At 45.7% G+C, this 69,664-nt stretch overlaps 7 protein-coding genes, 1 long non-coding RNA gene and 1 pseudogene across 8 annotated transcripts; 2 read left to right on the forward strand and 7 right to left on the reverse strand.

The window, feature by feature from the left end:
* Positions 1–507: 507 nt before the first annotated feature.
* On the reverse strand, positions 508–2,966 carry LOC101763839 (wall-associated receptor kinase 3). The gene is made up of 2 exons (XM_004973774.3): positions 2,018–2,966; positions 508–1,930 (listed from the first exon to the last, which is right to left on the reverse strand). Exons 1-2 carry the CDS (start codon positions 2,964–2,966, stop codon positions 609–611), a joined length of 2,271 nt encoding a protein of 756 aa, XP_004973831.2. The 3' UTR covers positions 508–608.
* A 1,824-nt stretch (positions 2,967–4,790) lies between these two features.
* Positions 4,791–7,245, reverse strand: LOC101770218 (wall-associated receptor kinase-like 2). The gene is made up of 3 exons (XM_022827786.1): positions 6,078–7,245; positions 5,678–6,004; positions 4,791–5,497 (listed from the first exon to the last, which is right to left on the reverse strand). Exons 1-3 carry the CDS (start codon positions 7,030–7,032, stop codon positions 4,791–4,793), a joined length of 1,989 nt encoding a protein of 662 aa, XP_022683521.1. The 5' UTR covers positions 7,033–7,245.
* Positions 7,246–15,529: 8,284 nt separating this feature from the next.
* LOC101764236 (calcium-transporting ATPase 2, plasma membrane-type) lies at positions 15,530–19,917 on the forward strand. Its single transcript, XM_004973775.2, has 6 exons — positions 15,530–15,776; positions 15,860–17,814; positions 17,896–18,054; positions 18,308–18,479; positions 18,728–19,026; positions 19,478–19,917. The coding sequence occupies exons 1-6, from the start codon at positions 15,545–15,547 to the stop codon at positions 19,724–19,726; spliced, it is 3,066 nt and encodes a 1,021-aa protein (XP_004973832.1). The 5' UTR covers positions 15,530–15,544; the 3' UTR covers positions 19,727–19,917.
* Positions 19,918–28,903: 8,986 nt separating this feature from the next.
* LOC101764647 (protein ENHANCED DOWNY MILDEW 2-like) lies at positions 28,904–34,824 on the reverse strand. Its single transcript, XM_004973776.2, has 11 exons — positions 34,739–34,824; positions 34,302–34,655; positions 33,489–33,630; positions 33,318–33,419; positions 32,825–32,917; positions 31,740–31,781; positions 30,960–31,070; positions 30,654–30,725; positions 30,447–30,565; positions 30,309–30,372; positions 28,904–30,219 (listed from the first exon to the last, which is right to left on the reverse strand). The coding sequence occupies exons 2-11, from the start codon at positions 34,532–34,534 to the stop codon at positions 29,236–29,238; spliced, it is 1,962 nt and encodes a 653-aa protein (XP_004973833.1). The 5' UTR covers positions 34,535–34,655; positions 34,739–34,824; the 3' UTR covers positions 28,904–29,235.
* A 113-nt stretch (positions 34,825–34,937) lies between these two features.
* Positions 34,938–35,621, reverse strand: LOC105914612. Its single transcript, XR_002678302.1, has 3 exons — positions 35,529–35,621; positions 35,331–35,426; positions 34,938–35,177 (listed from the first exon to the last, which is right to left on the reverse strand). It is a non-coding gene; the product is annotated as an uncharacterized LOC105914612 (long non-coding RNA).
* A 17,048-nt stretch (positions 35,622–52,669) lies between these two features.
* Positions 52,670–54,940, reverse strand: LOC101765067 (fasciclin-like arabinogalactan protein 7). The gene is made up of 2 exons (XM_004973777.2): positions 54,749–54,940; positions 52,670–53,750 (listed from the first exon to the last, which is right to left on the reverse strand). Exon 2 carries the CDS (start codon positions 53,712–53,714, stop codon positions 52,920–52,922), a length of 795 nt encoding a protein of 264 aa, XP_004973834.1. The 5' UTR covers positions 53,715–53,750; positions 54,749–54,940; the 3' UTR covers positions 52,670–52,919.
* A 6,085-nt stretch (positions 54,941–61,025) lies between these two features.
* Positions 61,026–64,625, reverse strand: LOC101771015 (annotated as a pseudogene).
* Positions 64,626–65,738: 1,113 nt separating this feature from the next.
* Positions 65,739–66,461, forward strand: LOC101765460. Its single transcript, XM_004973778.2, has one exon. It carries the CDS (start codon positions 65,814–65,816, stop codon positions 66,234–66,236), a length of 423 nt encoding a protein of 140 aa, XP_004973835.1. The 5' UTR covers positions 65,739–65,813; the 3' UTR covers positions 66,237–66,461.
* A 2,428-nt stretch (positions 66,462–68,889) lies between these two features.
* On the reverse strand, positions 68,890–69,508 carry LOC101771405 (fasciclin-like arabinogalactan protein 7). The gene is given in 2 exon segments (XM_022827787.1): positions 68,890–69,324; positions 69,326–69,508. Coding segments are annotated over 2 exon segments (618 nt in total).
* Positions 69,509–69,664: the final 156 nt, after the last annotated feature.

A 69,664-nucleotide genomic window follows, 5' to 3' on the forward strand; every position in this document is an offset into this window, starting at 1 on the left:
TGCTTGCTGTAGTCGTGATGAATGATGACAAGATTAAGGATTTGCTTTCTGATGTTGTTGTTCCTTGTGCTAGCGCCTCCGGCGTGTTTCTTCGGGAATGCTGTGTAGTAGTAGTAGTAGTACCGTTGTTCAGAGTTTGTTCTGTGGAGAATCTATGCTCTAAAGGGCCTCGAGTCACATCTTCAGTCTTCACAAACAGTGTCGCAGGAGCTAAAAGAAACCTATGGAGAAAGGTGGTGATTAACCATGCAGCTGATAAACTAGTATGATCTCCATCCCAAAACCAACGTAACCACACCATGGTCATCTCTAACGCATCCAGAGTCCCGCATCAAGAATATCTCCATCTCAACTCTCACTAAGAGATGACGAAAGCTCCCTCCCTCCCTCGTCGCAATGGCCAAAATCAGGTCCTTGGTTCAAAACATGGGAGGTAGAATAACCTAATGCTAATAAATGAAGCTAATTTGAGGAGTGCATCATAATTTTAGGATGGCACAAGTGGGATGAAAGCCAGAAGTCAATTGGCTGAGGAGTGAGTACTGGTACTACTACTGCATCATATAGGAGTAGATAACTTTGCTGTTGGATGGGACGTGGCGTGAGGATCAGCGCTCCAAGCTCGCAGAAAATATGATCTCTTCCTCGATGTTGTACTGTCTACTGTAGTAGTTGTCGCCGGCATTGGCATTTCCTCCTTGAAATGTTAGGCCGTTCAGTCTATTCACCTGATCCTCTTCAATCACTGAAATGTTAATCTCTGAACCCAGCAGACCTTGAAGCCTCATCTCCACGTTCCGCATGGTTGGCCTGTCTTCTCCTTTCATCCTCAAGCACATTGTTGCTATTTCCGCCACTTGTTTGTCCTCCTCTGAAATGTTAATCTCTGAACCCAGCAGACCTTGAAGCCTCATCTCCACGTTCCGCATGGTTGGCCTGTCTTCTCCTTTCATCCTCAAGCACATTGCTGCTATTTCCGCCACTTGTTTGCCCTCCTCTTCTCCTTCTTCGATGACCTGCTCATCTAGTATCTCATTGAGCTCACCTTGATTCAGGGACGTGACAAAGTGTGCCACGAGGCCCACACCTTCAGGCGAAATGTACATAATTTTCTTTCTTGTTAGAAGTTCAACAAGCATGACGCCGTAGCTGTAGACATCACTTTTGTCGGTCAATCGCCTTGTGTAGTAGTACTCGGGATCCAAATAGCCGAATGTTCCTTGTATGCCGGTTGTCACTCCTGATTGATCGATTGCGATGCCTCTCGAGGCACCGAAGTCCGAAACCTTGGCTGTCAATCGATCATCAAGTAGTATGTTGGATGTCTTGATGTCCCTGTGCACCACTGATGTCGAAGCAGCTGCATGAAGATAGGCCAGAGAACTGGCAACTTCAGAGGCGATACGCAGCCGATCTTTCCATGTTAGTGGTTTTTGAGGGTTGTCAACATGAAGGTGGGCGTAAAGTGTCCCATTTGGAACGAACTCGTAGACCAACAATGGAACTTCTGTCTCAAGGCAACACCCAAAAAGCTTCACTACATTTCTGTGGTTTATTTGGGAAAGGATGGCAACTTCGTTTATGAATTCATCGATCTCTCTTTGAACTACAAGCCTTGACACTTTAATGGCAACAACACGCTGGTTTGACAGTATGCCTTTGTACACCGTGCCGTGCCCTCCACCGCCCAGGATGCGAGCCTCATCAAACTTATTTGTTGCCTTCTTGAGCTCTTCCAAGCTGAAGATCATCCTTTCGGCAATGTCCTTGTCTACTAGTTGTCGAAGCAGCAACCCACGGTTTCGCTTGAAGAATTTCTCCCTCATTTTTCTGGCTTTACGAATCTTGAGTCTTTTTGTTGCAAAGATGGCAGCAAGAACCAGAAGCAAAACGAACATACCAATGCCAACCCCCATAGCAAGAAATACTCCTGGGGAAACATTTCACACTCAAATCTCAATCTTGAAATTGTGATGGTGAAACAAAGGATTGGAGAAGGTGATCGGATCAAACTTACCAGCTGCAATACGCATTCGAGGGCCTTGGCACCCACCTGGCACGTAAGGGTTGCCATTGTAGCCGTCGTTGCACCGGCACACGTAGCCGTAGGCGCTGCTCGTGGAGTTGACGCACTCGCTGTGTTTGCTGACGCAGCCATAGTCGGAGCCCTTCGCCGCCGCCGCGCATGACGAGTTGTTCAGCGTCCAGTCCAGGACGGCCGGGATCACGAAGTCGGTGGCGTTACCGGAGTTGAGAAGCGACAGCTTGACCGGAACCACGTTCTCCCTCTCGCGCCACCATTCCCGCTCCACCACGAGCACGCTGGCGCCGGGCGCCACCCACGCAGGCCGCGCCGTGGCGTTCTGCTCCAGCCAGGAGAACCGGACGTCGAAGGCCGTGACGGCGAGGCCCGTCGGGACGGGCGCCTCGCAGCAGCCGACCCCGTCGCAGGGCCCGTGCCGGAGCTTCCGCTTCTTGGCGCCCGGGCAGGACGGCGCGCACGAGCCGAACGCGGCGGCGTCACCTCGCGGCGCGGCGGCGGCCTGGAAGCCGCAGCCGACGAGGACGAGGCTGTTCCGCGCGGCGGAGAGCACGTACCGGCGGCGGAGGCCGCTTGCGGCGGGGAGCACGTCCACCGTAGCGGCTCCCGTGGTGCCGGCGGCGAAGGACCAGACCGCACCGCGGACGCGCACCGTGCTGTTCCGGAGGGACACCTCCAGCACCTCCGGCCCGCCACCGCCGCCGGCACCCAGGAAGAGCTTCGGCGGCTGGCGCGCGCGGTCGCAGGTGACCTTGAAGCCCGCCCGGTAGCAGCCGGAGCTGGTGCCGAACGGGTACGGCACGTCCACGCCGCCGCACTTGCTCTCGCAGCCCGGCAAGGCGATGCTCGCCGTCGCCGCAGCCGACGGCGTGGTGGCGGCCGTCGCGAGCAGCAGCAGCGTCACGGTGAGGCTACGCATCGGCATCTGTTCACGTGCAGTACACTGCTCTGTTCGTCTGAAATTGCAACACGAGGAGGGTTAGACGGCAGCGCGCGGTAGGCAAACCGTCCTAGCCTCCTGGGCTCCTGGCGCGTCAGGAGAACTTTTTGCCAATTCAAGGTGAGACCGTAACTCCGGGCGAAAGATTAATTACAAAGACTTACAGTGCTGATGGCCTAAAAGTCAGATCGAAAATGCTTGATTAAGTTGATTAACCATCTCTGCATATGTAGAGGTGTACGATCTTTTCGTACGGGCAACTTTCAACTCAAATAACAAACAGACTATGTGCGCAACGTAAAGTTTTTCTTTTTTTTTGAAACCTTCCATCCAATCGCTGCCTTTGCCTGATAGTCGAGTAGCAACTCCGCTTCCAGAACCTTCGCAAGACGATCAGGAAACAGCAGCTACGGCGCCTCCTCCACCTTCGCTCAAGAGGCGTATCCAAAGTCCACCAGTAGTTGGCAGTCTGTTTGCTGGTTAGCAGTTGGGAGTTGAGACCGTAACTCCATGAGAAACATAAATTGCAGACTTACAGTGCTGATGAGTTGCAGGTCAGCAAGAAATGCTTAATTTCGCTGTCTCGTGAACAATCTTTTAGTACGAGCAACTTCCACTTAAATAACCAAACGGACTAGGTATGCATACGGTGACGTAAGATTTTTGGAATTTGGCTCCAAACCCTGACATTGGGTGGTGTTTGAATATGAGTATGTCCCTCAACTATTACTGATGCAGGGTTGTAGCTGCAGACACATCCCAAGCTAGCCCCCTACTGTGCAGACGCTCACAACAAATGGTTTGGAAACTCTTATTTCAGAATTCAGATGGTTTTCCCCCCCTAAGATTAGACGTTTGCAACGATCGTTAGCTCATATAAAGATAAATTTCATCCGCGATCAAAACTTTTTCAAATTACCCATGGATGGGTTAAATTTTGCCCCTTCAATGGATGAAAATTACTCCCTCCGTTCCAAATTGTAGGTCGTTTTGCCATTTCTAGATTCATAACTTTTACTATGTATCTAGACATAATTGTATATCTAGGTGCATAACAAAATCTATGAATTTAGAAATGCTAAAACGACCTACAATTTGAAACGGAGCGAGTAGATATTTTTACACCACCATTTGGTGAATATTGGTATTTTCATCAATTCTTTGTGCGAATATAATTTTGCACCTCGAAATGGAGAAATTGAGTTTTTTTCAATTTACTAAAATTTCGTAATGCAACAGAGAAAATTGATTTCTTTCCATTGAAATGTCCACACCACAGATATATATTTTTGTAATTTTGCAGTATCGAGATTTATTCCTGTAGTCTGTGCATCAATCAGTATTAGGAATAATAAAAAGATTCTTGTTTTGACTGCAGAATACCGGAAGAAAGGAAAATACTGCTATGCTGTCAACTTCATTCTGTGAAATTCCCATGGATATTTCTAAGAAATAGCACAGATGGGCAAATTTCACGACGGATAATATATTCATTGAGGAAAAAAATTAGGAGCTGCAAACTAAAGGCATAATGGTCTTCTGCTCCTACTTTAGTGTGTAATACATATAAAACCATGATTTCATAGTGTCCTACGACCGATAGCAGACATAAGGGTGCCCCATTGGAAAAAGAGTAAACCATGTTTTATTAATGTTTGGAGACAAAAATTGCCTTTCAGGATGGCGAGTTGAAGCATGTATAGGTCATGTAGAGGTAGTGAGTAGTACAGCACAAGCAAAGAACTGAAGGAGTATAAAGCAAAAATACAAGAGATAAATTTGACAATGGAGCAGCATGTGCTGCCAATATCATCGCTCTAGGCTCGCTGACAGCAGGATCTCCTCCTCCATGCTGTATTGCCTACTGCTGTAGTTGTAACCGGCTTCACCATTGCCTCCTACGTATGCTGGGCCGCCCAGTTCAGCCAGGTGTTCTTCCACCCCAGAAATATCAATATCTGAACCTTGAAGTCGTTGAAGTCTCATCTCCACATTCCGCATTGTCGGCCTGTTCTGTCCCTTCAACCTTAAGCACTTTGCTGCTATTGCGGCCACTTGTTTGGCCTCATCTTCTCCTTCTTCGGCGACCTGCTCATCTAGTATCTCACTGAGCTTATCTTGATTTAAAAGCATGATGAAGTGTGCCACTAGACTGAGACCTTCAGGTGATATGTACACACTTGGCTTCTTTCTTGTTAGTAGTTCCACAAGGATGACGCCGTAGCTGTAGACATCACTTTTCTCCGTCAGACGTCCTGTGTAGAAATATTCAGGATCCAAATATCCATGTGTTCCTTTTATACCAGTTGTCACTACTGCTTGGTCGATAGAGATGCCTCTGGAGGCACCAAAGTCCGAAATATTTGCTACCAGTTGATCATCAAGTAATATGTTAGTTGTCTTGATGTCCCTATGAACCACAGAAGTGGTAGCAGCTGAATGGAGATAGGCCAGAGAACTAGCAACTTCAAAGGCAATCCGCAATCGATTTTTCCATACCAGTGGTTTTTTAGGGTCATCAACATGAAGGTGTGCATAAAGTGTTCCATTAGAAATGAACTCATAGACCAGCAATGGAACTTCTGTCTCGAGACAACATCCAAACAACCTCACTATATTTCTGTGGTTGATTTGGGACAGGATGGCGACTTCATTTATGAACTCATCAATCTCCTTTTGGACTACTGCTCTTGACTTCTTAATGGCAACAACACGCTGATTCGACAATATGCCTTTGTAGACAGTGCCATGCCCTCCATCACCTAGAACTCGAGCTTCATCAAATTTATTCGTTGCCTCCTCGAGCTCTTCCAAACTGAAAATCATCCTTTTGGCAATATCTTTATCTACTAGTTGTCTCAGCAACAACCCGTGGTTTTGCTTAAAGAAATACTCTCTCATTTTCTTTGCTTTACGAATATTGAGTCTTCTAGTGCCAAAGGTGGCAGCAAGACCCAGAAGGAGGAAGAACAAACCAATGCCAATTCCAATTGAAACAAGTACGCCTGCAGAAACATATGGTCCTCAAATCAAAATCTTGAATTTGTAATTGTGTAATGGACCGGCAAGGTAATTGCATCCAATGATCCAACTTACCAGCTGTAAGATGATTTCGACGAGAGCCCTGGCACCCATCCGGCACATACGGGTTGCCGTCGTAGCCATCGTTGCACCGGCAGACGTAGCCATAGGCGCTGCTTGTGGAGTTGAGGCACTCGCTGTTTTTGCTGACACAGCCAAACTCAGGGAGCGTCTCTGCCGCCGTGCATGACGACTGGCCTACTGTCCAGTCCAGAACGACAGGGATCACCAGCCCAGTCACGTGCCCTGAGGAGAGAAGCCATATCTTGAACGCGATGTCTGGCGTTTCGCGCCACCACTCCTGCTCCACTGCGAGCACGCTCACATTGGGTGTCATCCATGGCGCCCGAACTGTGGCGGCGTTCGTGTCCAGCCATGAGAAGTGGATACTCAAGGACGATAGGCCTGTTGGTATGGCCGCCTCGCAGCAGCCATTGCCTTCACACAGGTTGGGCTGCTGGTGCTTCTGCTGATTGTTGACGGTACAGGATGGCGCGCACGATGCAATCACAGCGTCCCCTTGCAGTTGCAGCGACGACACCGTCGTCCGAGCAGAGGCCCGGAATCCGCAGCCGACGATGACTAGGCTGTTCCGATCAGTGGAGAGCACATACGGCTCGAGGTTTGCAGGGATGATCTTGACCACCACGTCGCTCGTGTTGTCGGCAGCGAAGGACCAGATCGTGGCCCGGACGCGCACCGTTCTGTTCTGGACAGAGATCCCCAGCACCTCCAAGCCTGCGCCATCACCCCCAAGGAAGAGCTTGGGAGGGCTGTACGCGCGGTCGCAGATGACCTTGAAGCCTCGCCGGTGGCAGCCATAGCTGGTGCCAAACGGGTAGGGAACATCCACTTCGCCGCACTTTCTCTCGCAGCCATCCAGGGTGATATTCGCCGCCAATGGCGTGGCAGCAGCTGCGGCGAGCTGTATCAGCAGCATCGGCATGACAAGGCTACGCATGGCATGCATGTATGAAACTGTTTGGAAATGGTAAGCAAGCAACTGTGCAATGCCAAGAGGAGTGTGAAAATGATAGTGTGACAATCAGTTACGAGTGTGTGTAGATAGTAGTCTAATACTCCCTACATTTTAAAACATAGGACATATTAACGGTTGGAAAAGTCAAACTTATAAATTTAACCATCAATGAATCAAATTATGCGCATATTTAATATACAAAATGCATCTATAAAGATTTGTTTTACATATCCCTATAAAATTTGATTTCATGGCAATTATCATAACTCATAAGAGAAACGAGGTCAAAGTATACTTTGAAATGGCAAGAGCAGTAGGTAGTTTTGTTTATTGGAAATGGCAAGTGTGCAGTGCCATCGATCAGCGACTAGCATTTTTAAGAGGGCGTGGAGCTTCCGGCATACTGTTAATAAATGAAGTGGGCACTGGATCCAAACCTGGGTTGGCATCAGGCTCAATGACCTACTCTACCAAATGAGCTAGACTCATTCCGTATTGCTCAGGCAGGTAGAAGTGGGCGGGAGGTTAGTAGGCAAGACCATGTTTAACGTACATTACAGATGATGACAAGTGATTTAATCAGCTTGATGCTTGATTTACTGTCAGCATACCCATAATGCGTTTGGATCAAGGGCTAGTGCAGTCTATGCTACCAATTCTATTAAGTTGTCAGAATGTTTGCTGATTCTTGTGTGATTTTGCTGTTATAGATCCACTTGAACATAACTAGTATTATGCTGAAAATTATTAAAAGAATAAGCAATCCTAAAAAGTCACCGTTGGTATAGGTCTTCCCTGGTGATGTATATCGGAATGGGTCTTCTTGAAGCTTTCAAGTGCTATCTTCATCTGTCTTGCTGAGTTGCTGTAGTGTAGCTCGCTTTTGTCCTTCAGTTAGTACGCATTGGTATTGGTCTTCCTCATCCAGATTTTTTTAGTCTTTCATCTATCACAACTGGGACCAAATATGGAAGACAGAGTCATATCACTGTTAAACCAGAAGATGAATGACTTATTTGTCAAAAAGACTCCAAGAGAAGAATTCCAAAACTGAAAATATCAGTTTTGAAGTCAGCTGACTTGTATAGTACACAAGATCTGTATAACCTATAATTCCTTGAATACTACTAGCTACCACTTTTGTCTGATCAGCTGGAGAGCACCTGGAAGATCCAAAGCCTGATACTGCTGGTAAGTAGCACTCTGAACTTTTGGCTGAAAACGGAAAAGCATCCAACTGGAAAAGAACCAAGAAATGGCGCTGATGCTGCTAATGACTATAAAGTGGCTGTTCATACAGCATCGAGATGGCAAATCTTCTCACCAGAAAGCTTCCAACGATAATCATGATCTTGAACATCAGCATGACAGTCTCTTATCTTCCTTTTTCAACGAATAAGACCTTCAGTACAAAATAGAAGCATTCCTGTACCAGAGCCAATGCTAACTGTACATACTACATACTTGTTAGATAAAAGTTTGCCATGTGATGCAAACTTTCCTCAAGGAAGGGATGTATCTCCAACGGGCAAATCTGAATATATCTACATCCTAGTTGAAGCATAGCAAACCAATCCGCCATCTTCAAATCCTTAGCGGCGCAGACAACGAAGAACACTGCATGCTGTGCTTATTGGGAGTAACTCAACAGCACAGAACCCCCTGTACCTACGATCGTACATCATCTCCTTGTCAGCATCAAAGAAAGCCACCTGTATGCATTCCTGATTCAGCCCCGTCCCCGTAGTACCAGGCAGACCGCGTAAACAGGGTGCCATCTCGGTGGCTAGGACTCCAATGGCCTCTCCCGAAATGGCAGCCCACATGGTGCATCGAGGTTGCAGAATAGGTGAGACCTTCCATGGCCCATGGGGACACCACTTCGTAGACATTTCGTCGAGCAGCTTGCGACCCGCCCGTTCTGGAACAGGCGGACATGTAGCTTGATCAACACAACGTTGGTGCGAAAGCTAGACTCGCTTCACTGCACCTCCTTGCTGGATCACCGGAATGGCAGCGCGCGCGGCGGCGGCGGCGGCGGCGGCTACCACGCCATTGCCGGTGGAGAGGGGGTCCCGCGGCCGCTTCACGGCGTTATCGATTCGTTCCCATACGACCCAACCCTACACAACGGTCGGTTGAGAACTCGATCCAGACCGCTCAATTTGATCGGACGGCTACCCGTACCTACTCTTCCGCAAAGGACCCCTTGTCCAGCAGACCAGCACACACCTCGCAGTTGGCTCTCGGTGCGGCGCGCCGCCGCCTCGTCGCCGGCGGGCGGCGGCGGAGCTCCGGCGTGGCACCGCCATCCGTCCTAGTACAAAGGTATGCCTGTGGACACCCGTTTAGATTTGCGAGTAGTTCACGCCTTCACGGACCCAAAATTTGGAGTAGTTATTGCTGATTAGCCGTACTTGGGTGAAATTTGTGAGCTGTTCTTGTACCTAGGTTAGCGCCTTAGCGGTCTGTGCATATTCTGTTTAGTTGAATGGTCTGATTCCCTCATGTACCTGGGATTCTGGGGATATCTCTGAACGATGAACTTGTGAATGATTTTGTTGCCAGCGTTCCCCTAGAATGGCATTTCTTAACCTACCAGGTGATACACTAGATTCTGGTTTCTAGCATTTCCTTATAGTATCATGTGTTCTTGTGCTCATTTAGGTCTGTTGTGGCGTGTTAGTAACAAACTCCTGTGCTATTTTACTCATCTGTATGACTGAATCTCAACTGGAATGTTTTTGGCGAGATATAATGTTTAAAGAAAGATTAAAAAAGAAAAGGTGTCCCCAGTTACTACTTTCTACTCCTAAATCAGGAAGAGGAATTTTGCCATGCTTGAATTGTTCCAAATCTGCGTTTCATTGAAAATTTTGGCAGAGATTTTAGAAACTACACTACACGGCATACCATTTGTGTCCTGAATTCAACATATGGACACATCCTGAATCTTAGAACTCGTCTCTTGTGAAATTGTCTGGGATAAGTCCATATTTGCCAACCCCCTCTCTTATTAGTACCTCAACTATCCATACCGTTCAATTTTGACCTCCAGAACTGTTTAGAGTGATTTTTGGTGATGTGGAAATGGATTTTGCCGTGACATGGCATGCCCTTCCTCTTCAACGGAGGAGTTCAGGGCCCAAAAATGGACTTAATCCTTTATTTTCTGTGTGTTACTCGGGTGGTCTAGCTTTTTCTTTCCTTTCCCTGTCTCTCTGCTTAGGCTTGTTTATAGTTAACCTTTTGAACTTAAAGCCAACCGATGGAAAAACTTAGGGTGGATAACCCACTAATATGAACCAATGGAGGTGGTTTTCTTTTTCTATTCACATTGCATATTCTGCCTGTCCGTCCTTGTCATCAATGCCCCTTATCATACTGATAATCTGATATTCAAGTATATATTTGGTGCTTCAAATCTAATCTAACTCTGTGCAATCAAACAGAGTCAGCAGTTTGAGTGATCATGCTCTTGCTTTCTCGGAGAGCTACTGATTGATGTGCACACATAGATTGATAAATAGTCTTAGCTTTCACTGCAATTGTGTTTTTTAGAGCTCAAAGTTGAAATGATTTTTTTCACTGCATCAGTTTCTTTCTTGTCTCTGGTTATTTGTTTCTAGCTGCTTCCCTGCCTTTTAAGGTTCATTGAATGATAACAGCATCCCTGAAGGCAACAAAAAACATTACATCAGTCTCACTCAATCTGTCACCTAATGACATCACAAAAGTGTTATCTAGCCAAGAAATTCCGAAGTATCAATTGTGGCTTGTTTTGCATAGACCAGGTCAGCAAAGACTTATGGCCATCATTTGCACAGACCAGGTCTTCGAAGTGTATCTGGGGGCTTGTACATATATAGCATGAACTGGTCCCCACATTCACCAAGCCATATCAACTATTGTGCCTTTTTTCCTTGTACCCTGTGCAACGATGTACACACTTGCCATAGCAACTCTTTACTTGTTGCAGTTTCTGTTTTGAGGCTTCTCATGATTACGTTTGCATTGCAACAATTTGTTTCTTGTCTGACTATTTGTCTCTCAGCTATGTCTCCCTGTGTATTAAGGTTGGACAACTGATAGATAATAACTTCGCTCTATACAATATCAACATTACCAACACCTTACTCAAAATGTCACCTAATGACATCTGTAGCAGTATAGCTTGCAGAAACTGTCCAACTCTTTAGCTTATTTGCATAGATCAGGTCTGCAAAGGTGCTGTGAGGGCTTATCACTTATATGTAGCATGAACTGATGCTTCACAGCCACCAAGCCTTATGTTCTACTGCTTCTTTTGCCTTGTACCTTACGCAACAATGCACACACTTGCCATAGCATCTCCGCACCTGTTGCAGTTTCTAGCAACAATACCAACACTGGTATCTTCACAAGACATGGCAATGCCTGGTTGCATCCCCACATAAGCATACCTTACCCATTCAGTATCGGCGACGAGCGATGCTACCGTCATGAGGGATTCAAGCTCGTGTGCAACATGGGACAAGACCCACCCATCCTGTACATGAACAGCCCTGAATATCGCGTCGTCAATATAAAGTTGAGTAATAGGGTTCCGTACCTTGACACTCATTTCAACCAATTATTATGGGAGCAGAACTGGTTGCTCAACTTAGATCACAGGTTCTATCATGTATCAGCAGCTCAAAATGTGTTGGTTGAATACCTAAAGTGTCGACAATTCTTGTCACTCTAATGCTGTAACTTGCAGCACAGGCTGGGTACCATTGTGGTTTGAATACCTACTCAAATTTATAGTGTCAACTGTAGACGTGTCATTGCTTCACTAACTTAAGCAAAATAGTAATTCAGTGTGCCTTGTTCTTATCTTTTTTTTTTTGAAACTATACAGCGGGGGAGACCCCCACTGTGGTAAGATATATATTAAAAAGGCAAAGGAAAAAATACTGTACATGGACAAGTGTCCAAAGGGCTCCATATTGCCCAAAAAATAAAAAGCCGTCAGGAAGACCTCAAAGAAAGCTAAGAGCTAGGGTTAAATGTGTACATTGTTGACCTAGTTAAGAAAGGTCTGCTTTTTGTTTTCCTTGATTCTATGGGCTTGAAGTCTAGCCTCATCTACAAAATTAGACATCCAGTCTTGTACTGCTGGTCTTTTCCCTTCAAAGATGAGATTATTCCTTTGTTTCCAAATGTGCCAAGTGGCAATTATGAAAACCTCCATGAAGAACCAGTGATGGAACTCCTGTTGAGCCGTCTCTTCAGAATAAAGATGGGGGTAGATAGACTGTCCCAATATCTTACCTGCCAGCCTGAGCCTTAAACATTTGTTTCTTGTGCTTTCTTGCCTCTTGATATCTACTTAAAAGAAGCAACGGTGTTTCCTGTGCTTCTGCCTCCGTGGTCCGTCGGCCCTACGGGTATCCAAATTTGTACAGTACAGAAATTCCAACTTGCTGCTAATCTGTGATGTGTAAACAGGGATCATTGGATTCTGTAACTAAATGTCTCCCATTGTGATATACTGACCCTGATCCCATTAGTTCGCCAATCACCATTGTCACTGGATACTGAGTTTTTGTTTCGATTAATTTCTTGTTTTGGAAGCACCAAGCAGTTCCATTATTTCAGATATGCATGCTCCCTGGTCATCTGGTGGAGTTATAATGATTGAGATTATCAACATTCAACAAGTTCTTTACTTTAAGTATTGACTAGTATCGGTTGACTTCATTTCGACAAGGAATAGAAAGGTCTATGAATTCACGTTTCTGGTCCCATGAGCTTTTTTCCCTATCCAATATAATGACCACTGCATCTATGAATTCTATGTTGGCACTGAACTTCTGGCAAGTTATCATGGCTTTTCACGCTCCAAGAGTATCATGCCAAGTCAGGAGATGTATAAACAAGAAGAATGTTTGTCAGTTATCACTCTAGAATCTAGTTACTTGTGCAAAACGAGTGGTGTTAACAACAAGAATGTTTGGTCAATAAGACACGTTTCTTTTAATTTTCCTCCTGAAGTTCCTTGATGACAATGAGTATATCCCTATTTGTACAGGATTATATAGCATCAAAAGTTCCGTGATTACAATTTTGCGTTATCACATCTGTTGATAGGATTTCAGAGTTATTCAATCTTCAGAAAACTTCAATCATAATCTGGACTATAAGTATACTTCATAGTTGGCTGCAATGACGACAACAACAGTAGCAGCAAGTAACTATCCATAATTTACAAAGCACACTAGCCTAGGTTCTAACTATGCAACATGTTTGTCCCTTTTTGACCCTTGCTATAATCACCACGGCATGTCCAAGATTTCTTTTACTAACCTAGTTTATACAGCACGACCATCTTAGTCTCCAAGGCTGATCCACCTTCCATATGCATTCTCTCTTGGCCATGCACATATATGCACATGTTGGCACACCAAACAGAGGTGTTCATTCTCTTTAACCGCCCCAGTTCGCCAATCCTCCGGATGAGGGAAGGGAGAAAAAAGATGTGCTTTTTACAGTGCTGTTATTCTTGCCATCTCAAGGTGATCTTGGACAGGGTGGTGCCGAGCTGCCTGCAGAGCCAAGGGCACGGCGACAGCCTCGCGGCCGCGGGAACTGAGGCGAGGCAGCTCACCCTGGAGGAGATCCTGTACCCGCCACCGAGCTGGGAGGTTGAGGGGACGCCGGCGCGGTGGAACTCGCCGAAGGTGTGCCCGGTGAACCTGGATGACTTCTCCGACGAGGACCGCTCCGAGGGCGGGTACTCGCCGGCCGTGGACGAGAGCGTGTCCGTCGTCAGCAGGGCGTCGATGAGGAGCCAGCACAGCGTGTCCAGGCGGGTGAGCTTCAGGTCGCCTGACGAGTCCGACGTGTTCATCATCCCTGCGAGAAGCGAGTGGGATGATGAGGTGGATGAGGATGATGATTGATGATGAGACGAGTGACGGTGAGTGTGAACAGAGGGAACGGTGAGGACAGGATTTCCTTGCTATTTCGTCGCGCGACAGACAGTTTCTGATGAGCTTACAGTTTGAAGAACAACTGGAGAGTTAGAAGGAATATCATGTATTCATGTTGTAGGTTTTACTACATTTTGCCTGTCGATTTTCATTGACCTTTTTCTAAAGAGAATTGAGCTTTATTCCGACAGTAGTAATTTTCGGAAGAAGAAATACTCATTCATCCATTATTAAAGTTTTAATCATTGACTGTGATTGGTATGCTAACAAAAAGCAAACGGGTTCGAACATAAAAAAAATGTGTTGATCCCTGGCCTCATGTCGTGAAGAGAGCATGTGCCAGATCGTCTGTGTTGATCCTTGGCAACTCCAACAGCATGGCTATTTTTTTTCCTTCATTTAACTATCTAACCAACTTTGTCATTTGGTCAGCGTGGAATCCATATTTGTCATTTGGTCAGCGTGGGGCAATATTTTGCAAGTCGGATAGGTTGGTCTTTCGGTTAGCGTGATTTTCAAGTGGATTTATCAAATTTTAAGGCTTGTTTAGTTCCTCCAAACTCCCAACTTTGACACTATGCAAAAAGAAGATTCCTCTTCATCATCAAACTTGCGGTACATGCATGAAGTACTAAATGTAGACGAAATCAAAAACTAATTGCACAATTTTGTTGTACTTTGCGAGACGAATCTTTTGAGCCTAATTAGTCAATATTTGGACAATAATGTACAAATACAAACGAAACGCTACAGTTTGCTACAGTGGTAGCACAGTGATCTTGAACACCCAAAATCAGGCAACTAAACGAGGCCTTAACTTAGAAAAGGGATATGATTGCGTTGTTGGAGTTGCTCAAACAGGAGCAGATCCTTTGGCCTTCAGCCATCATCCACAGTTGTACACATTGCAAGCTGCAACGAGACGACGCGGCAGACATTGTTGCTGCTGACATGCTGTCCCGTGTGTGTGTGGAGAGAATTATTGTCGGTGCGCAGAGTTTCGGGCGATTCGTTCAAATGGCTGCGCGGCCCGGGCCCACAGGTCCTCACCAAGCCAGCAGCCCATCCACCGTGGAGCGATCCACGCACGATACGGGCCGTGCAATCACAATATTCTACGTGGGTTCCGGCCCAGATGGTAAGCCCAGCAATCAGCCGAGCGGCCCGCTTCCCCAAAGTCCGGCAGCGTGCCGCTCGCCGTGACACGCGCGCGAGCCAACGGCCGGCGAAGGCGCGAAGCAGCGGCACCGATCCGTGGCCTCGGCGCCCCGCTCATTTCGCGGCGGGATTGCAAGAGCGGACGAGGAGGTGCCACTCGCTCTCCCCTCCCGTCTCGTGCGGATCCCCGAACAAACCATCACACCAGCTAGCCACGCCACCACCACCACCACCCTCCCTCCTCCGCTCCACTCACACCGATAGCTTCCATGAAACCACCACCGGTTCACGGGCGCGTGTTCTGATCCGTCGCCCCTCCAGGAAAGAGCTTGGGGCGGAGGAAGAGGAGCTTGGTTTGCCTAGCTGCGGTAGAAAGGAAGCCAGTCGAGATGGAGAGCTACCTGAAGGAGAACTTTGGGGGCGTGAAGGCGAAGCACTCGTCGGACGAGGCGCTGGGCCGATGGCGCAGCGTCGTCGGCGTCGTCAAGAACCCCACGCGGCGGTTCCGCTTCACCGCCAACCTCGACAAGCGCTCCGAGGCCGCCGCCATGAAGCGCTCCAACCAGGAGAAGCTCCGCGTCGCCGTCCTCGTCTCCAAGGCCGCGCTCCAGTTCATCCACGGTATACACACATTTCGTCCATCAACCTCCCCTTGCCAGATAACCTTGTAGATCACCGAGCAAGAATCCTCCCAATTTTTGCAGGCCTCCCGCCGCAGGCCGACTACGCGGTCCCCGCCGCCGTCGCGGCGGCGGGCTTCGGCGTGTGCGCGGAGGAGCTGAGCTCCGTCGTGGAGAGCCACGACGTGAAGCGCCTCAAGTCCCACGGCGGGGTGGAGGGCGTCGTGTCCAAGCTCTCCACATCGGCGTCCGACGGCCTCCCTGCGTCGGCGCGCAAGCTGGCTACGCGCCAGGAGCTCTTCGGCGTCAACCGGTTCGCGGAGGCCGAGCCCCGCAGCTTCTGGGTCTTCGTGTGGGAGGCGCTCCAGGACATGACGCTCATGATCCTCGCCGCCTGCGCGCTCGTCTCCCTCCTCGTCGGCGTCGCCACCGAGGGCTGGCCCCACGGCGCGCACGACGGGCTCGGCATCGTCGCCAGCATCCTCCTCGTCGTCTTCGTCACCGCCACCAGCGACTACCGCCAGTCGCTGCAGTTCAAGGACCTCGACAAGGAGAAGAAGAAGATCACCGTGCAGGTCACCCGGGGCGGGTACCGGCAGAAGCTCTCGATCTACGACCTCCTCGTCGGCGACATCGTCCACCTCTCCATTGGAGATCAGGTGCCTGCCGACGGGCTGTTTGTGTCCGGGTTCTCGCTGCTCATCAACGAGTCGAGCCTCACTGGCGAGAGCGAGCCCGTCGCCGTCAACGCCGAGAACCCGTTCCTGCTGTCGGGGACCAAGGTGCAGGACGGCTCGTGCAAGATGCTCGTCACCACCGTCGGCATGAGGACGCAGTGGGGCAAGCTGATGGCCACCCTCAGCGAGGGCGGCGACGACGAGACGCCGCTGCAGGTCAAGCTCAACGGCGTCGCCACCATCATCGGCAAGATCGGCCTCATCTTCGCCGTCGTCACGTTCGCCGTGCTCACCCAGGCCCTATTCTGGCGCAAGGTCTCCGACGGCTCCTACTTCAGCTGGACCGGGGATGACGCGCTGGAGCTGCTCGAGTTCTTCGCCATCGCCGTCACCATCGTCGTCGTCGCCGTCCCCGAGGGCCTGCCGCTCGCCGTCACGCTCAGCCTCGCGTTCGCCATGAAGAAGATGATGAACGACAAGGCGCTCGTCCGCCACCTCGCCGCCTGCGAGACCATGGGATCCGCCACCTCCATCTGCAGCGACAAGACCGGCACGCTCACCACCAACCACATGACCGTCGTCAAGGCCTGCATATGCGGCAAGGTCAAGGACGTGGGCAGCTCATCGGCGGAGACCAAGACCTTGACCTCCGACCTGCCGAGCTCCGTCGTGGCGATGCTCCTGCAGTCCATCTTCAACAACACCGGCGGCGACGTCGTCGTCAACCAGGACGGCAAGCGCGAGATACTGGGCACGCCCACCGAGACCGCCATCCTGGAGTTCGGGCTGTCGCTGGGCGGTGACTTCTCCACCGTCCGCAAGGCGAGCACCCTCATCAAGGTCGAGCCGTTCAACTCGGCGAAGAAGAGGATGGGGGTGGTCATCCAGCTCCCCGGCGGCGCTCTGCGAGCTCACTGCAAGGGCGCGTCAGAGATCATCCTGGCATCGTGCACCAAGTACATGGACGAGCACGGCAACGTCGTCGAGCTTGACGGCGCAACCGTGGATCACCTAAAGGCTACCATTGACAGCTTCGCCAACGAGGCGCTTCGCACGCTGTGCCTTGCCTACATCGACGTCGACGAGGGGTTCTCGGCAAACGATCAGATTCCAATGGATGGGTACACCTGCATTGGCATTGTGGGGATCAAGGACCCTGTCCGTCCTGGCGTCAAGGAATCGGTCGCCATCTGCAGGTCAGCAGGCATCACCGTCAGGATGGTTACGGGTGACAACATCAACACGGCCAAGGCGATTGCGCGGGAATGCGGCATTTTGACTGAAGGTGGCGTTGCCATTGAAGGACCAGACTTCAGAGTCAAGAGTGAAGAAGAATTACAGGAACTGATACCGAAAATACAGGTGAGTTGGTCGACGTGCTAGTTACCTTTGCCTACCATTTCTGAGGTCATCTGTCAATGTGCTCTGATTTTCATGAGTCAGGTGATGGCAAGGTCTTCGCCACTTGACAAGCACACATTGGTCAAGCATCTTCGGACTACATTTGATGAAGTTGTCGCGGTGACTGGTGATGGCACAAATGATGCACCTGCACTTCATGAAGCTGATATTGGGCTTGCAATGGGCATTGCTGGAACTGAGGTACTACTATATTTATCTCATTTTCATAAATTAAATGCTAGAATTTATTTTTTAAAAGTATGACAAATATTGAGTTTATGCAAAGTAGCAATGTAATTGGTAGCTATAATTTTCAGCATGTTTTTTCTTGCACTATTCTTTTGACATCAGTGTAACATCTATAAGAAGAGTAATACTATGAGTTGAACTATCATCCACTCTCCAAAAAAAATCCATACACAGCTCCAATATGATTCCTTATCTTTGTGTGAAGGTCGCAAAAGAGAGTGCCGATGTTATCATTCTTGATGACAACTTCTCCACTATAGTCACTGTTGCTAAATGGGGTCGATCAGTGTACATCAATATTCAGAAGTTTGTGCAGTTTCAGCTGACAGTAAATGTGGTTGCTCTCGTTGTAAACTTCTCCTCGGCTTGCTTGATAGGTACTTTTCGGAAAGCTGATTTTTTTTCTTTTACAATTTTTTTTGCCACAATGCAAGTTCATCTATGATATAAATACCAGAATGGTCCCTATTTATTTGCAACAATATTTCGTATAATCATAATTTGTGTCATTATACTAATATAGCAAATCTTTGAACTTCCTAAGTTTTTTAAACGAATTGAACTTCTAATCTGTTTGTTCCGTAAGTTGTTTCTCACTGTTCTTGTACCCTGCGTGTTCATGAAGGGAGTGCTCCTCTTACTGCTGTGCAATTGCTCTGGGTCAACATGATCATGGACACACTAGGCGCATTAGCATTGGCCACAGAACCTCCAAACAATGAGCTGATGAAGAGAACTCCGGTTGGGAGGAAAGGAAACTTCATCAGCAACATCATGTGGAGGAACATCATGGGACAGGCCATCTACCAGTTCCTTGTGATCTGGTATCTGCAGGCTGAAGGGAAATGGCTCTTCGGAATCAAGGGTGACAACTCCGATCTAGTCTTGAACACAATCATCTTCAACTGCTTCGTATTCTGCCAGGTAATGTGGCGTAAGTTCTTCTTGCATTTGTTTTTTTCTGTATTTGGCCATATATATATAAGGCCCGTTGGATTTACTTCGTGTTTCTTGCTGGAATTATGGCATTAGTTTCCTTATGAATAACTAACAAGGTTTCAGCAAAATACTAAGCTACAATAATTGAGATTACTTGGTGCAAAGAACTTAATATCAGAAAAATATAGGATTATTCCACAGAATCCCTACTAAGAAAGGCTGAAAGCAGTACTTTGATACTTTCCACTGTCAAAAAAATGTATGATTAGTTGATCTGGCAAAGTATGATTAGTTGATTACTAGAAGTTTCAAATGTTCGCAAATACTGAATAAGCAATTTTTTTATCGAATATGCAAGAGAATACGCAAGAGAATAAGCAAATTTTCATTCAATTTTATCGTGCAGAGCTCAAGTAAATTTTTCTGAACTGTGCAGGTTTTCAATGAGGTGAGCTCAAGGGAGATGGAGAGGATAAACGTCTTCGAGGGCATCCTAGACAACAACGTGTTCGCCGCCGTCCTCGGCAGCACCGTGGTCTTCCAGTTCATCATCATCCAGTTCCTCGGCAGCTTCGCGAACACGACCCCTCTCACGTTCACGCAGTGGATCGCCTCCATCTTCATCGGCTTCATAGGCATGCCGATCGCCGCCGCGGTGAAGATGGTCCCGGTCGATTCCGTGTAGGAAACACAGCTAGTTCCTGTCAGAATTCAGAAACTGAAGCCCGGCAATTTTGGCCGTTGCCATTTGCATAACATAGCTTGCTTTCCCTGTGTAATGCATTTAGGTGAGTCACTGAAAATTTACATTGCTTTTGATATAGAGGTTGAGCCAGGGTAACGGGCCTGATTATTCAAAGTGTTGATGTTGAATAGGATCATGTAGCTTTTGGTATTTCAATTTTTTCTCCCTGTGTTTCCTGTGGAACTCTGGAATTGTATATGGCTCGAGATGTTTACACCAACGAGTTCATTCATTTGTGGATTCTACAATCGGAGCATGAACTTGCTGCTGTTTTCCCGTCACAAGCCCCATTAGCAACTGGAGCAAGCTCTGCGCGCCGCCCGTCCGCGGCCTGTGCGCCGCCGTGCCACCAGGCCGCTGCTCCGTGCGGTGCCCGCGGGCGCGGGCTGCTCGCCGGGAACGCGTTCGCTACCCCCCGTATCCATGCATTTCAGTTCATCCGCAGCCAAACCGAGACCCAAAAAACCTGAGAAAATTCATGGAGGCCGAGGGCTCAACTGAGAATCACCGTGCCAGGTTTCAGATCCAGACTCGATCCACACCAGGGGAACAAAACCATGGAGCTCATTCGTTTCTCCTGTTTTCAGTCTTCCTTTTGCCATTCCTTTTTCTGAACCTCGCATGTCGCTCCTGTTCCTAGTTCAGTCTGTTCACCTCGCCGGATCGCTCGCCGTCCATGGTCTCGAACTCGAAGTCTCGAACGCCAGAGACAACGACGCAACCGTTCAGGATCCACTCACACCGACGGGCCGGGGCGCGCGTGTCGCTGGCCGATCATGCCGGGGGCGCAAGTACAGCGGCAGACAGGCGGCGCCGGTCTGGGGGGTGCTGTGGGCTGTGGCCACGCCCTCTTGTCACGGGAATATTCATCCCGTTTGGGACCGCGGTCACTCCCTCTAAACTGTTATTACAGAAGAACAAAAGAACAAAACATGTTCTACTGGGCAAGCACTGCAAGACAAAGCTAAGTGTCTATCAGATCCTGTGCTTTTCCAAACATCATTCAGACTGCAACAAGGAGAGGCGAAGCTTTAATTTTTGTGTCTCCTCGTCCAGCCGGCGTCGCTCCTCCTCCTTGCTCAATATCGCCATCTCTGCATGAATGAAATTATACGATATATGCCTACGTTAGGAGGGGTCACCACTACATTATTAAAAACAAAATCGTTTCTTAATAGGCATAAGTTCCAGCTTATGCAGCTGAAGAGAAAGACATAGAATGATCTGGTTTTGTTATCCATCCCATCTAACACTGCACCCTCTCTTGAAAATCTTCAACTGTTTTTGTGTCTACTGCCATTCAAAAACATCTTTGCAAAAGCACCAGACAAACTGTGCCATGGCACATTCAAATATTATATGATCTGTGCTTTCTAGCCTCCAACACATTTTGCACTCGATATCCCCAAGCCAATTACGTTTAGCTAGATGTTCCGCAGACTGAATTTTGTCATTGCACACTTGCCACATGAAGATCTTTATCTTTAGTGGAACATTGGAGGTGCGGTGAGCTGAGGCCTGCAGATGCAGATTCAGCTAGTACCTCCATGGATTTACGTGGATGAGTAGTAAAATGGGTTTATAGTACATCAACGGAGCTTCAATTGCGAGTAATTGATGTAGAATTTAACAAAGATGATGAATTTTGACCAAGGGCGGAGGGTAGCTTTGAGGTCAGGGAAGAGAGGAACATACGAAGAAGCCTAGTGCACCATCCAGGTGAGGAAGAAGATAAGCCTCGAGTAATAAAAAATAAGAAAAATAGAAAAATAGAGAGATGACAGGGCCACAAATAATTATTTTATTAAATTTTGTGTTTCACAAACTTCAAAAATATTGATAAAATTATCTTTTGCTCATACTCATCAACCAAATGAGCTATCATTAGCCACAGGGGTATATAGGTCATTTTACAATTAGAACATGTAATCACCCATATCTAGCCAGCAGATTCTCTCAACAGCAGATTTTCAGAAATCTAAATTTCCAGACAATCGATTCTCATGTAAGCCCAAACAAACAGGGCCATTCTCATGTAAGCTCAAAGGGCCATGTTCTTTCGCGTCCCCTCGCCGCTGGGGGAGCCCGGAGTCCCGTCGCCATCAGGGACGACGTGCCTGCAGCCGCGGCGCCCGGCCGGGGATCTCTCCTCCGGTCACGCGTCTGCATGATTCGCGAGTGAAATGTTCGGCGGACCACCACGCGGGCACAGCCATCAATCATAGGGCTCGCAACCGCAACAATCAACAGCGGATTATTGCATCGAGTGTATCTCATCTCTGCATGTTTAAAACCTATGCAAATCATTGATGTGTGCCAGTTGCATTGTCTTGATTCTTTTGCTCAGTCACAATCAGTCTGCTCCTTTTCAATTCAAAAAAAAAGCAATCAGTCTGCTACTGTGTAGAATCCCTGCCTTCTTTTGCTGAAATTGTAGGGTGAACTGAAGACTGAAGAGATCACTGTGTTTTCTGTTCGTGCATGTAGGCCGCCCCTTATCCATTACTACTCGCACTGTCGGCTGAGCCTATCTTTCAGTCAAACGACTATTACCCGCTTGGGAAAGCTGCAGGCGTGTGTAAAAGAGCTTTTTCCGCGCCTGCCCTCAAGGCTTTTTTCCTTCTCCGCGCCAAACTGCACACTGGCACGTACGAAAGCGAGGTCAGTTCGTTGTCAAAGCGCGAGTGTGTGAGACATGACGGGGATGATGAAAGAGCTATGGAAGCCTTGGCTTTTCGTTCATCGCCACGGCGCTGCTGATGGAGACGGCCGTGGTGGACGGCAGGAAGTCAATGTGGTCTCTGTTGAAAGCCATGAGAAACTTTTGAGCTACAGCTTCGACAAGATGTGTGTATACTTTGTACTGCAAACTGGAAAGCAATGATTGATCCATCTGTCAAAACCAACCCAACTAAATTCTACGACAAGACAGGCCAAGATGGTCAAAATTTGCACAAACGACATGTAGTGAGAGCGAGAGAGAAAGATCGATTGGGACTGAAATGGAGCACGTTGGAGTGTTGGACTAGACTATCCCGGCCTAAACCGAGTAATAGTGTAAACGCTATAAGGGCAAGCAAAGAACGGTTTCCAGGTCTCAGGTCTGCAACCCCTAGCTAGGACGCTACCGATTTTCCTGCGGCGGTGTCAGTAGCGCAGCAGATCCTGAACCTGAAGTCAAAACCGGCAGCGCAAGAACGCAGGCACGCATCGTAATCGGTTAAACAAAGGCGGTCGAGACGGCGACGCCATCGTTACGCCTTAATTACTAGTTAATGCCGATCCACGTTTCGTGCTGCATATGCTACGGCCTACGGGGTCTCTGCACTTTGTATATAGTTTCTCCTCGCGAGCTTGGGCCTTGTTTAGTTGGCCAATTTGGGAGGTGCCAAATTACTGTTACAGCACTGTAGCACACTGTAGCGTTTCGTTTGTATTTGTGAATTATTGTCCAAATATTGACTAATTAGGCTCAAAAGATTCGTCTCGTAAAGTACAACAAAACTGTGCAATTACTTTTTAATTTCATCTACATTTAGTACTCCATGCATGTACCGCAAGTTTGATGTGATGGGGAATCTTCTTTTTGCATAGTGTCAAAGTTGGAAGTTGGGAGTAACTAAACATGGCCTTGGTCGGGAGAGTGCGCGAATCCCGAGGACAGCAAGGCTATTGTTGCAGTACTTAGTCTGGTTGCATAATAGTGCTCGTGTGATTTTTTTATTCTTCTTGGGCTTAAGTAGGAATTTAGTCTAAGCTAATATCTGTTTGGAAGACATTTCAGAAGCATATTTAGGTTGCTGAATTTGTTGAACAACCTAACCAAATTCATGTCCTTTAATGCTTTTTTTAAAAAAAAAGAATAATTAGTTGCTATAGTAGTGGTGTGTTCAAAAGGAATATGTAGTTGCTGCATTTCAGAAGACTATTTTGGTACAGAACAAGTTCACTGAGTGCATTGAGCCAAAGAAGTTCTAAGTTGCGTACAATTCAGGTAAGTTGAGTGAATTGACCGGTCAAAAAGAGCCTACATGGGGTAACAGGAAAAGGGAAGTATGAACAGTGCTGATGTCAACCTGTCACTGACAGGGATGTGATGCAACATAAGAAGGGCAAAGGAATAGTCTATATATACGCACATTATTATGTGGTTGTTAGGGCACAAACAAGTTTTAGGTGTATAGCTGTACGCCATCAACGCATTCAAACACAAACAAGAAGAATATTGGCTAAAAAAGACCTCATATAAGCTACATGAATAATTCTAAAAACTGGCTCTCATCAGCAAATCACTGCTCAATCATAGCAGCTATCCATCCCCCAACAGAAGGCGAAGTGCTGGGATGGTCCATTGGACAAGACCGGAGAGTCTCAAGACTGCACGCAAAAAGGCACCTAAAAGACAAAAAGTACTTGCACATAATGTTTGCTCAATGATTCTTTGCAGGAACAAGACGTATCAAGTTGGCACTGCAAAAATGTGTTCAGTACTGCTCTGTAGATAGATCTTGTTCTGCACGAGAAATGCTTGGCACTGAAAAATGAATGGAGAATCAGGAATTATATATGTGCATGCAGTACACAGTAACTGCATTGCATCACAAATCTAAACAAACAAGATAGAGTAGGAAGAAGAGAGGAGGCTTTGATCAACAGTTTTCTGACGTTCAAGCTTTGATTGAAAACGGACAATATCATGGTGATGTTGATGTTTGGTCTTATATGTGGGGCAATCCAAACTTCTCAGCAGCTAAAGCCTAGAAGTCCTTAATTGGTATCAGAAATGTCCATCCCATATTCCAGTGGCTGTGGAAATCAAAGTGTGAAATAAAGCATATAAAGTTTTTTTCTGGTTGGTTCTCAAGGATCGGGTAAATACAAGGGATTTCCTACGTCAGAAAGGCATGACCTTGAAATCCTACACTTGTGACTTATGTATTCTTTAGAAGACAGAAACGGTTACTCACCTCTTCCTACGGTGCAATTTTGCAAGGGTTTGTTGGGTGTCTATTGGGATCACAGTGATATCTACAATGTCAATCTTGCAAATCCTCAAGAGAATTAAACGGCAATTGAACGTATCTTTTGCCATGGAAATAATTATCCTAATGACTTGGTGCATCTGAATAACAAGGAATGACAGGATCTTTAATGATATCGATCCTATGATAGAGGATTGCCGAAACAAGTTCATAACTGAATTCGCTCTTCTACTTCACAGAGCAAAGCATAGTCTTTTGCCCCAAATGGAGAGCTGGCTTGAAGCCCTGTAATTTTCCCTTTTTGGTTTCTCTCTTAGTTGTTTTCTCTTCTGTTTGCATGTTTATTTATTTGTAACACACTTGTATTTCCTATTTTATTTATATAGGGGCTTGCCCCTCCTGTTTTCTTCAAAAAAAAAAAGAAGAGAAGAGGCAGGGTTTAGGATTTCGCAAGCTAATCACTCAAGAATATTGCATCAATATCTAAAAAATGCATATCGAAAAAAATTAGACTTGTAAAATGTAACATTGCACTTGATTGAGCTCCACATATTGCTAAATCATGACTTTATACATAGATATAGAGAATCCATAGGACCATTTCGATCTCCAGTGATCGATATATAATATTCTTGAAACAGTAAAAGACAAAGCTACAAATAGTTTGAAGAAAGAAGCTAAAGGAACAACAAAAGCAGCAACAATCACCAAGGAGAGGAAAGCGAAAACGACTCTGAATTGAGAAAAATGCCTGGCTTTCCCGCATGCCAAAATCCGTATCGTGAATCACGGCTTCTTCTTCGCCAGAACTCTCTCCTCAATCCGTCGAGCCGCTGGTTCGCACGACGAGCTCCATGGCTTTGCTCCGAAGAACTGAGAAGGCGAGGAGGAAGAAGAGGTCACCGGAGCGACGGCCTCTCCGGGACGGGGAGCGAGGAACGGCGGCGGTAGAGAAGAGACGGCAGGTCGCAAGAGGTGGTGGCAGCATTGCCGTCCTCCTCATCCTTCTTCTTCTTCTTCATGTCCTGGTGAGTCTGCTGCTAACTCAGAAAGCACCGAGAAAGCGTGTGTGTTAGAGAGGGATAGAGAGGGAAGGGAAGGTTTCTTTGCACTAGAGGCCAGTGCGCGGTAGATTATAATACTAGAGGTTTTTAAACACACAACGTAGCGAGTTAGCAAGGGCTCACACCAGGATCTTCTGTGGGTGCATACATGTGGCACACCTGAACATTTACACGATCCGCTCATTCAAAGCTTAAACCATGAACAGAAGACGTACACACGTACAACATAGCATATCGGTAGTTTCGTCCTTTGCCTAACATCTAGGATCAATATATATATATATAGGCCATGTTTGGATTAGGTAGAGATTATGAAAATCTGGTTTATGGCTTATGGATGGTTAAAAGTTGGATTATAAAAACTGGCTAGTAAAAAATTGGACTTTTTTTGGAGCCTTGTTTTCTAGGCTGATTGCGGGATTATAGAAAGCTAAATGGTTAGATTATTATTGGATGGACTATAAATTGTCCTATTTAGATCAGATAGAGTTTACAAAAACAGTTTTTATAAACTCTAGTCAATCCAAATAGAGCTTTAAAAACCTGACTCGAGACACTGAAACTGAAATGGTAGTTCTATCGATTCATGTAAAAAGATCAACTATAATTACCAAATTTAGACATTTGACAAACCGAGTCATTGACTCATAACTTGTAGTAAATTGATAATTTTAAAAATATTGTCAAACCTATCATGGTTCATTCATTGCATGAACAAAATTATTTGACTCAAAAGTCAAATTTCCAACTCTAATTGTTTGAGTAGGATAAATCTTGCTTGTTTGCATTCTCCCAGGACGGAGTGGAAGACGTACAGATGCAGAAGATCTAAGTTCATAAAGAGAGATAAGGAAGAAGATTGTTCCCACAAGTAGCTAACCGAAGAACGGAGCTCTAAGGCTTTGGTTTGTTGATCAAAGAGATGGAAGTGGTCCAAAAGTGAAAAAACAGTGCCTTTTTTCCACGCTCACACATGGGCCCATTCTTCCATCTTTCCTACACAGTGAAAGGAGGCATGAAGTCACGAAGTTCTCTTTTGCCGTTAGGCTTAGCAAATAGCAGCGGTGACTTTTGTTTTGCCCTTCAAATCTCTGTTTAGGAAAAGCTAGCATTCATGGAACAATAGGCATGTGCTGTTGACCATGACATCCACCTTGCATGTGGGGTCAAGCACCAGCCAGTAATTTTGGAAGAATAACATGTGTAAAACCCAGCCATTTTATATTTTCCTCTGAAAGCACCACCTTGTTTCATAGGTTTCGCACGGCAGTCTGAGTTTCTGAGCATGTCAAAGTTATGAGAAAATATCATATCATCCAATCATTCTTCTATACTACTTTTAAAAAATTTGTCATCTATGCTTCATGAATCCAATAAAGATGTCATCAAAATTTTATAAATATAGATTAACTACCAATCACATGTATCTATATATGTCCAAATATTATGCAACCATTTTTGGATTCTCTAGGGTTGCTCTCAAGCAGGGATGAAGCTAGAAAATTATCAAAGAGGGGGCCAAATAATGGTATCCATGTAACAAAAGAGCACAAACACCTAAGCATTCAACACAATTATTTTGTAGATACATCTGTATATAAGGTTATATATGAGCCATAAGGGAGCCATGGCTTCCCTTGGTCCCCCTACTGGCTACGCCCCTGCTCTCAAGAGATCTAACCCTTGCTTTTGACTTGAATACGACTATTCAGATTATGGAATAGTCAGGCTAACGATATCTAAAACAGTGCTAGCCACATATAGGAATCTATGGTAGTGTTGGTGACAACTCCAAATGGTAAAGTATTATAAGGTCACGCATAAAAAGAGGGTTGAAGAGGTGACAATGCTTACAAGTGACAAAGAAAAAAGCAAAGAACTTTTAAATATATGGTTGTCGTGGATCTTAATGTTATGATTTAACGATAAAAAATGTGGATACTTGTTCTTCTTTAGGAGAAAAGACATGGAAAAACATTGTGCAGCATTAACAAAAAAGAGGTTGCAAAATTGCTCAAGATAGAAAGGATTCTCTCTCTTCAACAGCTAAATTGGTCCACATCACTATGTTCACCATGCTCACCCTCACTTGAAAGAGTATTGCAATTTGCAAGGGACTCCTGACGTAAATTGAAAAGGAACGATAAGCATTTCAGCCTCCATTCCACAACTACAAATGAGGAGGAGGGCAGCGGCAAAGCCCAAGGCAGAGTTATCAGGCCCCTGGTCCACCGTGCACCGCACCACGCGCGGCACAGGTGACACCGTGACAGGCCCGCCTACGGCCACGGCCGCTTTGACCTCCGACGCCGGGGGCCACCCGCCACTCCCTCGCCTCTGCGCCGCATCACGTGCAGCCCCCCGGCCCCGCCGCATCACACACACCCCGGGGGGGCCTTGCGGTCATTTCGTCCGCCCGGCCAGCCAGCCACCGCCGATCGTCGCCGTCTCGGGTGGGTTCGCACGTGCGGGTCTTCCATGGCCGGAGCCGCCGGTCGGGCGTTCCCGGGACCGAGTCCCACGACATCGGCCCGGCTCTTCCACCGATGGCGCCCGCCCACCCAAGCCCGGCGCGCGGCAGCTTCTATTCCGACGCACGCGCCCATCCCCATGGACCATGGTGCCATCCAGCGTGCCGTTGGAGCAGCAACCACCGGTGGTCTCCGTGCCTCCGAGAGCCTGGAGGTACGTAAACGCAATGGACAACAGCACGGATTGCAGTGCAGGGGATTGCCTTGTTCGCCATGTTGAAAAGGCACCCACTGCACTCGGTCCAGTTCTGATTCAAGATGTCGCCCTCAGGTCTGCTTGTAAAACATGAAATTTCACTGGGATTTGTGCAGTCTTTCACTCTTTCCTACAAAACATTCCATATTCGCGGAGCCTGAAAGGAATCCAAGCATTCCGAAGTCCAAACAAAGCTTAAAATTGCCAAGAGCTCTGCCGTTAGGCGATGCTATTTGTCCTGCAGTATACTAACAGAAACACAGAATGTTCAGAATGCAAGTCGGAACATGGAACCAACCATGAACCATACAAGGATAGCATAGAGAGAAAGCTGTCCACAAGAACTCATTCATTTTCTCATTTCTGCTGTCTCGGGCTCACAGCAATCTTGTCCACTGTAGGATGTTTTCTCAGACAAAGTTACCACTTACCAGCTTAAGCAGGGCATGAAGGCAACAGTTATAAAAAGCAACGCGCCAATGACAACATCGGAACCAACCCTATTAACCTAAGCAATGCAGAACCTCAGCGTACTCTAAAGCCGGCCGTAGAACATAACTAGCTCAAACCTAAGATGAACTGAGGCACATTAGCAGCTATCACCTACACAACACAGTAACGATCTCACAGGCAGGTCATTCACAAGCAAAAGTGGGCTTCTTTTTTCTTCGGTAATCTAGTAATCATCATCTTCGATCCAACCATTTGATGGCCCTTGATGGACCGCCGGATGTCCCATGCCTTGGGATAGGAACTGACGAGAGGTGTTGCAACCTTGCCGAAAGCGCAGTCCGGGGAAGGTGTTTCTTGGTGGCAGAGTTCTAGCATTATGTCTGGCTGCAGGCCGCGACTCCTCTGGCTGCTCACACGGGGAGTCAGCTTCGGGTGTCACCTCTGGAGGTGTAGTGTCTTCCGTCAGTTGATGCTGCATGCCAGCTGCAGGCCTGTCCACCGTTGGTGCATCGCTCAGCTCACCCTCCTCCAGGATTGGAGAGTCTTCCACCCTCCAATATTGAACTCCAGCTGTGTGTCCACCTGCCTGTGATGAATCTTCAAGCAAATGGTATGGACCAGCAGCTGATGTTACCTCGTCACAATCAGCAGCAGCAGCTGGTTCCTCTGGCAGTGCACTTCCAACAGCATTACAGGCTTGGGAGTCGGTGTCTCCATGCTTTGAGATTGATGAAGCTTGATCTTGTCTTTCACAATCAGTTTCTGACAGTGAAATGCTCATATCGGATCCGACACCCATTTCTAGAAGATGCGCATAGGTCGGATCACTCCTTCCTGGGGTTTCATAGTTGCAAGGCTGCCTTGATCGGCCATTGGTATCATTCCAGTAGTCCCCTAGTGAACTTGTTGGGTCATGGTATGTGTCAGACAATAGCTGCTCCAAAACAGAGGCGGGCGGGATGCCTGCACCCTCTGCATCATCCGTCTCCACATGCCCTGCGGTTGGTACAGACGGACCATCAGCTACCTCCCTCTGCCAATCACCAGAGAATGCATTTTCGCTGGGGAGGTGCCCCATTGATTTGGCGATCTCTGAGTGCCTCTTAGCCCAATCACTACGGCTCCACAGAGAAAGCGGAGGTGGTGACATGTTCCACTGTTCCATCACCTTGTTTTCAGCATCAAGAGATCCGGGCAGATAGAATGACTACATAATTTGCCAACAGAAAGTGTCAGTTAACAATATAGCAGCATTCTGAAGGTAAGATCTATCTCAAGGAGACTGTCCAGAAGTACCTTTCCCGAGAGCTGCTGCGAATCCTGCCATATTAGCTCATATGGTGGGTATTTTTTGTCCAATCTATCCAACATCAAAAATGGTATTAGAGATCAATTGCCGCAGAAAAAATGCAGATATATAGTGAGAGAGGACACCTTTCAGTTTCCTTGGGAACAATAAGTATTATAAGCTTTGGCTTGAAAGTGAGGGCTTTGTTGATGAACTGGTTTGCAAGAGAGGCTTTAAAACCAAAGGGAGGATTTAACCCCATGATCTGTAGATTACAACGGGTGTTGAGCATAAATAGCTGAGACACTGTCTCCAATGGGATGAGAGCAATTCATGAGTTACTGTGATCATACCAATCGGCATCCTGTCGGCAATTCATCTGGTTGAACAGTCATCCAGTCTCGTCTCTCAAAACTAAAATCGTTCTAGAAAATTGAAGATAATGTTCTACATGTCAGCTGTGCTAGATCATTTTAACAGAGCAAGATTTGAAAGGAAGCAGCAAAAGCTATCAGGTTCTAATTGAGGCCTTCTCTAATCTGTACCTTAATCAAAACTTAAACATCAACATAGATGGTTGATTGACTGTTTGTTAAATATTAAAGACACGATTAAACAAACAAAAAAACAGCCAATGCAAAAAATTGCAGGTGTACTACCTTTGGTTGAATGAGATCATAATTTTTGTAGAAGCAATTTTTTCCAGAACCTTCTAACTTTTCCTTCAATAACAAGCTAAAATCGTTTGAACCACAGCAAAAGTCAACAACCTGTAAAGAATAACAATAGACGGCACTGTAAGGTTCATTGACAAATGGCATTTGTTATCTATTGTGATCAGTTCTGCTGAACAGTAAATTTTGAAAGCTCGTGTAAAATGAACGCAGGGATAGAAATCAACAAGCTTCTTTCCTTGAGCATCAAAACCATTATCACAAAGATGAATTAAAGCAAGATATTCAAATAACAGAAACATGCTATAATATCTGCAATGAAATAGAAGCATGGTGATTAACCTACATGTGGCCCATAAAGTTGTTTGCAGTTTATTGTAAACTGAACTAAGATGTAAAAATTGCAGTCTCTCTCGTAAAGCGAAGAACTGCCACCTATGACAATGTTTCTCTTAAGTACTGCTATTTTCCAACATTTTTCAGCTATATACTAGATTGCCAGAGTCATCATTCTGTACCTAGACCTAGGAGTCATAATTCATTATGGATAGAATATATCATGTGCAATAGCCTTTTCTTCGTCAGAGAATATTCCTTCATCAAATGAACTGAGCAAAATGTATTGCATATATCATGAAAAAAGAAAATATAAAAAAAGGATCACAAGGCAGCACATAGCTTATACATTCATCAGAACCCAATCTTATACTATAACTAAACAAGGGCCAGCCAAATTTACATGATAAAATGAGAGAAGATATTTACCGTGTCGCCACTTTGAATATACCACTGTAGCTTATCAACAATCTGCACATATTTACAGGAGTTGCTTTAATAGCACAAAAAGATACTGCATTCAAAAAAAGGAATTGAAGTAGTGCATACATTAAAGTCAGTTCCAAAATGGTTAACAAGAAATTAGCCTGAAGTCTAAAAGCTATGTGTAAAAAGTACCAGTATAACACGGAATAAATCTGCTGTCAGTTGTACATTGTTCTATATATATAACATTATAAATGGAACCACACCTAAGTTGACCTAGGAAGGTTCCTGTTCCTTGCATCAAATTCTTCCCAAAGCTACTACAGAATAGTGGTTTTAGATAAGGATTATTTGATCCTACAACCACAATAGCTTTTTGTTCAATTCTCGTATTCAAGGTGCAGTATCCAAATGCAACAAAATGATTCACTGAAGACAAACATTCAATGTGGATTCCAATATTCCAGTTGTGTAGAAAAGCATTGGCCTACATTAGAAGACACTATCATTTATATCAATGCTCTTAATCAATTTACAAAAACATGTTCAACTCCACTGAATTTATTACCTACTATAAATTGGAATACAGTGTACAAGTCGTTTTTCACATAACAAGTACTCCCTCCATCCCAAATTACTATTCATTTTGGCTTTTATAGATACATCACTTTTGCTATGTATGTAGACATAGTATATGTATAGGTGCATATCAAATGCTATGTACTTAGAAATGCCAAAATGAATAGTAATTTGGGACGGAGGGAGTACAAAGTTTGCAATTGGCTATAATTTAACAGTGATGTCAAAACTTATCAAAACTGAGTGATCCTAAACTCCAAACCAAACTGGCAATCATATTACATGTACTCGGAAAAAAGAATGTTCAAATTATGTTCCAAATTCGTTTTTGGAGTATGGATGCCAATTTGTCAGTCCAACCACATGTCTACCTGTAAATGTTCATGATATAATGCTATCCCAAAGTGCTAGTGTGATGCATTGCTTCCAAGAGAACAGAAAAGAAAAGATCGACAAGTACAACATAAAGATAATCATGTCTTGTTTTAAGCACTAATAGTTGCACCTACCAGCTGGAGTTTATCCAGTTTCGTGAAGTGGCGCCCATAAGATGTATAGCGCATGCCATGAAGAAACGGTGCGAGAAATATGTTCAACTTGTTCTGTGGACAATAGCTCACGTTATAATGGATATTAAACTTTAAAATTAACACAAAAAATGTCATGTTTCACCAGGCTTAACCACTCATGGCACCTTTGCATATGTCACTATACACAATAAAAAATATTCTACGACTATCTAGTGTTGTAATCAGTTTATCTCAATGTTTCAGTAATAACCCCTCTAGAAAAAACGATGCTTGATGCCTTTTACTTCTTACAGTCTTCATGGTAGTAATAAGGTAACCAAGTCAAGTAGTCTAAAAAATAAGAACTAGAACATGAGTACATTAATATATGGATGCAATCAATTGATGTGTATTTGTAAAACAACAGTACTAAACCATAATTTGTGTAAGAAAAACAGAGCAACCAGGAGGAAATTCCATCATTTCCTTGTACCTTCCACTTTGCAAGTTGAAAAAGATCACTAGGTGCGCAGACAGATTTCGCATCTTCTATGCATGCACCATTTTCCAGCATATGCAGAGCAGCTTTAACAGCCTGCACAGAAAACACATAAGAAACAACCAAATCCACGGCAGTTTTTCGGTTCTAAGTATAGCAGAGTACCTCAACAGATCTTTCCACCTTTCCCAGTGTAATGTCATCGGCATTATGCATATGTGGTGCATGTGTAGATGGTACCACTAGTTTTTTTTGTACATCCTCCATTGTAATAGCAGCTGAAGTTTTTTGTGCAAACTCATATATTCTAGAGAGAAGGGCGGTGTCAGTGGATGCAGATCGTGGAAAGAAAAGGGGTACAGCAGTATTAAAGAAATCACAACTCGAACAAATACTGGAACCACATAATGCCACGGTTGCATTCACACAAAATATTTGATATGATAATTGGCACAGAAATAATCATAAACAGAATAAACATGATGGTTATGATCCGAGAGCTTTGAGCATAGCTTTTCACTCATTAAAGCTTCTTAAGCTTGTAATAAATGACAGTTCCGCTTGTGTAACATGACAGTAGCACAGAGCAAATCTTAGGTTTTTTAATAAAACTGAAACAAATATACACAAATTCAGAAGTATCTTAAAGCAAAAGAAACTGAGCACCCACTGTGCTAACAAACATAACTCATTGACTTCTCATAACCTCCAAAACATGCAAACACTGAATTAACAGAGTTATCAACAAAAGTATATACATAAGTTTTCAAAAAAAAAAGTATATACATAGTTGTTCTTGGAGTTTCTTTTTACAGTGATTCCAGTAATTTTGTGTGTGGAAAGTTGACACCATCAAAACTTTATTTCGTAACTGAAGAAATGCATCTGAAGAACAAAGTTATCCGTTCAAGAGAATAAAAAGATCTGAGTGATAGAGAAAACGAAAACAAACAGCAGTAAACAGAGGGATAGCCTTACCTCATATCAGTGTATCTGTCAATCTCAGGGAATGAGCTAAATGGGAGCTTTGACATAACTACTGGTTTTTCCATAACTACAGATTTTTCTCCAGACACGGGCACTTTCCTCCTTTTATTCATAAAATTGCCCAATGAAGAACGTTTCACCATACCAGAAGATCTTTTAACACCAGGCAATGGAGCAGAAGGAAGCTCATCAATACGCCGTATCTTCACTATCTTTTTGTTCATTCCATTTACATAACTGAGGGGTTTCTTGATAGCAGCAGGTTTCTTGATAGCAGCAGGATCCTCAGGAAACTTGATATGATTTCTTGCAGGGGTTCTATGTTTTGGATCAATATCATGCTTCCTGGACAAATAAAGTCTAGTCAGAAACTCATTGGTTAATAATCAAATTAGCAGAGCTAATTAACTGCAGAAAACAAATCATACAGGCAATATATCAAGATACGATTGTTGGGAAGAAGATCTTCCCATGCCCTTTGGAAAACACATTGACCACTCTCAGTGATGTCCTCTAAGGCAATGTTCCTGTGGATAGGTAAATATATATTGAGATGACTGTAGATGGAATGCAAATTTCTATGGGAAAATATGAACAATGAAAAATAAGTGTTTAATGCCTTGGCAAACATCTTCTATGATATGCCTTCGGGCACCGCCGACAAACAGCAAACTGCAGTTCCTTAACCTCTTTGTTTTCACCGTACTTGCAGATGTCACATTTGTGGAGCGGACAGGCAAATTTAGCCCCACTGGCTATCTTTGATGTATACTCAGTTGATTTGGCTTCATTTTCAGGGAAGAGTAACTGGGCAACACATTTAGCATGATAGAAGTAACCACAAGTTGCAGAAGCACATGGAAACACCTAAAAGAAATAAGGATGTTAAACAAAAAGCCTTGAGAAGCATTTGATGGTACAACAGAAAGAAGCATTAGTAATAATACCATATTTTATAATTATACTTTTAAAGTTATCAGCCAATTAGTCTATGAATGATTTTTCGCGAAAGGGATTAACCTCGGGAGGATTAGTTTTAGCTGAACCCAAACACCCACAAGCAAAACATTGATATCTTTCGTACTCGCAATTCTTGCACATAAAAACTTTCATCGCCTGTAAATACGCATAATTCATCAAAGGATGCCCACAGCAGATTAGACGATATATTAAGTCAATAAATTAACTTGTTCAATGTGAAAGGATCATGATAGGTACATTGAACTGCTGCCTGCTGTAGCCTAAGGTTGCACAACCGTCGCCTGAATCTTTAGTTGCATGAAACGACCTCAGACACCTGCCTTCACAGCTGCAGGAAATCGTAGAAAAAGCCCACTTCATGAATCAGAAACAGTGAATGAACATTACAAGAGGGTGTTATCTAACATGAAAAGATAATCATTGATGTTACATGCCATTACAAGTAGAATTTGGTGTGTGTTCTCTTCAAAAATTACAGCAGACGACTACAAACAGGATATTAATGTTGGACATAAAGGTGAAAAGTGAATCTATTGAGATCATATACAAACAATAAACTCATATTAGGTAAAAAAAGAATGAAACGAGTTTCAAACATAACCAAGAATTGTTCAGTGAATCATCAATTTCGTTACCTCACATGTCAAATAACTTTAAATGAGGCTGCAAAAAGGTCCAAATCAGCTACACTAAAGAGCTGGAAATTTCAGGCCAATGTATCTTATTCTTGTCAAACTGCAATGGTATAGAAGTGCAGCTGTAAAACAGAACTACAAAGCTAGATACCATTACATTCCCTTTTAAATAAATTTTACACCCACAGTCTGTTTTTTACCATAATAACTAATGTGTGTATAAAATGTAATAACAATAGTTCTACCATTGATTAAATCAGTCATGGATTGGAGCGTTCTGGGTGTTTTTCATATCCGCATATGTTGGATGCGAAGTTCGGTTCAAAGTAGATAAAAAAGAGGAAGAGTGGACACACACCTTGCAATTTCACCTCCATTATCACATAGGGCACAAACTAAATCAACATTGGAATAAGTCTCTTCATCAGCATGCCGAGCCATATCCCTGTAGTCAACAACTCAAAATTCTTGTATGTCTTTTTTAATCTTTATGAAACCTGTTAAGGCACCAAAATAGTACACATTCAGCATCATTTTGGAATAAGCAAGTGCTCCTTTCACAACTCAGGTTCATGAACACAGGACAATATGCATATAGATTCATGACACTTATTCCTTGTTCAGTCAGCACGAGACAACAAAAGGGCTACATAAGCCCTCAGCGAAATCACTTAAATTGAAACACCAAAAGCACGAACTCTAACTAACAAGCAAAAAATCATAGGAACATTCCAACACCCTGCAGCTCCGGAAGTCAAAATGCTGACAACATAAAAAGGCATAACAACTTGGGCTCAGTTTTGCATAAACTCTTTACAGCAAAATTCAATTGAGACATTGGCATTTTCAGGCCACCAAACAACCCAGTTCTGCTCAAGGGGAGTGAATAAACTCTAGGAAATTTACGACATCATAAAGCCTTCAGACTGATGGGATCTCCCAGTATCCAACTCCAAGCATAAATGCAGCCACGGGTACATGGCCGTTAATACTACCCACGACCTAACGAACGATCATTAACTCAGAAATTTTCGGAAAGAAAAACTAAAGCGACGAACCCCACGCCCCTAGGAAACCAAACACCGCTACTGTTCGAAGCAACTCAGGAGAGAACCAGTGAGAATCACAGCGAGGAGACACCGGCAAAGCGCGGGAAAGCCGCCGGTGAGCTGCAGCTCAACCAGGGAAAGGCACCACCACGGAACCACCGCGTCCCGCCGCCGCTGCTCCAAGTCCGCAGGCGGAGGCGCCGGTGAAGTCGGAGCCGTCGACAGGAGCCGGGTACCGCGGCAATCGATCGAGCTCCCTAGCACCCGGGCACCCTCAACCACACAAAACAGGCAAAATTCACAGTGCACGCAGAAATTTTTTTGAAGCAAAACAACTAGAAATCGCTTGGGCCACACGCACGGTACTAGTAGTTCCTACGAACCGACCAAATCAAAACTCCAGATCAAACAGACCAAAAAATTTCCACCCAAGGCGTGCGCCAAAACCCCACCAAACCGCCAGAAAACGCACCAAAAGAGCCGCAAAACGCAGGCATTCCCCACCAATTCCTCCCCGGAAGCGCCTCAACCCCACTGGAACAAACCGATCACCCAGCACCCAAACTTTGCAACGAAACAAAAATCCGGAAAAAAAATAGCCACAAAAATCATTTCGCCCCCCAAAAGCCCCCGCACCCGCGAGAACCGTCGCAGATAAGCAAGCATTGCCCGCCGATTCCACCCCTCGCGACCCGGCCGCGAACCAGGCGATCGCCCTCGGGCTGCGCGGCGCGAAATCCGCACGGAGCAAGCAGAACCGAGCGCGGCGGGTTCGTCGAGGGCGCGTACCTCCGCGGAGCCGCGCGATTCGAGCAGCCGCACGCCTAGCCTCGCGGCGGGGAACCCATCGCCGGAGCTCTGATTCCTCGGGAGGCAAAAACCCCAACTCCGCCCAAAAACCCCAACTCCGCAGCCGCAGCCACACACCAACACCGCCCTCTGAGCAGCGGAAGGGTATGAATATGAACAAAGCCGACGTGGGCAGCGCAGGAGGAGGGCCACGAACGATTTATGCTCGCCCCCCTCCCCCTCCCACCACCTTGTCGAAACCTCACTCGCTGTGCCACCCCCCACCTCACTGACATGCGGGCCCGACTTCTTCGGGGCCCAAAGGCAGTGAATCGCCGCGGGCTGACGCCGGGTGCGCATGCGGAGTGAGCTTCTTGGGGAACCCACTTGTCATGCGACGTGGGGTGGTTGGGTGCATGAACCCGCTGGTGCGCCTGGTGCTGCTGCCTGCTGCGCGCTCCTCCCGAGCAGCCCGCCTCCAGCCTCCTCCGCGGCCGCCCCCTGGCCCTGCCGCGGCGCGGCGCGTGATCCATAGAGCGGCGGCGTCCATTTGGGCCGGCGGACTCGCCGGAGTTGATTGGTGGCCGTCTGATACGAGATCTTTCGTCGCGATTCCGGTGCCTGGCTCCTGACGCAACGTCGGTTTGGGATGGGAGTGGGACCCTCCCTCCTGCGTGCGAGCTGCGAGGGGCCGGCCGGCGGCCGGCCGGCCGGCCGTGCATATCCGATCGCACGGCGCAGGTTGGTGGGGAGGCACGTGAAATTACCGCGGCCGATTTCACCGTGTTGCTTTTGCCGGTGCAAGGGGTGGCCAGGGGCAGCTTTGCTGCAGGCTTTTTTTGATCTTCCAGGATTCCTTCCGTTTTGGAGAAAGGGACGAAGGCGCGAGACGAGGCCAAACGGCAGCGAAAGCTCGGGTTCCATGTGGCCGTGGTTCGTGCGCCGCTGCAAGCCGGCAACGAGCCGATGCCGGTCGGACAGTGGCCAGGGGCGCTAGCTGCCCGCACGGCTCCGTTCAACGAGCTTTTTCTTCCTTCCTGTCAACCAAAGAGGGCAAGGAAATCTAAAAGGAGTAACGAAGGGAAGGCAACACACTTTCTAAAAGGAATTTCGTATGAGGCAAGTCTACCTCTCTACCCTTTCTCAGGTTAATTTTCTCTACCTAAACTTCTATTTTGATGCGCAGGCCCAACGCTCCACCCTAGTTGGGACTTTGGTATTCCAGCATCCGCATCCGTCTTTCAATGTCAAGGTCACTCTGAACGGTGATTTTTGCGGAAGCTTACCTAGTGACTGCTCTCCCATGGAGATTGGCTTGGAGGAGATGAGAGGTTGGAGAGGGAGAGGGAGAGGGAGAGGGAGAGGGAGAGAGAAGGGAAGGAAAAAAAAGTGTATTGACACTCCAACAGGTGGGTCCGACGTGTTAGGGGAAGATGAAAGGGAAAATTGATTTGCTGCAGCCTGCAGCACTCATTCCTGATGTTGTGAAATTTTGAAAAAGAGCTATCCTACAAAGAAAGAAAAAGAGGGTTCACTTACTGGTAGTTCGGAGCTGGCTGATTTGGATTTCAGATTAAATGAAAGTAAGAAAGTCTAAAAAAAACTCATCACTAACGGTGCGGCTCACTAGTCTATTTGCGTTTCCCAAACAGTCTACCACCCCCCACGCCACGCTTTCCTTGTTAATGTAAATTCGTTGGGTTGAATCCCGATCTTTTGATGAGAGGGGATGGGATAACTTGATTGGTGGATGGAGACGACGTTCACGGCTCGACTACAGCCTTCTAAGGACACTGCGCCTTAGCAACCGATGCACCACATCCAATGGCTGTCGCGATCTTGTGGAGCGCGATACCCCAATCACTAGGGCACTCATCCTACAAGCAATCGAAAAACTAGCAAGAACAAGTAGAGCAAGTATTGAATTACTAGATGTAAATGAAGGTTTCAAAGTCAATCTCCAATATGGTGGGGTTCCGAAGATAAGAAAACGGATGGTTGATCTAGCACGCGCGCTTACAAGCAAGTAGCAAAAGCTAAACTTCATATAAACAAAATCCAAGTGTTCCTGGTGGCGGCTAAGGGGTATAAGAACGTGGGAGGACGACCACAAGGGTGTTGGGGTTGTGCTCTAGCCCTAGGACGCGTCCCTAATAGACCCAACTTGATACACGGCCCATTGGGCCAAAATAAGGTGACACAACACCTTGACAAAAAAAACCTCTTGGTAGTAATTTGATCGTTGCGGCCGCCTCAGAACTGATATGGACATGAGTTTGGATCTATATGAAAATACATTTCATAAGGATTCCATGAAGTACTTGAACGTCCCAATCCGAGTTCGTATGCAACCGTGGTGAGCGTCATAATTTGGTATTGTTCTGCAGTTCGAATCCAGCTTGCGCGAATCCTTTTCCCATTCGGTCTTCTCCCTGATTCCTGATGGTTGAGTTGACGAGCACGAACGTGAGTAATGGGACCAGAAATGGTACTTGTATCGGTGTGGATGTATCGTTAGTGTTGATATCATTATGACCTGTTCCTACCTCCCCCACTCCATGCATATTGTTGCTGTGGAGATTAGACCAAGAAAGAATGCATAGGGCGCATACAGGAGAGATGAGATATGGAACACATCATCTTACATGTGGAGCTAACTATAATGAGGTGGAACTAGAGGTTGGTTCTTTCTTTCCATTGGAAACACATTAAGAGATCAGCAAAGAAATCAAATACATGCACATAGTGAGTTAGTGACTACCAACAATAACGCGGAGCCTAACTCGGTTCGTTAGATTGCTCTCTTGCTTGTTTGTTCAACAACAAGTGCTTTTTTCTCTCTATTTCTCAACATGCTTGCTAAACGGATTTCTTCTTAGGCAGGTCAAACCCTTTCCCAATTTCTTTAGCACAACTTCTATTTTGAGGTGCTCACTGGATCCGTCGCGTAGCCCAAACCAGCAAAGTTAGGTTGCTTTTGGACATGGTCGGCGAGGAACGAAAAGAAGTGGGGACAAAAAAGAAAGCCCAAATATGCATCGGGTATTCTGATCCGATGCCCAACAAGTACCAACATCCCATCCCAGCGTAGGAGCCTCTCCTCGACTTCGATTGACTCTACCTCTGTTAGCCCCAGGACTGCACAACTTTGCCAAGGCGATCATGAGGCAATGCAAAGCAGGACACCATTTCAAGATGATCGAAGACTCGAAGTTGCATGGGAATGGGATGATGCTTTTTACACGAGCAGTTGAGGGCTGGGGCCCGGGGAGGCTGCTGGGACCTCTCCCTTCGCGACGAAGGCACGTGAAACTGGATTACCGCGGCGAATTTTACTGTTTGCTTATATTTTCAAAAGAAAAAAATATTGTTTGTTTTTCCCATGCTAGGAGCGCAGCTTTGCCGCAGCCTTTTCCATTGCCAGGATTCCTTCCGTTTCGGAGAGAGACGATAGGCGAGGCTAGTCTGCAGTCCGCAGGAAAAAGCTCCTCTTGTTTCTCCGGTGGTTCCTTCAATGAGGCAAGGCAATCCCCATCCCTATTCCCTAAGGCCCCGTTTGGATCATTGGAATTGAATTCCATCCTAATAATCATGATTTAGACATAAATTAATTAAGCTAATATAATTGTATGTGGAATATAGTTGTATATTATAGTTGGTGATATGGGGGAGATACTTATATGCTGCACTTCTACTAGAGAGAAGCGAGTCCAAGAGCGTGCTATAAGAATTGAATTCCATTCTAATAACCATAATCTATAGAATCAATTTCCATCTCCCACCCTATGAATTTAAGATAGGCTTATATCTAAACTTTGGAAAGTTGTGGAATGCTACATTCCAGCATAAATTAGCCTACTCCATTAAATAGATTCCAATTCCTTCAAATGAAGGGACCCAAACGGGACCTAAGGCAACTTGGCACGGGCGCGCATGGCGCAGCTTCCACGGGGCACGGGCGGTCGGGCGCTGTGCGCGGCGGCGCACGGCTTCGGCACACCCCGCCGGGGCCCGGGGGCCCGCCCGGGTCTTGTCCAACGGGCGCTCGCGCTTTCTTCTTGCTGCCAAGCAAAAGGGCAATACGCTTTCTATTCCAAGGCGCTTCGCTGGCCGCTTGTTTTAGGAGAACAAGTACATTAGAAGGGTAGTTTGCTTTTGGGCATGGCGGACAAGGAATGAACAGGAAGTAGGGGAAAACAAACCGGGAATGCACGCGCGATCGCTGCCGACAAGCTGCGCCGCCCCGTGTGCCGCACGAGTGTACAACTTTAGCCATGGCCCATGGTGATCGAGCAATGCCACGAAGATGGCAGTGCCAACTGGCCGGACTGGTCATGTAATTGTAAAGCCGCGAGGTTATTTACGGATTATGACAATGGATGATGCATTCTTCGGGGCGAAAGGTTGGAGAACGGATGAGCATGGTGACACGAAAAGGTAGCATGGGGGTGCAGCAGTGCACACACAGAATAGCTTGGAGTACTCAATAGCCTGGCAATTTTGCACAGTGGCAGCGCAAAGGCCTCTCGTGTAGGAGTGTAGCCAAAGCCAAAGCATGGTGGAATCGTGAACGCGTGATTCAAGCTAACATGGGGGATTGATTACCGCTGCTTTTTTTTTCTAGCAGGACTTCAAGTAAATTTACCAATGAGTCACGAAATGCTATGGTTCTTCCTTATGATTTCTGAAGTTATTCAGAAGTAATTCGTCGAGATTGTGCACCTTTTCTTATTTATCCAAAAAATACTAAAAAATATTCTAAAGTGCAACCTGATAGATCCAATTTATTCTTGAAATAGACAACTCGCACACGCTCCCTTTCCAAAAAAATCAATACACCAACCACTACAGTTAGATTTATTAGATTTGTTGCTAAAATATCGGTATTAAGCCCGAAACTCCCAGCGAATGGCCTGTGAGCTAAAAAAAAATGAAAGGACTCAGGAGTGAGTTCATCCCAAGGGTGGGGGACGAGGGCTCTACGTGTCTAAGCAGAAGATGGTTGAGTTCGTCTCAAGGGTGGGGGACGAGGCTCTACGTGTCTAAGCAGAAGATGGTTAAGCCATTGAACCATAAAGCTCAGTAAGGTCCAGCTTTATAGTTCTGTTCCGTTACGTTACAAGATATAACAGGGCTACGTCCCTTTGATTTATTTTCAGTGCCGCGTCCCTTTGATTTATTTCCAGTGCGCTATTATATTTGAGCGCCACCTTTGACTTTTTTTTTTACTTTTTTAGGGCATTTTTTCCCGGGTGACACTAGTTCTTAACTGACTGCTACTTTTTTTGACTTTTTTGCTAGACACGTGTTTAAAGTGGGATACTAACATGTGGGCACTTGCAACTTAAAGTTTGAAGTTTAATATACTAATATATAATTTTTAAATGTAATCAGCAAGATATGCCCAACAAACAAACACAAGTGAGAAGGAATTTGTTATTATAGAAATTTGAGGAAAAAAACACAAATCAGTAATAATTAAGTAAACTACAGGTCTATTTGATCCTCAACTAAACAACATCAACCACCCTAAAATAAATCATCTTCTCGTGAAGAGTTGGAGTACCTGTTAATAATAAACATAGAATTGTAGTAAGTTTTAGAAATGCTGGGATGCGGAAAAGGAAGTGTTAAAAGTGTTGAATATTATAATGATTTTGACAAGATAATTATTGAACAGTAAGAGGTTAAATTTCTAAAACTAATGAACCTAATGGTGAAAAATTGTTGACAATAGGTTGAATTTAGAACAGTTGAACCTATTTCTGTAAAATTGTTGGACCTTCATATGTAGCGGTAACTAAAAAATGTTGGAAACTAGAAATGTTGTAAACATTCATCATAAAAATTGAACATATAGTAAGTTTTAGAAAATGTTGGGATGTGAAAAAGAAACTGTTAGAAATGTTAAATATCATAATGACTTCAGTAAAAGGCTAAATTTCTAAAATTGATAAAACTAATGGTGAAAAATTGTTGAACAATATGATGTTGAATTCAGAACAGTTGAACCTATTTCTATGAAATTATTGGACCTTCATATGTAATGGTAACTAAAAGATGTTGAAAACTAGAAATGTTGGTTCCAGAACACGTATCTTGGAAATGAAGTTCCAGAACTAAAAAATATTAATTCTCCAAACAAACTCCAGAACTCTATGATCCATAGGATTATAGTTACATGAGAAACAATAATCATCATAAATTGATCAGCATCTCATGAAGTATTACTCCATCTGCTAATTATAGATATAGGATTAGTCAGTTTTAATTAAATTATAAATGTTGCATCGCAATACTAAAAATATTGAAACTGATAATATAAAATGTTAAGTTTCACTAATAAAGTTGCTCGACAAACAAATGAAAATATTGAAATTTGACTATATAATGTTAGGTTCAAGCAGTAAAAATGTTCAACAAAACTACTGGTAATGTTAAATCTCAAATATAAAATGTTGCATTGAAATAATAGATATGTTGAACCATTCCATCATAAATAATGAGGCTTTAAATATTAAATGTTGAATTCTATTCGTAGAGATGTTAAGCCTATTCATTGGAAATGTTGAAAGTTGAAACTCAGTATAAAATGTAGGTCCATTGGAAATGAAAGAAGCTGAGAATATAAAGAAATATATGATAATTAAAAAAGTTCAGATCAACAAAATGTTGGTGAGAAAAATAGTTTAGAAAAAATTTGGGTCATTTATGGAAATGTTAGGAAACCTAAATAAATTTAGGGATTCATCATAACTTTAAGAAGGAGTTGAAGACTGTCAAAAAATATTGAGAAATATTAAATAGATGTTGAGCTCCATTAGTAAAGATATTGAACCAAACCATCAAAAATGTTGAAACTAAAATATAAAATGTTGTGTTGCAATATTAAAAATGTTGAACCCACAAAAAATATTGAAACTGAAAATTTAAAATGTTGAGGTTCACTAATAAAGATGTTGGATAAAAAATGTTGAAATCGAATATGTAATATTGGTTCACGGAGTATAAATGTTGAAACAAACCACTGGTAATGTTGAATATTAAATATAAAATATTGGGTTAAAACACTATAAATGTTGAACCATTTTATTGAAAATAATGAGACCGTAAACATAAAAATGTTGCATTATATTCGTACACATGTTGAGCTTATTCATTGAAAATGTTAAAACTGAATATAAAATATTAGTCCACTAGAGATGTCAAAACTAAAAATATAGAGAAATATATGTTGGTTAAACAAGTTAAGATCAATAAAATTTTGGTGAGAAAAAAATTTAGAAAAAAAATGTTGGATCATATATGGAAATGTTAGGAAACCTAAATAAATTTAGAGATTCATCATAACTTTAAGAAAGAGTTGAAGACTGTAAAAAAATGTTGAGAAATATTAAATATTGAAGATTATAAAAAAATGTTGACAAATATTAAATAGATGGTGAGCTCCATTAGTAAAGATGTTGAACCAAAATGTTGAAATCGAATATGTAATGTTGGGTTCAAGAAGTATAAATATTGAAATAAACCGCTGGTAACGTTGAATCTTAAATATAAACTAGTAACACCAATGCATCATGTATTGTGAATAAACTAGTAACACCAATGCATTGTGCATAAATTACTCTGAAGTTTGAACGCAGGACGTCCATCTCACTGACATTATGAGCTACTCCAAAAGTGAACATGTGGCGGAACCGCCCAACTTAAACTGGTTTAAATGCGCCTAATCGCTGTCGGAACAGCAATTATCCGAAACGCACTTAAAACAGCATAAGTCCGGTAGTCCGTCGAGTGTCCCTAGGACTCCTCGAAAGATCCACGACATGTCTCATAGCCATACACCAGGATTGCTTCCACGATGGGAAAGCATCAACAAATATTACATTTTTACATACATACAAGGGGTACGAATTATTACAGACCATAGTTTGAAATAAACTTAACAGTGCAGGTTAGAGGGGTTCTAAGAGTTTAAAACATAAACTGGTCCAGGTGAAAGATAAACATTTAAGTTTTATTTCTAGGGTATTACGAGACTCGTAACAATAACCTAGTTTTTCGGAGCTTCCTCCTCTGTGGACTCCTACTGTGGCTCTGAAACAGCAACGAGGGATAATCCTGAGTACGGGGTACTCAGCAAGACTTACCCGACTAACCAATATAATAGCTTTTCTGGAACTACATGATAGCTATTTAGTGTACTGGCTGACTCACCTTTTGCCAAAAGAGCTTACTAACGTGAGACCTTATCTTTATCTTTTAATTCAATTGAGTTATTACCTAACTAGTATAGATGATGAAAAAGAGATACTTTTGCAAATAGTAGGAAAATTAGGTCATACAACAAATTAATTTCGGGATGACATTGCATTCATGAGATTATACTACGATACTCAACAGTGACCAAGTGCATTCATAACCGAGAATTGCGGCGATCCAGATCAATTTACATCCTGCAGGAGAGCACCTTGATCACCAGCTATGTACAACTGTCCGGGTCGTACATAACAACCTTTCAATTAGCATACCCAAAGATTGGGAATAAGACTACCCGAACCCAGGGACGCACCCCCACATGGGACCCCACGTATGGCCCGATCTCCATGTGAGTTTCAGGCTACGCCCTGCCAATCTCCAGCACGTCAAGCACGGGTACGAAATATTCCCGATCAGAGAGTCTACTAACCTACCGGGCTTTACTGGTCCCATACCCAGTAAGCAACCAGGTGACAATCACTTGATCAAAGGTTAAGACAACGATCGGGCCTTAACCAAATTAATCTAGCAGACAGAACTAACATCTCTAGCTTCTGTCGGCTTTCCAGATTTCCAAGCTATCCTTCCATATCTAGCATGTATGACCCAACATTTTTCCTTAAGGTTTGGCAACCAAGTTACTTTAAGCATCTAAGCATTGCTAAGCTTGGTTTACTTACTACTTATTGAATAAGTGGCAAAGATGTCTTAAAACAAGGTAAGATCATGCACAAGAATGGGTTTCAATCAACTCCTAGACTTGATGCATTCATAAAGAAATTAACCAATAATTGGACACATGAAATAATAACTCCAAAGTAGATAGGTATAAATGCACCGGGGCTTGCCTTGATCTATAAAAATGTTAGCGCTGTCCGACGGACTGGCTTCACAGGGGATCAATTCAACGATCTCCTCAAACTCCGAAGGTCCTTCTGATAATTCCAAGAATTCCTCTTCAGGTGCTTCGGTGTCTACGATATAACATGCATGGGTTAGTGATGCAACTTTTTTGAATACAAAACTATACAACTTTCCTTCATGATAAAGTTGCAAGCCAAAAAGTGACTACACAATTTATCATGATAAAGTTGCAAGCCAACACACAAAAACCTCAAGAGGTTAACCCAACATTTTTATTTTCTTTACTAATCCTACCTTAGATTTTTTCTTTTATTTTTAGAAAATATTATAAATATTTTCTAGTCTCAAAACCTAACTCCTATGGGTTAATAATAATTTGTGAATATGAAAACATTTTTCCATATTTATGCATTTAATAAAGGTTAAGTATTTATTTAAATACCTTAATGAAAAGGTATTAAACAAATACCTAAATTTTTTTATTTTCCTAAGGTATAATAATTTTAATGCATAAAGGAAAATAAAACAATCCTAACAAAATTGGTTTCACTAATTTTGGACACTCCTAGAAATTTCTGTGATTTAAATGGTGATACATAAATTTAATCTATTAATCTAATAAAGGAAAACCTAATTTTTATCCCAAAACCCCCAGCCTAACTTTCTCACTCGCCCCCTCTCTACCCTTTCTCACTCGTGCTGGGCCCGCGGCTTGGGTCCACCTTCTCCTCTTTTCACTTTTACCCGTCAGCCACTGGGCCTACTAGGTCGATTTCTCTTCCCTCCTCCTTTTCTTCTTCCTTTGCCGGCCTAACGGCCCACCTTTCTTTTTCTTTCCTTTCCTCGGCACCCAGCCTGCTAAACCGGCCCATGGCCCCTTCCTTCACCGACCTCCGCATCGGCACCTGGGCTTGCTAGACCCGGCCCACGCCTCACTCCTTCACCCGGCCGGCCCTCTTCTTCCTTCCTCCTGACGCGCGGACCCCCGGCGCCAGCGCCTTCTTCAACCTCGCGCCAAAACAGAGCGCGGCAGGGGGCGACGCGGCTCGATGGCCGGCACCCCACCGGCGACGGGGCCGGGCTGGGGAGGCATCCCCAAGCCACAACGCACTCGTAGGCGGCGGCGGCTCCCCGGGAGATGGCCGGAGCTAGCCTCTCCACGGCGGCGGGCGATGTGACCGACGGCCGTCCGTGGCCAAGCACGGCAACGGTGCCACTCGGTCCTCCAACTACCCCTACAGCTTCCTAGTGACCTACGGACCTACTTAGGACCGAACACCCGCAGAAAGATAGGCGGCAAGGAGAAGCTCACCGTGAGCAGGAGGTCTGGCGGCGGCGGGCGGAAACGGCGACGGTTAGGAGCTCACCGGCAAGGAAGCTGGAAAACAAGTAGGCTAGGCTGTTGGCAAGGTGTTAGCGGAGGTGTCGGCGAGAGGAATCGAGGCGGGAAGCGATGTGGCGGTGGAATTAGCTCGGCGGCAGAAGCTTGGCCGTGAACTGCGGGCGGCGGTAAAAAGATAACACGGTAAGAAGTGACGGCGGGAGCGGTAGTTATGCGAAAGTTTCACCGCGCGCATGGGCGACACCGTGGCCTAGTTGTAGGCTTGCGTGGTGAGGAGGTGGCCCTAAGCGTTGAGCTGGACAGCGGGCAAGGGCGCCGGCGGCGACACGTCTCGGCCTCTCTATTTTTCTCCTCCCCCTTTCTTTCTTTCACCTGAAAGTTCAGATTTTCCCCACGGTCGATTTTTAATCCAACAGTCCACGAGTCTCTTAAGCAAAGTTGGAGATAAACTCGAGCACTTTAATTCATATATAAGCTTTCACCCAAGATAAACATCCCAAGGTCGACATTTTTGAATTTCTTTCTCGGGCCAACTGAATGTTCTGAACTTCCTGATTCAGTTTGACAGGCCCTGTTCATGGCCATTTACCCTTCTTTTGGTTCATTTTCAGTGGCTTAAACTCATTCCCTATAGTCCAAACACTAACTATTCGTACTCTACAACTAACAGGGATTCCATTTTGCTCATAAACACCTATACCTCTTGCACTAAATTTCTCTGAATCTTGCTCCAAACATAGCCACTTGCTGCTGTTTCAAACTTAGAGAAAAAATGCAGTTTCAGTAGTTAAGCCGATATTGCCAGAGTACTGACTTTGAGCCTCAATTTGAATTTGATTACTTCACTATTCCTGATCAACAACACCCTGTCAAACACGTCCAAGGATCATACTTCATTTCTGTGTAGTTGCCTTTGTCCACTTACTTGGAAAGTTTGGCAGAAATAAATTTCAAAGTTGGATACTTGCATTGTTTTTCTGAAATTCTTATTTTCAGATAGTGAACAATGCTTACCTGATTTTTGTTTTTCAATTGCTTTTCTTGAGGGGTTTAGGCCTAGGATTACTCTCCAATTTTAATCCCTGAAGTTCTAAACACTCTCAAGCCTCCATTTCATATTTTTGCCAAATTTTTCTGAATTTAAATTCCAAAAGTTCAAATTTTGGTCAAATTCGACTTGGATTTGACTTCCTGTCAATTTCTTTCCTTTTCTCCACAATTCACCCTTAACCTTTCTTTGTCATCTTTGATTATTAAAACACCAGGTGTTACAGAACACTAACACACTGAATGCAACACACAAGTCACCAAACGCAATACATAAAGCAGCAAAAACATCACAGTTAGCATCAACAACGATTAGCTTGTTAAGTTATTTGAGTGTTCAACTCAACAGTGCAGTCGAGCCCAAGGCAGTCCATAGATTCAGTTCAAGCAATCAATCAGTTAGCATTTCTATCAATTCTAGCAATATCACATCAATCAGAATTTCTATATGCCCCAGACAATAGCAGTTCATCGAAACAGGCCAATTTGTTGGCACAATTGCAGTGATGTGAGCAAGCACTAGTTAGTTTTGTTGTTGTTGTTGCGGGTTACCAGCAAGTAGTAATATGCCCTTCCTCGTTTCACCTCCTCCTCCGTCCCTAATCTTTTCTCCTCTCCCTCGCACCCAACGCCTGCGCTCGCTATTGATCCCCGCCCGCGGCCAGAATTACGCACACCGGCCAGATGAGCTCAATGGCCATCGCCGCGAGGGACGTCCTCCCGACGCTTCCGCTGATCAGGACCGCAGCATCGCAGGCGCCAACGTCAGCGCCGGAGCCCGCCTACTCCTCGGCAGCCACGTCTTCGACGGTGCCGGCGCCGGCTCGGAGTCGGTGGCCTTGCCCGTGCCGGGAAAGGGGAAGGCAGAGGAGGATGTGGAGGCGGGAGGCCAAGATCAGGCGGAGGATCCCACGACGCCGACATCGGAGGGGAGCAGGCTATGGGTGCCGGCCGAGTGCTCGCCGGCACCGCGAAAGCCGGCGTGGGCGCCGGAGGCGACGCCGCCCGCCGCCAAGGTTGCTCAGCTTCTCCGCCGCCGAGTCGAGCAGCGTGGACACGACCGAGGGGATGACCTTGATATCGGATTGGAACGAAATGGAAAACTCGAGAAGAACAGGTAAAAAAAGTCTGGAAACCTAAGCCTAGCGAATCAAACGATCGAGGAAAGCTACACCAATGTTAAGGTTAGATGGAAATTTTTTTCCAGAAGATGGATAGGATTTCCGGCGTGTGATGAGTTTCCCGTTGACGACGACGATCATCTTGGGCCAACGTCTTTTTTAGAAATGGGAATTTGTTGATGCCGTTTTTTGACACATATCAAAAGTTGGCGTCAAAGGGTAGTAGAGATGTTGATGCGTGACAAAGGAGCAACGGCTAGTAAAATCGGCTGATGGAGTTACAGTAGTTCAACCGATGGAATCACAGAGGTTCGGCCGATGAAGATAGGAGGGCTCGGCCAATGGGAGCTGATGGGATCTAGCCGATGTAAGCAGGAAGGTTCCAACCGATCGAAGGTGTTGGAGCTTCGACCGATAAGAGGCAAAAGAGTCTTGATTGGCGAAGAGGTTGCAAGATGGTGGATATAAGGGTTGGCTAATAGAGTCTAAGTTCGTTTCCGACTCTTGTACGAGTCGTTTTTATTTAGAAAGTTTGTTTGTTTGTTATAGATATTGCATTGCGTCGTAGTCGACCAGGATTAGGAGTCTTGAGTTTGGGATATAAATAGAGATCCTGCAAGGTCTGAAAAAAGATGTACACACCACCAAACAATTTACTTTTAAGTCAGCGACTTCGCCAAAGTTCTCTTTTTCTTCACGAGTTCTTCCAGGCTAGTAGGGCTGCATCATCTTGATCTCCGACTAGATTGTAAGTTCCACATTTATCGAGTAATTTTTAGGCTTTTTCTTCCGGCGCATCGCTGTTGTTTCGTCTAGATTTATTCATCAAGTTATCGATATTTGCTAGATCTGTAAGTTTATTTGATTAAATCTTGTTGCTTTAGCTTTTATCATCACTATCCAGCTTGGAATAGATTCCGAATCGGTTTCTTATCCTGTTTTTCAATCAAGAACTGTTCTATAGCCGACTAGATCTGTTTCAAGTGTTGTTCGCGTAGCATTGTTTAGGTTGTGTTTCGACAGTTCCTTTGCATTGATGGCGCATACATCGGCTGACCTAGCCGATTGTCTTTTTCTGCATCGGCTGCCTACCGTTTATGATCTTCTGGAGCTTATCGGAACACCAGCCGATTCGCTCTCGAATTTAATATCTTCTTTGCCCTTGATAATTGGCAGGTCAAATTGACTGGTACACTTGAATCGAGAGGATTACAACCTGTACTTGAGCAAAGCAGATCTCTCTGGTTTCGTGTGTTAGTACGCGAAGGTCACCGCTCGATTTTTACATCTACAGAATTTTTTTTTTTGGAAAAAGGATAGATGGGCCAATGGCACGTCATTGTCGGGAGGGAGTAGCCCAAATCATCAGATATAAACAGCCCAAGACAGCGTAGCGACGACCGGCCCGTCAACCAACAGGCAAACCGCGCCCAGCAACCAACTCCTCGCTCCGCACTCGCCGTGGCCCGTCATCGGAGAAGAGAGGCGAGGTGACGCCGCCGCGGGCACCCTGGAGGCCTGGACTTCACCCGCGCGCCGGCGGCTAATCGGAGGGCCTCCGTGATCCCCTAATCCGGTCACTCCCTGTTGCCGTGCGCCCGTGCCGCGTATTTCCATCCCAGTTGTCCCCTCCCCTGTTTTTCACCTCCTATCGCCACTGCATCTTGTCCCAGTTGCTCCCTACCCCAATCTTGACCTCTCCATCTCACACGATTCATGCCCATGGTGGCAAGAAAAGGCTGTGCAGGATTGTCCTCAGATCTAGTCCTGATGCCTAGCAGGCTAGCACGACAGGAACTAGGGGAGGTTAGAGACAAGCATATGCTGAAAAGCTCCGATCGTTATTCAGAGAAGAGAGGCGAGGTCATAAACTAATCTTCAGAGATATGGGGTAGTTTCACGTTCAGACACATTCTGCAGAGGATCAAATAACCGCATGCAATGGAAAAGTGAAGTTTCAGGTGGAAGACTACGGAGTTTCAGGCAAAAAATAAGATAGATGATCACGGTTAATTCATATACTTGCATTGCATGCTGTTCCTGACAAGTCATCAGAATCTGTTGTCATGTAATGTAAGGACTAAGGAGTGATGACAGCAGTTTTATCAAAGAATTGAATGCTGATCGCCAACTGCAGTGAGCAGTTAGCCCAAGCCCAAAATTTTACTAGCCAATTCAGTAGCCAAAGTATGCTGTTAACTATTAATCGATTCAGTCCTGAACACCATCGCCTTGGCTTTCAGCATTATGAAACAAGCATGATAAGTACCACTGTACCACTCACTAGCTCTAGGTATTAGAATTATCACTGGCATGTCTGAAATATTTTCTGCATACACGCATCAAGCCGAGTATCAACGGGGATTAATCATAGAAGCATATGATGCAAACACTCAACAACTCGATCCTAACACAATGCCTACTATATGTCCAAAAGAATGAATCCAGAAAATCCATATAAAATTAACACGGGGAAGCTAAGCCGAACCCTGTGCTTCAACATGGTCAGGAACTTCTGATTCTCACCACAAGAGCATCAAGCCACCTGAGACAGCAAGGACCAAGTAATTGACGATGCTGACACTGACTTGGTACGATGAATTCTTCTCCTCCGCCTTCGCCTTTGCACTCGCGGCTTTCCCTGAGGTTGGGCTGGGAGCGACATCAGAGGCCTTGGCATCTGGTGCAGGAGCAGGGGCTGGAGCAAGCGGGGGGTCGCTCTTGAAGATTTGCATTGGCAGGAGAACCTTGTTGACCTCATACACTGCAACCGGGCGGGTTGAGTACACACTGCTGCTGATCTTTGGGTTGGACCACATCGACTCCACTTGGACGGTGCCCATGTCATAAGTAATGTTCAGCGTGTACTGTGAGCCAGCGAAGGTGGTCACCGGATTGAGGGTGCTCAGCTTGTTGAACTCAGCCAAGGAGTAGTACTTGGGGAATGCGTGGTATAGGATCAGGGACTTGAGCTGGTCCTGGGTGAGGTTGGCGAATGTAGTCTTCTTGAGTGCGGCGAATGCAGAATCCTTGGGAACAAAGACAGTGATGCCCTCTTTGGTGTTGTTTGCCTGGTTTTGAAAGGTTTCGATGACATTGGTCTTTTGCAGGTAGTCCAAGAAGGTGTGGAATGGACCGGCCACACTGAGGAGGTCTGCGAGGTCGACATGGTGTGGCGCCGGTGCCGGTGCCGGGGAAGGTGGAAGGATTGGGGATGCTGGAGCAGGAGGACTCTTGGCCTTCTGAGCAATTGCTGGTGAGGAGAGCACAATGACTAGCATGGTCACAGTAAAAATTCCGGCTTTGAACCCCATCATAGAATCTGATTGCCTTCACTTCACTGAATCAATTCCCTGGAGTCATGCAAGAACAGGGAGGCATTAGACACAGAATATCTCATGATACTTTCTTTTTGTTTATAATCTGAATAACTAAATTACCAGTTTTTCAGGTTTTGCAAATTCTAAACTGATTAGCTGCATAAAAACTACAACAAAGAAACAATGATGGGGATAGAGAAAGATAGCAAGTACTGAAGGTGCTAGCCAGGCATGAAAGATCTAAATTGTTGTTCCAGTTCTGAAATTGCAGGATGGTAACTTCATGTTCTTCAATTTTATGCAGTTCTCAGTAATGTTCATACATGGGATGAATATTTAGCTTTAATTTTAAGGAGGGTGCGGACTGGAGCTATAACCTCAACTTCCACAACCTAGAGATTTAGCACTAGAAATCAATCAAAGATAAAGAACCTGGCTGACTAGTGGTGTTCAGATCCTCGTGTGGCAGATTTGAGATCAGTAGGAGTGAGCACAATTGGAATAAATAATTGATATACCTTTCCCTATCACCAAGAAAGACAAATGCAGGTGCCCCAAAAAAAAAACATTCAAGGCTCGATCTGGCCGAATTGACCAGCATTATAGAACTGTCAGATGCCACCTACCAAATCAAAACGCGACATAAACTAAAACACATGAACGGAATAGTACTACTACTGCCTCCTGTAGATCTCAGCAGCACAAAAGAGCCGAAATCTGAAGAAGCCCCCAAAACTAAAGACGGAGCTCTAAATCAAAACTTCTGAACATTTGCGCCAGCTTGAAGGAAACGGAACACAGAGCACCAGGAAGATCTGTTCTTCCTCGGGTCGGGAACTGAGGAACCAGATCCAAATGCAACTGCATGGCGCACTAGATCACTAGCACAGCACACTGAACTGTAAGCGCCTCTAATCTAGCACAAAATCCTCCAAATTGCAGCACACGGAGGCCAAGAAAAGCATAAGAATTGAGCATTGCAACATGGCGTTCGATTGCAGAGCCAGGGACAGGTTGAGGAGGAGACTGACCTGAGCAGAGCCGGAGCGGAGGAGTGAGGCCAGCAGCCGCCGGGCAGGACGAGGAAGAAATGGATGGGGGTGGTGGGATGGGAGGAGTTAAGAGGGAGTGTGTTATATAAAAGGTGGTGTGTGTGGGGATGGAGTAAAAGATAATGAGACCTTGGTAGGGTGGCAGCTGGTGATGTGGTGAGGAGGAAGAGGGCAAAGAGGCTGAGGGGCAGAAGGTACCTAGTGAGGGTGAGGCAGTGACTCACATGCCAGCTCTCACTCTCATGCTTTCCTCAAGCCAAAGAGTTTTTTTTTTTTGAAAAACAAGCCAAAGAGGTGAATTGTGAACTGCAAAGCACCATAATAAAGGGACCCAGGTAGGAGCTAGCTGCCATTTCTGTCCTGTCTTGACTCTCTGTAAATCCTTTTGGTCATGATTAGTGGTGATATTAGCGTCCCTAAACTACAATGAGGCGGTGATAGCTTTGCAATGCTTGCAAGCGAGGATGCCTTTGGGCTTTCCAATCAAGTTGCTTGCAAGTACTAGTGAAGAGAATTCTTGGGAGGAATTTCCCAGTGGTAATCACCTTTGCTTTAGTGCAAATAACAAAAGTGAAAGAGCTGGAATGTGGTGATCCAAGAAAAGGGGGGTGAGAAGTTCATGTGATGTACTGACAAAAGCACAACTAATGTGGCCCTTTTGGCCTTTTCTTCTGTGGGTCAGGATGCCTCCAGCTTTTTCACAGCGTCACTGTGCCCAACACTACCGGCTCATTTTAATAATGCAGGATTATCGGAAGATCTCCACGGGACGATGTGACAAACACACTGTCTCTGCAGTTTCCATGGGAGCAGAAACTGCAGGAGCTTGCGATGCTGTTCGCCAGTTCCAGTGCTTGTTGCTCCGGAGAATTTTGCGACATGTGAATGTCTGAACGGAAGCTTCGGTTTCTGGAGGCCGCACATGTTTGGTGGCCACAGGTAACAGCCTTTCGGCTTTCGCAGTGGTGTCGGCCGAGTTCATCATACACGCAAAATGTACTTGATATTCACATCATCACATGTTTTTTGTTTTCATTTTGTTTTTTTTAAGTTTATAAGTGACAAGTGCAGGTCGGTCTGAAACTCTGAATACGACATCGCGCTTTTCTGAAACTGTTGCTTCCAATAATGGTGCTCCAAGAAATGGACCGAACAGGATCGAGGTGTAGCAAGCCTGATGTGATTACGCGAAGTCGCGGCCAATGTGATGCGAGACAACGAGAGGGTGGAGACGGCGACGCCTGCGGTGTCGGTGGGGCGGGACGACCCGTTGTTGCAGCTCAGCTCGTGCCCGGCGGCCCACTGTCGTTAGCTTAATTGAGCGCCTTCTCGAGGGAAATGCAGGATAATCAATGGCTGTCACGGTGGTTGGTGAAGCCGTGAAGAACCTTAATCATGAGAGGGGAGCTGTCAGGCTCGTTCAACTGGGCGAGGCTACCCAAGCAGAATCATGGTTTGCCAAGTACTCGTGCCGCTTTACATCCATGATCCAACGCAAGATCAGTGGAGCAGTGTGCTTAAAAACTCGTGTATATTTTACAGAGCAGATACAAGAAAACACTGCGAGCGCCATGTGTTTGGGTGAATTTTGGTTTTCGAAGTTGAGAATGTACAATGCAGTGTCCTCTGTATTGCTGCATACTGAACTTCCCGTCAAATTGAGTTCGCCTTGTTCACGCATCAGCAGGAACCTGAACTTGCACGTCCTGTTTCGTGGAGACTGCTGAGTGCTCAACTTGTTCACGCATCGTTCAGTTCCGTTCTTGTTCTTGACCCTGCCACTTTGTTAGAAAGATGAATGCTTCGTGTTCGCTTCAGTCTGAAGAAAACAAAGTACTAGTGTACTACTATAGTGGAGTGCCATTATACTATTCCGGCTGCCATTAATAACACATGATAGCACTCACTTTTTTTTCCTTGCAACTTCTCTCGAAATCTTGAACACCACAAAAAAAAAACACTCCGGTTGCTGATCTTGTGGACCACTTCACTTCATGTGAGCAGAGACCTAGGTTTCCGTGCCACAAAATAGTAGGTTTTGTGCCTCTTGCGCATTTTGACGAACCGCAAGGTTTTTACAACTAATCTACTATGCAGGAGCAGAGACCTCCATTCTTTGCAACGCGCTGCAAACTGCACATTGTTCTGCTTGCGTTTCTGTCGGTGCTGCGAAAACGTCCACCTCTCCTGCCAAAAACCACAAGCTCCGTCTGAAACCACCATTTCGTCTCCCTCTTTTTTTTTTCCTGGAAAAGAAATCGACAAAAGCCAAAACAAGCCACTAGCGATAAGAAATCGGATCATTATTAATATAATTTGCAGCATAAAATAAAAAACACACAGGCAGCTCGTGTCATGTCCGCGCATGTGGCGAGCGAGCAATGTGATGACCTGATTGATCCGCCAGCGCGCGCGCACTCGCGCCGTCGGGGGAGGAGGAAGAATATCGCCGTGGAGACGTCGCTTGCGCGCAATCATTGGCCGGTGACCGGAGAACCACCGGATCGGGGTCCGAAAGCGAGCGCCCCGAGCCCCACGACGCGAGAGGCGGGGAGGAAACCTGTAGGCCGCCGCCGACGAGAACGAGAGGTGCCGCGCGACCTGGGGTTTGCGGGCGGGACGTCCCCGTCTCGAAGCCGATCCAAGTGCATCCGTGAAAGCGAGGAGAAAGCAAGGTCCCACTAGCACAATCTCTCGTGCAAGACATGCCTCATTGGCGTCCGTCCTTGGTTGCCACGTCACTCCTGTCAAGACTCAAGAGGCGAAGATTCCAGACGCCATGGAACGTACATTTTAGCTCTGAGCACCGACACGCAGTCGGGGGGCATACGGATCCGGTCGTTTTGGGTACGAATTGTCAGTCATTGTGTACGGGGCGCGGAGAATCAGACGCTGGATTAGGCTGTTGCCGGCAAGGTTTGACGCCGATGCCGTATTACTGACGCGGTGAGTAGCAAAACACGGTCGGCTGTAAAACGCGCGGGTGTGCATGCCGCGGCACCCGGCCGGGTCGCCGTCGTGTTTGCGACGGGGCGAGCGAGACGCGCCGCTGCTCGTGCCGTCCTGCGGGCATGAGCTGCGCGCCTGTGTGACGGCTTTGGCGTGCACGGGGGTCGCGGCCGAAACCGGTGGCGTGCGCCTGCCCGGCGATTTTCGCAGGCGGCGGCCTCCGGCGGACGAGACAGATTCGATGGGCCTGGCGCTGGTGCGCCTTGGCGCTCCCGTGGGCCGTGGCTGTTTCCGTCCATCGAAGCGCGCGCAGCTCGCTGCTAGCGGGGTTGTGGCTTGGGACGGCGGCGTGTTTGTTATCCACGGAACCTGCGCGGCGCCATCGCAACACAGATCGTGCTCGTATCTCTCTCTCGCCGACGGTCGATCCCAAGGCCCACTCGCCCACACCTTTGCCTTGTTGGGCTCGTGCAGCTTCGATTCCGCCGGCCGGGCGTTCATCTCCCATCGCCTGATCGTTCGTGTTGGGCGTCTACCGTGCACATGCACCTCTCTCGGGTCTCGGCCATCACTGGCCAAAATACTTCGGACTAATACAGAAGTGGGCTGGGTTGGGTTGGATCCAGTCTGCACAGTGTTTGATTTAAAATATGGTGGGTTAGTTTCGTCCCTAATAAGGAATATACCTCGTAGTTGCGGGTCCGCCCAAAATAAGCGGACCACGCCAACCCACTTCGCTCCCCACACACGCCGGTCCTGTTTGGTACAACGGTGCGGAGAATTGCTTTTCAAATAATCTGCAAAAAATTGAAAGAAGCGCTTCCCTAATAAGCGGGTTTGATCGAGTTTCTGCGTTTTAATACAAATGGGTGCGATGGGGTGAAGCGCGGTAAAAAAAAAAGCTGAAAAAAGTGCACCTTGACAGCTGGTTTCAGATTTCAAGCTGTTCGCCAAACTCCATCGCTGGGGGTGAAGGTGAGTACGGTAGAAGGTGAGCGAGCCTCCGACTGAGCACGACGGTGTGTGTGCAGGTGCCATCGGACAGTGCGAACATAGGCGACAGGAGTCTGCGGCTGCGCGGGTGGCACGGGTATGCCCCTGTAGCGCGGCTCCATTCACGGACGGCGAAGCATGCGGTTGCAGTGGCTCCAAGCATGGACGTCAGAGCACTGCATGGTCGCAGGCGTACGGCTTGGTTATGACACCAGTGGGGAGGCGTGGGGCGGAGCAGCTAACTTGGTGCTTGGATTTGATTTTAGGGAAGAGCGTAAGCTTGTCCTGCGGCAATAGATCGATGGGAGAAAGATGATGACCAGTTCATGCATGCTTGATTTGACGGGAGGAAAGAAAAATTAGATGGGCTTGGTGCTTGCTGTTGCTGCTAGCTTCTTGTTCGGTGTGGGGAGAAGCAAGGGGTAGAGAGATTGGTTTTCTTTAATGGCGGCCGGGAAGAACAACTGGGCAAGAAGAGGGGAGGGAGAAGATGAGCGTGAGAGGATGACAAGTGGGTCCCGTGAATGACAAGTGGGATCCATACCTGATGGTGTCTAATTATGTTAAAATATCATCCATCCTATCTATCCTAACTCCTCCAACCAAACAAAAAACTGGAACGAACCTATCCTCCTCAACCAAACACGAAATAGGTTCACCTAACCCACAAAATGGGAATGGAACCGATCCATTCCATTTAATCCCAAAACTAAGCACATGCTTGCTCCACAGCCGCTGAACCTTATCCTTGTTGGGAGAGCCGTCTGTATACCATAAGCCCTAGCTACCAAACCTCAATTAAGCATACAGTTTTTTAAAAAAAAAACACTTGGTGCTTTTGGCAACTTGGACTAAAAACACTAACTAGGCCATTTGTTTTTCCAAATGCACAAATACCAGCTATGCCAATGAATTAGGAGAAGGAAGGGCACTAACAAACATGGAGAAAATAAAGATTGCAGACTTGCAGTAACAGCTGAGCCAAAGACCTCAAGAGCAAATGGATAATTATTTGTGTAAGGAGAATGGCCCTGGACCATAATAATTTCGGTGATTAATGACAATATAGTTATTAGGACTAATGTGTTTGCAAGATGTACCTTTGTAGGTGCTTTATAGGTCCCAAAGATAAATTACAAAACCATCAAAATGAGAAAAAAAGAAAGACTTAGAGGAATTTTATTGCATCCAAATGATAGCAAAAATCCAGATGATGGTAATGAAGCTGGGACAAAGACACGTGAAAACTTGAAGCGAATTCTACTGGAAATGGGCACCGACACATTCCACATACGGTGACAATTGGCAAGATCACCGAATCAGTCGGTGACACGAAGAACAGTAGCAGGACCAAGGATATGCACTGTGCGCACCGACACATTTGGTGGACATAGTGAACCTCCGTCGAATTAGTCGGTGAGGATCAGCTCGGCTCAGCATCAGCTCTAGAGGTTTTGGAGCAAATATTATCACTCACCGATTCATACGGTGGGACCAACATCCAAGGCAGTGAATCAATCAGTGAAGGAAGGCAGTGGAAGAAAGCGGCTCATGGTCACCGACTGATTCGGTGATGCCCTCCATACACATGGTCACCGAATCAGTCGGTGATGCATGTGGGGCTTGGGCGTTAATTGCCTAACGACTAGCTGAGGTGGCATGCATCGATTCATTCGGTGCTACCCCTGCGCACCACCGAATCAATCCGTGATACGTAGAAAGTTGCAACAACTAGTTCTTGGAGTTGGGGCTATATATAACATTGCTCGGCCATTTGAAGTGGGTTAGAGCTTGGAGAAGCTATAGGCTTGGTTCTCACATACACATAAGTGATCTATCCACCAAAGTGCTCAAGAGAAGATTAAGACAATTAGCATAAGGCTTAGATCTTGATTAATGCTAATCTAGGCCTATTAGCGCATTGCTTCAGGGATTAGCTTAGAGTTAGGCGAGGTTTGCACACCTCATTTGTATCAATACTTGCGCGCACCAAGAGTTGTAAATTCGGGGTTTGTAAGTCTTGCGAGACCCTCCAACCACGTTTGTGGAGTGGCCGCCGGTGCATGTGATAGGGAGGAGAGGCCCTAGGAGTTTTGCCGAAGCTAGCAAGGAGCATCAGGGAAAGGCTAGACAGAGACCCACTTGCATATGGGGAAGACCCGTTGGCTATCCTACAGAGTTACTTGACCAGAGAGTTTATGCCCTTGCGTGGGCATTCCCTTTGAGAGGGGCTCCAACAACGAGGAGTAGTGTAAAGCTTTACTTTTCGATACCTCGGTAAAAATCACCATGTCGCCACGCTGGAAGTTTGCCTTCTCTACCTCATTTACCTTCCGCATTTCTTATTGCACTCACATTCCGTGTTTAACTTTCCTAGAATTGCCTTGTGTAGTTTATAGGATTGGAACTAGGGTGCAAAACTCTTTTACGGTAGAAATAGCAACATATAGAAAAACCTAATGCATATCTAGATAGAAATTGGAATATGTTTTTATACGTGCTTGGAGTCTTAGTTTCTAGAACACTCTTAGAATGTCACCGTCCCTTCAACTTGCACCTCTAGACATTGTGGCGCATACTCATCTGTTGCAACAAGGGACCATCAAGCCTAAAAAAAGGACACGAAACGAGTGTCAGCACGGAGAAAATACCAACAAAACCAATATATATGTTCAAAAATGGAAGGAAAAACCAATGCTGAAACACAATACAAGGGCCAAGCTTCTAAAACACTGATTTGCCATCTTAGCCAATATGTTGATGTTGAATCAAAACATCACAAAGTTAGAGTGCATCCAAACTAAACAAAGGTCTAGCGACATTAGTTACAAGGTCTAGCGACAACCAAACAGCACCGAAGTGTATCGTGCCTGAATAATGAGTAATAAGCAAAAATAAAACAATTAATTATATGAGAACAAGTGCAGGAACACAAACTTACACCAATCCGTAGTTCTCGCTTCACCATCCAAATAGGCAATGTATCAACACAAAACATGATTCCTTTATGCCTACAAGAGGCAAGGATTCACGTTAGCTTGGATTTACAGGAAAAAGTTCTTTTTTTTCCCCAGCGTATCAAAGTTAGTAGCATGTGGATCAATCAATATGATGATCACGTCAACTCCTCGAAATAATCTCTGAAAGCTAAACAAATAAAGGCAGACAGATTTGAGTGCTCAACTTTTTACCAGTATTTGCGATGGCAACAAGTAAAGATATGATGGATGAGTGTATGGGGGCTTGCAGGCGGTTTTTGGAAAATGTCTCCATCGCTGGCTGCAGTCCAGAAGCCTGTACCTAGGTCATATTGCTCAAAACGAGCCAGCCCTACAGAACCAGGATCGACTGGTGGCAAGCTATGCAAGCAGATGATACAGTTAGGCGAAAGCGAAATGGAAGGAAAGCTCTTACTCCCATTGTTAGGCGAGTTTGAGACACAGAGACTTCGTTCACTGACGAACAAGGTGTGGTCACCGATGCTCGTTATGGGCTCAATCTTTCCGCTGACTAGGTCTGCAAGTCTGTAGACTACCAGCTTTGAACGAGAAACATCATTGTAGGCAACTAGCAAGAGCTCTGAGCCACATTCCACAAAGCTGAGCGTGTAAAGAAATTTGTCCATGGGACATTCGGCAATCTTCTCCGGCAATGGAAGACGAGATGGCCCCTCATCGGCGTCTGGGCATGGTGGGTTAAGCTGGTAGATGTACACCTTATGTATGTCAACAGACGTGAACTGCAATGCGTAGAGCTTGCCTTGGAACGACACGGGTTTGAGCAAAGGTTTGAGCTTCCAGGCTGAGAGGGGTCCAGCGTTGGTCGCCGGCGGTGGCGTAGGCGACACGGTGCAGGAGGTTGAAGGCCAGCATGACGGTGACGGCCCCGGTGGAGCTGACGGCGATGGAGGTGCAGACTGCCATGAGCCTGCTGCGCTTGCTCTGCTCGCTGGGTTCCATCTGTGGCAGGAGGGACGCCAGCGGCGGGAGCTCGGCGACGTCGCCGGTGAAGGGGTGGAGGAGGCGGACGGCGGTGTCGCTGTCGCGGTGCAGGAGTAGGAGCCCGTCGACCGAGTCGAGGACGACGTGGCCGTCCAGGAGTGGGAGGTGGGCGCGGGCGAAGGCGCCGGTGGAGAGGTTGAAGAAGCGGACGAAGCCGCGGACAGTCTGCATACTTTTTTCCTGCTCACTGTACAAGGTTGCTGGCTTGATGGAGACCATCAAGCTTGGTGGTTTCCTGCATACTTGCAGTTCGAACGAGCGCTCGATGACCCAACGCTGGTGCCACACACCACTAGGCGCGGCGGTGCTCGCGCTCCAGTGGTGGCAGACGGCGCGGAACCGCACGTAGTCCTGCAGGTCGCCGGCGGCCAGCACCCGCCACCCAATCAGCTCCACTAGGTCCCCGTCCAGCGACGCCCAATCCGGGGACACCTTGCCGGCGGCGTCGCTGCGCGTGAGGCGGCGGAACGTGCTGCACTGAGTAGTCATGGACCCGGCGGACAGCACTTGGGGAACGCCTGCGGCAAAATCTTGCTCGATCTCCTCCGCGATCGACGACGGCGGATCGATCCGGTTCACGAAATTGCCGTCCTTTCCAAAACACCAAGGGTGTGAAACCAATGGGGATCGGATCGGATCGGATCAGATGGGGAACCGACTTGGAGAATCCATCCGTAACGTTCGGTTTTAGGGGGGGAAAAAAGGAAATCTGAAAACAGCTCAAAGGATTCGAGAAGAACTCTGAACAATTTAATGTCTTCCTCTTTCTCGATCGACTCCGACGGGCCGGAGTCTCCAACGCACGGGCATGGCTTGTACAGTTGGACGTGTTCGGTTGGCACTTGCTGCGTCAACGGTGTTAGTCCATGGCAGCAGCGCCTTGGTCTCCGCCGTTGTTTCTTTGCGTTTCCACCGCTGAGTTTTCCGGCAATTACCGGGCAGCCGGCTGCGGCTACGTACGGGCTACCACGCAGGAACGTGTTTGTTTATGCCTCCATTGGCGTAGCAGATTACAGTCAAACAGATTCCACTCTACAGTCTACACACCACCTTATAGCCTACTACTGCCCCAATTGCCAAATAGGTGAGGAATAAGTCTGAAAAATTGAAAATCCAGATGGTGTTGCTCTACATGTATTTGAGGATATTTTCCCAGAGTCTTCTTTTTTTGATTCCTTGAAACAAGCTGTGATGACATCTAGAACCGGAGCCAATTCTACGCTACCCTCAAGGCCACAACAAGATACGTTTAAACAATTCATGTTGACATTTACCTGACGGAACATCATTTTTAGTGATCCATGGTAGCCCACAAAATTTTTTAAGAGTTTTGTTAGACATCTGTTGACATATTTTCGGGGTCGAAATCTGTCACATTTCATACCTTCTTCTCCGGCGTGCTTCCGGCGAGCTTCATTCCTTCTTCTCCGTGTCCGGCAATCTCCATTAGCTCCGGTGGGTTAGGACTTCGGGTTGGGGGTTCCGTATTTGGGGGATCGGTAACCCCGGCTGTAGAGGAAGCTCCAGGGGAGGCCGGCAGCCGGCGGTGGTGGCGGTGGGTGGGCGGGGCGGCGAGGCGGCGGGGGCGCCGCCAGCCGCGGGTGGCGGGGATAACCGGTTGGTCTGCGGTGGCGGCGGGGGCGAGCGTCGCCGAGGGGTTAGCGAGGGAGTGGGCGAAGGGGCAGCGGCTCTGGCGGCGGCGCCGCCGCCGGGAGCCGTGCAGGCGGCGATGGAGGCGGGGGAGCGTGGCTAGGAAAGATGGGGCGTCGTGGAGAGAGAGAGAGAGGTGGAGGAGGAAGCAACGGCGGTGAGGCCACTGGCAGCCCACGCTGGCGCTGGGCACAGCAACATCCAGGTTGCAGGGAGGCGGCGGCAGGCTGGGGGAGGAAGCAAGACGACGATGGGTCGCGTCGGGAGCCAGGGAGAGAGACTTGACCAAAGAATAAGGTCCTCTCGGTGCTTATTTCAGCTGTGGATGGACCGTAGGATTTGGATCCAATGGTTCGAAATCTGACAGATTTGATGCCCAGATTTCTGATGACAGATAAATAGACCCTTCCAAATTTTAACTGATGACCAAATTTAGTCTATGAGTTTGCCCGCTGCATATTCCATGATTAATTAAGGAAAACATATATATTCAATGGTTTCATGATGCCAACAGAAGCAGCGAGTTTTAATACCATGAAGATTTTAATCTTTTTTTTAAAAAAAATAAAAGATTTGTATGCTCCTCGGCCCTTTGAAGATTTTAATCCTCAAAAAAAGGTAGCTTTGTATGCCAAATTTCTTAACCCAATAGTATCTCATCTGCATTTGTTGATGCAGGGATCTCTACGTACGTAACCTGCATCTGAAGCTAGTATGTGCGCGTCAAATGCGCTGGCTATTGTACGGTCGGTCCTCACAGTGAAGGAGAGAGTGAGGGACACCCAGTCACGGTGTGCGAAACGGATGCAGACTTGGCCCCAAGGACATTCGCTGGTTGCAGGCTTGCTGCAGCCGCAGGTTTTCAGAGCAAGAGGTCAAAGAAAGCCAGAAAAGGCCGTGGTTTTCAGAGCAAGAGGTCAAAGAAAGCCAGAAAAGGCATGGTCGCATGGAGGCACCAGCGGAACCATTGTTTTTGCCGTGCCAGCTCTAGCGCCGACCCGCCCGCCTTCATGCCGACACATACTTCCCCACTTGTGAAGTTCTATTGCCCGGCGCCGACTCGGCATCTGCCGCGCGCATTCTCGATGTAGCGAGTGCCGAGGAGACACGGTTGCACGGGCCACACTGACGAGTGACGACGGAAACTTCGCGTCGTTCCCAAGCACACCGCTGCCACACCGGCGACGGCGCAAACACGCACGCGCCCACGGCATCTTACCGACGACGTCAGAACCCGTCGGCCCGACCCAACCGTCAACAGAAAACCGTCGCCCTGGACGCGCCTCCATCGGACTCGAACTGGACCGCATCGCACTTGCGAGCCTATAAAAACTTCCCCAACGCCATCGCATCTCACTCCTCAAGCCAAACCGAGCCAAGCTCAGTAGCTCGCATTCCCACTCACACAGTCACACGACGAACACATCCCAAGAACAGAAAAGAAATCGAAGATGAGCGTGGAGATCCTGGACGGGAGCACGGTCCGGAGCTTCGTGGAGGACGAGGGCGCCTTCAACTCCTCCGTGGACGGCCGGTTCGCCGCGCTGGACGCCGACCACGACGGCCTGCTCTCATACGAGGAGATGGCCGGGGAGCTCATGAGCCTCAGGGTCCTCGAGAAGCACTTCGGCGTGGACGAGGCAGCTCTGGAGCCGGATGAGCTCGCCATGCTCTACCGAGGCCTGTTCGCGCGGTTCGACAGGGACGGCAGCGGAGACGTGGACCGGAACGAGTTCCGGGCGGAGATGAAGGAGGTGATGCTCGCCGTGGCCAACGGGCTCGGCTTCCTCCCCGTGCAGATGGTCGTCGAGGAGGGCAGCTTCCTCAAGATCGCCGTCGACAGGGAGCTCGGACAGCTCGCCAAAGCTGCATAAAGCTCACACAGTCACCTGGACATGGACTGATGGATCACTACTCGCTCGGAGTAGTATAGATTACTAAATTTTGAAGTGTCGTAATTGCAATTTTTACATCGAGTTACAGTGTTACTACGAAAATATGTAGTGTATTTCATCCATGTTGTTTATTTCATTACCCAAGGATATCATACATGTAATTGCAAGAATAATTTATTGGAAGAGAATTGCTCCGATTATTTCTATGGCTACTCCAACATGTTCTATGGTTTTATTGCCATCTGATTTATAATAGCAAACTAGGATACGATGTTTAAACTTTAAAAGGCATGGATGTATTTGACAAATATAGCTCATAATTCCTTTTTTTTTCTAAAAGCACGGTCCATGAAAAATAAAATTGTATATGATAAATACAAACCAAAATTATTTTTGCAAATCCTAATTAGGAGAACAAGTCCATCAACCCATGCTCCCGCACGGGCTAATATTTTCAAAAGATATTATATTTGAAAATATTTAGAAATCAAACTCCTAACTAATAATCAAAATTGTTTAACTACTACTCTCATTTTTTCAATACTTTAACATAATACTCATATAGACGTATAGTTATCTTTGTCTAGTCATAATTGATTTTTAATTAGAAATTACTCCATACATTTTTTTCATCCACATTCACACTTTTGTCATTTTGTATCGCACCTCCATACATTGCATTTAGCATAACAATCACATTACTTCCTCACGTACATGTATAAATGGTCTACATGGTGACACCCATCATACGTATATACCTTAACTTAGTATTTCTATATTAACAATGGCATAAATAGGTAATTTAGAATCATATATAGTTTCCTATTGGACATTTCTATATGATGCACATGAAGATAATTAGATTAAATTTAGGTGAATGGTATTTTAAGTTATGCTTTACAATGGTATGCATGAGTAATTTCGATGAAGATTATGGGATTACTTTAGATTATTTTTTATAATGGCGGAGCTTGATAATTTAGATATAGGTTTAGGGTTTATTTTAGAATATTTTCATAATGATAGTTGTCGGTAACTTTTTTAAAAATATAATAGACCAATGATTATGATTGTTAGAGTTTATAGGATTCACGTTTGATATTTCTGATTTTTATGAGAATTTCTAGTATTTGTCTTTTTTTTCCTAATGTGTCTTGTGAGAACTAATGGGAGTCTTCAATGGAAAAAACATTGAAAAAAATAAGGCCACACTACTACAACACTATTACTTGAGCTACCTCTCACTTGTTAAATATTCGAACACAATACATATATAGATATATCTTCATCCTATTGTGATGGATTTTAGTTAATAATTACTCTATAACATTTCCATCCACATTTATAATCGTTAACTTTTCACTTTGCATCGCAAGTATGCGCATGAATTTGTTTAAGGATCCTAAATTTGAGCTATAATTTTAACATATAAATCTATATTCTCACCACTTTCTCTATATCTTTATAAATGATAACACACACCATGCATATATACCTTAATTATTACATCATATACCACTAGTGTAATAAATAGACAACTTAGAATCATAATTTGGTGTATATTTTCAATTAAGGCAATTTGGATTCAAATTTAGGGTTACCTCATGTTATTTTTAATAATAGCATATGTGGATAATATAGATGCAAATTTAAGGAATTATTTTAAGTTATTTTTAAGTATTAGTGGTAGGAATTTAGTTGCAAATTTATGAGGTTATTTTAAATTATTTTTATCATGGCAGAAGTGGGTAATTTTGATAAAGATTAGGGGGTTAGTTTATTTTATATAATGGTAGAGGTGGGTAATTTAGATATAGATTTAGGGGGTTTACTTTAGGCTATTTTCTTGATGGCATAGGTGAGTAATTTTTTAAGAAAACATAATAGATCCAAAAGCTATGATGATTTGAGTCTACCGATTTATGGCTAGATGTTTTGCTTTTTTGTGAGAGTTTCTAGTATTTCTCTCTTTTTCTATAGTATCCACCTAGGATCCTACGTGGCTTCACCTGGAGGCTTCAAAAGGAGCCTCCTCCAATTAGTAAGTGTAAGATGTACGGCCTTCGACACCAAGCGCGGTTGCAATATAGTGAAGATCAAAAGAGCTAATGAGTCAAGCATACCAAAAAGTGGAGATGCTTCTTCGTATCTAATGGATGGTCCTTTAGTTTACGAATAATCTATTGAGATGCTTGTTGATACTTGATACTTAGAAAAACTTTTGTTTGAATTCATGTAGCGTTGCGTACTAAATGTAATAATTGTGTACTGGTTCCTCCTAATGAGAGAAATGAAGCCGCATTTTCTGTTCATTATCTAAAAAAGAGCTGATGAGTCAAGCATACCAAAAAGTGGAGATGCTTCTTTGTATCTAATGGATGGTCCTTTAGTTTATGAATAATCTATTGAGATGCTTGTTGATACTTGATACTTAGAAAAACTTTTGTTTGAATTCATGTAGCGTTGCATACTAAATGTAATAATTGTGTACTGGTTCCTCCTAATGAGAGAAATGAAGCCGCATTTTCTGTTCATTATCTAAAAAATCATATGCTATTTTACAGTGAGTAAACTTGATCATCTACGGAGTTTATTACTCTTTTGGTTCCAACACCCTTGTCTCGATGACTCTTTAGTCCCAACCAGGGGCCATCATCAGCGTGGGCTGGCTCTTGAAGATTTGCATTGGCAGGAATACCTTGTCGACCTCGTACACCGCAACTGGAGCTCTCGCATACAAGGCATTGATCATCTTCGTGTTAGACCTCACCGACATCACTGTGATACTGCCAATGTCGTCGGTGAGGTTGAGCGTGTACCGTGAGCCGGCGAAGATGGCCACAAGGTTGCGCCTGCTGAGCTTGCTAAGCTCAGGCAGGGAGTAGAACTTGCGGAGCGTGTGGTACAGGAGCAGGGACTTGATCTGGTCCTTGGTGAGTCTGGCAAGGGTGTTCTTCTTCAGCGATGCGAACGCGGAGTCCTTAGGGACGAAGATGGTGATGCCCGCTTTGGTGTTGTTCGCCTAACTCTAAAAAGTTTCGATGACATTGGTCTTTTGCAGGTAGTTTCAGGAAAGTTTGGAATGGACTGGCCATGCTGAGGAGATCAGCAAGGTCAACACGGTACACTAGGGATGGTGGATCGATCGGGGACTGAGGAGCAGCTGGATTCTTGATCTTGTGAGCAACTGCTGGTGAGGAGAACGCAATGTCTAGGACAGCCGTGGTAAAAATGACTTCATTGAACACCATCTCGGTGTCTTCACTTCTCTAGTCCAAATTCCTGTGTTCATGCAAGAACAGTGAAGCATTAAACACCAAACCTTATGCTATTTTTCTTTGTGTAAATATCATCAACTGAAAACTGCATATCTCAGTCATAAAAGGACCCTAATATGAAGAAAGCAG

The sequence above is a fragment of the Setaria italica genome, chromosome VI, assembly GCF_000263155.2.
Source record: "Setaria italica strain Yugu1 chromosome VI, Setaria_italica_v2.0, whole genome shotgun sequence".
NCBI classification, from domain to species: domain Eukaryota; kingdom Viridiplantae; phylum Streptophyta; class Magnoliopsida; order Poales; family Poaceae; genus Setaria; species Setaria italica.

Excerpts from the sequence above, each read along its gene's own strand:
- LOC101763839 (XM_004973774.3), bottom strand. The coding sequence starts at position 2,966 with ATGCCGATGCGTAGCCTCACCGTGACGCTGCTGCTGCTCGCGACGGCC. Across the intron at positions 1,931-2,017 it reads TCGAATGCGTATTGCAGCTG|GAGTATTTCTTGCTATGGGG; the intron begins GTAAGTTTGATC and ends ATGTTTCCCCAG.
- LOC101770218 (XM_022827786.1), bottom strand. The coding sequence starts at position 7,032 with ATGCATGCCATGCGTAGCCTTGTCATGCCGATGCTGCTGATACAGCTC. Across the intron at positions 6,005-6,077 it reads TCGAAATCATCTTACAGCTG|GACCATATGTTTCTGCAGGC; the intron begins GTAAGTTGGATC and ends TTTTGATTTGAG. Across the intron at positions 5,498-5,677 it reads GCGTGTTGTTGCCATTAAGA|ACCCTAAAAAACCACTGGTA; the intron begins AGTCAAGAGCAG and ends TTCATGTTGATG.
- LOC101764236 (XM_004973775.2), top strand. The coding sequence starts at position 15,545 with ATGGAGAGCTACCTGAAGGAGAACTTTGGGGGCGTGAAGGCGAAGCAC. Across the intron at positions 17,815-17,895 it reads AACTGATACCGAAAATACAG|GTGATGGCAAGGTCTTCGCC; the intron begins GTGAGTTGGTCG and ends TTCATGAGTCAG. Across the intron at positions 19,027-19,477 it reads ACTGCTTCGTATTCTGCCAG|GTTTTCAATGAGGTGAGCTC; the intron begins GTAATGTGGCGT and ends TGAACTGTGCAG.
- LOC101764647 (XM_004973776.2), bottom strand. The coding sequence starts at position 34,534 with ATGAACAAAAAGATAGTGAAGATACGGCGTATTGATGAGCTTCCTTCT. Across the intron at positions 31,782-32,824 it reads AACTGGATAAACTCCAGCTG|ATTGTTGATAAGCTACAGTG; the intron begins GTAGGTGCAACT and ends AAATATGTGCAG. Across the intron at positions 31,071-31,739 it reads ATATTCAAAGTGGCGACACG|GTTGTTGACTTTTGCTGTGG; the intron begins GTAAATATCTTC and ends TATTCTTTACAG.
- LOC101765067 (XM_004973777.2), bottom strand. The coding sequence starts at position 53,714 with ATGATGGGGTTCAAAGCCGGAATTTTTACTGTGACCATGCTAGTCATT.
- LOC101765460 (XM_004973778.2), top strand. The coding sequence starts at position 65,814 with ATGAGCGTGGAGATCCTGGACGGGAGCACGGTCCGGAGCTTCGTGGAG.